This window comes from Dermacentor andersoni, chromosome 2 (genome assembly GCF_023375885.2).
Source record: "Dermacentor andersoni chromosome 2, qqDerAnde1_hic_scaffold, whole genome shotgun sequence".
Classification (NCBI taxonomy): domain Eukaryota; kingdom Metazoa; phylum Arthropoda; class Arachnida; order Ixodida; family Ixodidae; genus Dermacentor; species Dermacentor andersoni.
The window spans coordinates 201,796,350-201,868,438 of NC_092815.1; the positions used below are offsets into that span (position 1 = coordinate 201,796,350).

At 47.9% G+C, this 72,089-nt stretch overlaps 1 long non-coding RNA gene across 1 annotated transcript; it reads right to left on the bottom strand.

Annotated features, from left to right (window-relative positions):
- Nucleotides 1–2,389: 2,389 nt before the first annotated feature.
- On the bottom strand, nucleotides 2,390–57,005 carry LOC129387366 (uncharacterized). The gene is made up of 3 exons (XR_008614615.1): nucleotides 56,918–57,005; nucleotides 29,704–29,930; nucleotides 2,390–2,484 (listed from the first exon to the last, which is right to left on the bottom strand). It is a non-coding gene; the product is annotated as an uncharacterized lncRNA (long non-coding RNA).
- Nucleotides 57,006–72,089: the final 15,084 nt, after the last annotated feature.

A 72,089-nucleotide genomic window follows, 5' to 3' on the forward strand; every position in this document is an offset into this window, starting at 1 on the left:
AATTAAAGCTTCTTTTTGGGTGAGTTGGTGCATACTTGATTTGAAAATTATAACAGCGGTAACACATGCATCCAGAAAGCAACAAGGACGAGACACCAAGCGCTGACTGTCAACTAAATTTTATTGACGGAAGACGGATGCCTTAGATAAGGCAAAAGGCAGAAGTGAAGGCGGAAGGGAGCGATACAATCGGGAAAAAATGGCATTGCGCATCGATTAACGTACGTTCCGTCAATCAACGGAGACAGGCACAGAAAAACAAAAAACAAAACTAGAAAAAGGCGAGTTATACTAACGGACAATCAAATCAGTAGGCGGTCGCTTCCAAAAATTGAAGCTCTGCAGCAAATAGCGATACAGGTTCTCCGTAAGAGTACCGACACGACGGCGCGCGTCACTTTGCAAGCGTTCCAAACAAGGAAATGTGGCAGTAAGTGCGTAATCACCACCTCTGTATCACTATTTGCAGCAGAGCTTCAATTTTTGGAAGCGACCGCTTACTGATTTGATTGTCTGTTAGTATCCCTTGCGTTTTTCTAGTTTATTTTTTTGTTTTTCTGTGTCCGTCTCCGTTGATTAACGGAACGTACGTTCATCGATGCGCAATGCCGTTTTTCCCGATTGTATCGCTCCCTTCCGCCTTCACTTCTGCTTTTCGCCTTATCTAAGGTATTCGTCTTCCGTCAATAAAATTTAGTTGACAGTCAGCGCTTGGTGTCTCGTCCTTGTTCCTTTCTGGATGCATGTGTTACCGCTGTTATAATTTTCAAATCAAGTATGCACCAACTCGCTCAGAAAGAAGTTTTAATTTAGGTGAATGTTGGGACATACTCAAAATGTAATAAACATAATGGAATCCAGTCCGTAACCCTTAATTAGCATCGGTTATCTTCCCTCGTCACATGTCCTGCCCATGCCCATTTCTTTGTCTTGATTTCAACTAAGATGTCATTAACTCGCATTTGTTCCCTCACGCAATCTGCTCTTTTCTTATCCCTTAACGTCACACCCATCGTTCTTCTTTCCATAGCTCGTTGCATCGTCCTCAATTTAAGTAGAACCCTTTTCGTAAGCCTACAACTTTCTGCCCCGTACGTGATTACTGGTAAGACAAAGCTGTTATACACTTTTATCTTGGGGGATAAGGGCAACCTGCTGTTTATGATCTGAGAATGCCTACCAAACGCACCCCAGCCCATTCTTATTGTTCTGGTTATTTCAGTCAGGGCCGTGTACTGTTCCCCACGTGACTAAATTGAGTTATCTACCGTCTTCCATTACGACCTTCCTCGTGGCGTTAGTCGCTTCGCGACGTTAAAAACGTTAAACACCAAAAACCAAATCAAAACATGCGGGCGTACACTTAAGCTAAACTACTGCATTTGTAAGCCTTAGGAGCCTTGCAAAAGCGTCTAGAATGTGCTAACTTCTGGTGGAGCTGAAAACATGGCCCGAATAAAGTCCTTTTTATGTCACAGTCCAGCTGCAGATGCAAGAACTTTTGCCACAAACCAAATTCTAATGAAATAAAGGGAGAACAACAAAAAACAAGTAAACTTAAACGTGCTAAAAACCGCGCGCACCATGGCCACATACACAATCACTTTTTCAAAGAGGCAGGTGTAAATTAGGTTCAAAATAATAGGTAATGAAGAACCCGGGCACTACGCAAAGGCGTACATGTTTTGCAACGTCCTTGAAGTCAGTCCGCCCGGTGCTATGCATCGACACTTTTTTTTTTTTTTTTGCGTTGCGCTCGCCGGATGGCATACAAAAAATCTTGTTGCCGTCACCTTGTCAGTTGGGCCAACCGAAGGCACAGCAGCACGGCATCACAGGGCAGTTCTCGTCCCTACCACATTTGATCTTGTCCGCTAATGCACTCGATCAATCTGTTTACACGCACAGCACTTTCGTCGCACTCACATTCCCAAAAATGGTGATCGGATCGCGATGAATAGAAAAAAAAACATACAAAAGCGTCACGCGTGCTCTCACGTCACACGGATTGGCCAAGTGGGGAGCGTAGGGAGAAAAGGAAACGTCAGGGGGAGCGGCGTGGGCGGGAAGTTCTAATAATGGCATTAATAATGGCAAGACGGGTTAAAGGGCTGTGCGCGTGTAAGGCTACGCATCCTGGCGTATGCAAGCCAGTCAAAAGCCCTAAGATAAGTAGTTTTTCAGGATTTACATACCAAGTAGTCGCGACAGTCTTCGGTGTCTTCAACTCATGCAAGTTTGTATACCCCCCCCCCAGACTTCTGCTCCTAACTTTAACATTCTCCTCAGTGCAAAGTGGGGAACGACCGTGTCAACCAACTGCGCTTTTGAGAGACGCCCGGCCTCACGTGTTACAATGTTGGTGTGAACATGCAGGTCGTACTTTGCTACGTAAGCCAACAGTGAACGCAGTTCAGCCCGTTCTCCACTGTACTTGTCGTATCTGACGAGCCCATGGTAGGGGTAGATTTCGGCCGAGAGGTCCTGAAAGAAAGAGAGAAAAAAAGTGCGAGCTAGTACGCTAAATTATCACAGCAGTATTGTAATCACTCAAGTTCAGTACTAGCAGCGTCAGGCCCAAAATGCGACAGCGCTGGGTGTTCAATGTGAATTTAAACCGCTATGAGGAGCTATAACTCACTACTCTCCCGGTCGCCAATTCTGTGTCATTGTCAGTAATAGATATCAATGATGGATGACATACGGCTCTTCATTCTGCATCTCATTCACAAACTAACTGAAGTTCGGGCGAACATATCAGAGCCGGATGATTCGAAATCGATCATGTGCACTCCATTACTGCCTTCCGCTGTCCAGGTGCGACGCAAAGGAACATGAATAATCTTGATTGAAGCCAAGCTTTCTTTGCCTCTTCTTTCGACTTTCCCGCCTGTGCTGCTGGCTGCTGTCTTGCCGAGCAGCTCTTACCAATACATGGGTCATGCTGAATGTAATTTAATCACGCCGTCGCCGTCGTATCAATGTAATCCTCGCTGGTTCCTGGCTCATACAATGAGCCATTTACATGATATGGTTGAATTCTGTTGCTCGATCTGTTCTGGCTACAGTCTTGACAATTAGTCAATGCCTGTTATAGTGCAAACAAACACCGGATAGAGGGTGAATCGTGGCGTATTTTGCTAAATGTCTGCGTCGTACTAAAAGTAATATAGATGCGTCACCGTCCCAACACTGTCATCCATCCTGGCTCCTGGCTACACAAAGTCTGGGACAATCGGATAGTATCGGACATAGCGCTAGTTCGAATCGAGGCGGTTTACGGCAGCACGTTCTGCACATAAGCGCGGACGAGAGCTCTAACACCAACATGCCGGCGTTGACATGCAGTCGCCGTCATTTCGTAGTCGTCTCGCCAATGTCACAATTGCGTGGTCGTCACATCGTCGCCATCATGCCCTCGTGGTCAGTTCGCTCTCCACGTGCAAACAAACGTCACATATCAAATATAGTACAAATCGACGTGGCCCCCCGCGACAGCTGATATACGTAAGCGAGGGCGTGAGCTCAAACACTGACACCAACTTATCATGCCATCGTCGTTACACCATCGGCGTCATCCGACGGGATCGTTGCAGCATCGTCATTGTGTCGTCATCATTCCACAATTGTCATGCCATTGTGATGCCAACGCCTTCATACATTCGTCGTCATTAGATTATTGTTTTACCATTATCGTCACACCATCCTCGTCATCTTATTGCAACCATTTAACATCATCCCCCTGTTGTCGTCATGTCATCGTCGCTATTCCAGCTCCATCATTTCCTTCATCACACCATCAGCATCATACCATCGGCATCGTTCCTGCAATGACATGCCGTTGTCGTCACCCCTTCGTCATTACCCCATCGTCGTCATCCTTTGATCGCCAAGTCGTCGTCATCTCATCGTCGTTCCGTCGTCGTCATGTCACTATCATTATCGCTCCGTCGTGATGCACTTGTCATCATGCCGTCCTGGTCGCTGCGTCGTCCGCTTACAGTTGACGTCATTCCAGCCTCGTCATACCATTCTCGTTATGCCAATACCGTCATACCACTGCAATCACTTTAGCACCAATATCATATTGTCGTTATGCCGTCGCCATCTTGCATTGGACAACTTTCTACCAACTACATTACATTGCCGTCACGTCATCGCCGTCATACCGCCGCCGTCGCTCCAGAGTCGTATCCCATGGGTGTTATGCCATCATCATGATTCGGTCATCGTCGTATCATTGCCATCTCTGCATCGTGGTCATGATTGCATCGTCATGCCATCATGGTCATTCAATCGTCATCACTTTGCCGTAAAGCCGTAAATCCATCAGCGTCATCAGGCCACTGTCTTCACACCAGCGAAGGCATGAATTCGCTATTGAACGTCGCAATCGCGAATCGCGCTATTCCTTATTTGCACCGAGTGTCTCACGAAATGAAAAGAGATAGCGGAGAAGGTAGGTATTAGAGCTGTTTTCTGCCGAAAAGGACAAATTGTCCCTTATGTGCTACGCAGTGATTAAGGAGACACGGTGCTACGCGTCTGTGATTAGTAACACATAAATAAATCTGTTGATTGCTTCAACCATGCTGTATATGAAATTCTCCTTTAACGCGGTCGTTGCTACATAGCCGAAACCGGCCGTTCTGTCAACGATCGCCTCACAGAACATTCCAATTTAATGAAGGTAAACCTAGCCAGCCAGCCATCTAGGAGCGCATTGCTCTCGTCGTGGTAGTAAAGCTTTCTTGCATTAGTAAAAAGTAATTAGGCGTTATGACCAGCGTGCGCGTGAAGTAGTCATCATTAGAAACATTTCTTCGTGTCCAGCTGGCCTCTGCTCTCAAGGTCGGCACGTGTAGTGCACCGACGATGCGCGTCTGAACTGCCCTGTCACCTTATGTGATAGCCCTGGCCCGTTCATCGGCGTATCTGGCGACCCCCTGCACGCCTTTGCCTACGCCTCGCTGGATCAGCCGGCTATCAGCGGTCTCCGCGCTGCTATTACGTCATCTGCCGAGGATATAAAAGCGTTGCCCCCAGCGCCCTTCTTCAGTGGGCTAGGTGACAGCAGTACTGGCATGATGCTCACCCGAATATTTTTCTTCGTGCAGGTATGTTACCGCAAAGGCGCCCATTGTATTAGATCCGACGATCGGTTTCTACTGCTGTTCCTATGCCCACATGATGTTGTTTCCTGTTCTTCACAAATGATCTATTGCTTGAGTCGCCTTCTGTTGAGCGGTGACGTGGAAGTGAACCCTGGCCCCCAAAGAAAAATCCTGGTCTTCACCCTTCCCCCAAAATTCAAATGGCTTCGAGTAGCCTTACGAGAACCGCGGCAGCCGCTGCTTCCACGTCACACGCCGACGCTACGGCTGTTGATGCTAATGACGCTGTGATTGCCAAAATGCTGTCTGAACTGTTAGATGGGCAGAAGCGATTAGCTCGTGACATAGCCGACATGAAGTCATTCCAGAAAACTGTCCACCAGCGTTTCGAACGTCTCGATTCTCGTGTGACTGCGCTTGAGTCTTCACCACCGGAAAACTACGACGTCTTACGGGCTCAACTTGATTCCTTGACTGTTGCTGTGGCGCAGCTGAGTAACAAAAATGATGACCTCGAAAATAGATCTCGTCGCAATAACTTAATCTTGTATGGCATCCCAGAAGACCCAAATGAAGATCGGGACGACTTATTAAACAAGGTGTCAAACGTCATTTCAGAGAAATTGTCGATCCAATGTCCAAGAATCGAACGCTGTCATTGGCTTGGTAGGGTACGCGAGGACCGTCCACGTCCTGTTATTCTGAGAATTTTGGACTACTCCGAGAAAATAGCCATACTAAAGAACGTGAAAAAATTTAAAGACACTGACTACCAGGCAACCGAAGACTTCTCCTTTAAAATTCGTGCACTCCGAAAAAAAACTTTGGGAAGCGTCCCAGGTATATCGCAACAATGGCTCTGAGGTGAAGCTTCGCGTCAATTACATTCTCATTGATAAATCTCTGTACGTCTGGAACGCTGATAAGGATGCCCTTGAGAAAGAACACAGGCAGTCCCTCAAACGCAAAGCCCGACATTCTACTACGCCTTCTGTTTGACGTCCTAAGCACAGCCATGAAAAGCTCTCGATTATGAATATTAACGCTAGCAGCATTATAAACAAATTTGCTGACTTCTTGTGTGTTCGCACTCCCCACATATTGTGGGCATTACGGAAACGTGGCTTCACAATGGCGTCCATGATTCTGAATTCACTCCCCCAGGCTATGTGGCGATACGAGCGGTTTGACAGAATAGCAAAGGCGGAGGGGTTGCTCTTATCGTTCGATCGGACATTAAGTTCTCCGTTATGAAGGCGCCAGCAGAAATTGAATCTGTCTGGTGCAAAATTTTTCTTAATGAACAGTCCATTGTAATCGGCATTCTTTATCGACCGCCAGGTTCATCTGTCGATGTATTGCGCATCCTTAATGATTATTTGAACGTACAAACATTCAAACTGTCTAATCTTATTTTGATGGGCGATTTCAACGCACCACGTATCCATTGGCCATCATTTACGTTTTCTGGTCGGGATACATCCATCTGTCAAGAATTGCTGAACATTTCCTTGCTCTTCGATTTAAAGCAAATTGTTAACGAAGCAACAAGAGGTGACTCGCTGCTTGACTTGGTCTTTCTCGGTTCAAACATTTATCAGTGTGGTTTTGAATGTGATATTGTTGATGGAATTTCGGATCACAAGGCTGTGGTAGTTACTATTAACTGTCCTGTTTTCACGCCGCTGTCGACTTTCACCACATTTCCTGATTTCGCTCGCGCTGACGATGTTGCTATCACCGATTTTCTTGCTTCTTCTTTCGATGCATTTCACACGATTAGTCACATGGGTGCCATCAACGAACTAGTCAGCAAATTCGAAAGTATTGTCAGTGACTGCATGTAACGTTTTGTTCCGCTAAAAACGAAAAAAAAGAACCTCAAAGTACGCTGGATGACACGTGATATCCTTCACGTATCACGCCGCGTTGGACGCCTCAGGCGCGTGAAGCGTTTATCAGACCCTGATAGTGCCATCAGGTTTCGTAGGGCAAAGGAAGAACTGCGAGTACTTACGAAATCGGCAAAACATCGTTTCTTCAATGTCCAGTTAGGAAATCTTCTAAAAACTAATCCTCGCAAATTTTGGCGCTCTGTCTTGCCAACAGAGTCTACATCGGCATCTATAATCGTCAATGATGAAACAACTAATGATCCGTTAATAATAGCTGATGCTTTTAATGCCTACTTTAAATCTGTCTTTTCATCAGATACTCACGAAGTTCCATCCTTTGACCCTCCTAAAGTGACAACTCCGATTACTGATATCATGATTAATGAGCATGGTGTACTAAACCTAATACTAAAGTTAGACACTAAAAAATCAACCGGTCCTGATGGTATACCGAATTCTTTTCTCGTTCGTTATTCATTGTGGTCTGCTCGCTACCTAACCATCATCTTTCAAAAGTCCCTCAATACCGGCATCGTTCCATCCTCATGGAAGCTGGCCAAAGTACATCCATTATTCAAATCTGGTAATAAGCAGCTCTTATCTAATTATAGACCTATTTCATTAACATCATATTTATGTAAGATGCTGGAGCACATAATTCACAAACATATAGTGGAATTTCTGGAATCTAATAACATACTTTCTAACTTTCAGCATGGTTTTAGGAAAGGTTTCAGCACCTTAACACAACTAGCAGAATTCTCACACGACATCCTCTGTGCCCTTGATATCGGCACCCAGGTCGATGCTATATTTATAGATTTTTCCAAGGCTTTCGATACTGTACTGCATTCTAATCTCTTAATAAAGCTTAACATGATCTTGAAAAATTCTCACTTGGTTAGTTGGATTGCCAGTTTCCTTTCTCATCGGTCACAATACGTATGTTATAATTCAACTAATTCTTCTTCTGTTGACGTGTCATCTGGTGTACCCCAAGGGTCGGTTCTTGGTCCTCTACTATTTCTACTATACATTAATGACTTACCTCGAAACGTCACTTCACACATACGCCTTTATGCGGACGACTGTGTTTTGTATCGCGTGATTAACACACCAGAAGATCATCTTGCACTAAATTCCTCATTTGTCAGCTTCTGTACCTGGTGCAACACTTGGCAGATGAAAATAAATTTTACTAAAACTCTGATGTCATTTTCTAATAGTGCCTCTCCTTCATTGACCAATTACACTTTCAACGACTTATCCTTGCACAGGGTCTCAGAATACAAGTATCTTGGTGTCATATTTACATGTCCTGGTTAAAACACATTAATTTCATTTGCACTAGAGCACTCCGGAACCTCGGGTATTTGAGGCGCATTTTAACAAATCTCCAAAGGAAACTAAGTTACTAATGTATAAAACTTTAATTCACCCAATCCTAGATTATGCTTCTCCTGTCTGGAACCCTCATAAGCAGTGCGACATTACCTCTATTGAGAGCATACAACGAAAATCTATTCGGTTCATATATCGTCGCTATGATCCCTATTTTTCACCCTCTCGTGCCTTATCTTCTTTGAACCTAACCCCTTTATCCATACACCGTCACATTGCGTCATTGAAGTTTCTGCATGGCATCGTCAATTTTTCTTATCGTGTCTCACATGCCACATATATTCCTTCAGACATTCCTCGGTCAAGTAGGAGTCACCATAACCTTAATATTAGGCCTTACTTTGCCCGATCTAATATATTTAAATACAGTTTTTTCCCACGTACTATTGAATTCTGGAACTTAATTCCCGGAACAATTAGGTCGCTGCCATTAAATGATTTCGTGTTAAAAGTTAACCACACCCGATTTTATGTATTTTTTTTTGCTACAGTGTATTGACTCTTAGTGTTGCTGTTATTTTCAGTTTCATTTGTGTCATCTGCCTTATTCTTGTGAATTTTTAATATGTTATTGCTTACTTGTTTTTTTGTATGACTTATTTTTGTCTAACCCACTCCTGCAATAGCCCCATAAAGGGGCTGCAGTATGTATAAATAAATAAATAAATCAACATCGTCATTATCAATCTATTTTTACGTCCATTTCAGGACTAACGCCTCTCGCAGCGATCTCCAATTACACCTGCCTTGAGCTAGCTGATTCCAACTTGCGCCAGCAAATTTCCGAATTTCATCAACTCACCTTATTTTATGCCGTCCTGGACTTCGCCTCCCTACCCTTGGCCCGCATTCTGTAACTCTAATGGCCAACCGCTCTTCCGCCTTATGCACAATATGCCTTGCCCAACTCTATTTCTGGTAATGTCAACTAGATTATCGGTTATCCTCGTTTGCTTTCTCATCCACACCACCCTCTCCCTGTTTCTTAATGTTATGTATAACATTTTTCGTTCCATCACTCTTAGCGCGGTCCTTACTTTGCTTTCGAGCTTCTTTGTAAGTCTCCAAGTTTATGGTCCATACGTTAGCGCCGGTAGAATACAATGACTGTACTTTCCAGCTACAGTGATAAGCTCCCAGTCAGGATTTGGTCATGCCTGCCGTATGCACTACCACCCATTTTTATTCTTGTATAAATTTTATTTTTAAGTTCAAGGTTCCCTGTGAAAATGTACCCTATATGCTGCCTGCAGACGGCAAATTGTTGTTCTCTTGCCACGAAATTGAACATTACCTTTGTCATCTCCATACTAGCCTTCAAGACTTCTCTCACACTTTCTCGGTTAAGGTCCTCAATCATTTGTTGTAATTCATACCGCGTACTAGTGAACCGCACAATCTCAACTGAGGACCCGTGTTGTTGAGATATTCGCCGTTTATCGTCACTCCTAACCTTTCCCAGTCTAAGACCTTCGTCGCAGCGCCGATGTGTCAGCGCATCGACGATGACAAAGTCCGACAAGGCGCGAGTGGAGCGAGCGCGTGAGGAGAGAAAATAATGTAGTTATTGCATTTCAACGTGCCAGCATCCTTTTCCTGCTTCGCCACAGTGGTGATACCGGACAATTGAACAAAACGTCCCAGAAGATTCCACCGCGGGCACCCAACAAGTACCGCGTCATCCGAGACCCTGCCCCAGTATATCATTATGGCGTTCAGACCGGAAGATCTGTGCGTTGCATCCTGAAAACACCGCGCTTTCGCTAGTTCTGACCTGGAAACCCTACCATCTGGCTTTTAAGATTGCAGGCATGTTTCTACTTCCATATCGTCACTTCGCAACAGTACAAGTACCACATCATGGTTATGATGCTGCCTCCTGTTCTATGCTGCGATGTCCCACCTGTTGGACCACGAGAATATGACGCGCTTCGGGCCTTCGTGTTAGGCCTACCAATAATGACAGTGCTGTGACACACTGTCGCCGCCGTCAAGCCACAACTCAAGGTACTTTCATGCACCACAGTACCAGCTCCACCACGTTTTGCACAAGCCTGTGGTGCTCCACCCAATTTTCGTACAGCTCCCAGTCTGTCCCTGGCACCGCTTTCCAAAAACGCGTCAGACATGATTGCGCCAAGGTCCGGTCCTTACTCACCCCCTACATCCAGGGTCTCTTGAGCTGCCGCAGTCAACCATGTTTCACCAGGGTGACACGCCTCACATTTAGCCTATCGCCATTGAGCCGATTTTCAAGGTGTTCCACTTCAGCGTCCGGAACATGCGCTACCAAAAGTCAGGCCCTTTGAAGGTTCGGACCCTACCACGCTACGTAGTTTCAGCCGCCACCTGAGACTTACTCGCTGCACAGTCGCTTCAGCGGCAAGGCAGTAGTGGCCGCCAAGATTCAACGTGTCTCTCCTGTCATTTGGACAACACACCGTCAGACCACGGCCTCCACCCTGACCACACTTGTAAAGACGACATCCAACAGACCAAAATGAATGTCCTCAGAGTGGCTGGGCTGCCCGCCATATTGCGACATTCCGGCGGCTGCTGCCTGCGGCGAGGCCGCGCAGGCTCCGTTTCTTGAAAGCGATTTGCGATGCGCACAAAATGCACAGTCCCGTGGGCCTCATCTTCAAAGTGATTTGCGGTGTGGGCGAAGTGCACCGACTGCTGGTAGCTTCGTATACGCCGTGTTTTCGACGCTTCGTTGGCATTGTAGCGATAGGCAGCACGAAGGTCAATTCACTCACTGCTGCTGCAAATTCTTCACTCCAGCATTTTGACAGTGAGTATCGGGAGTCCTCGAGTGAAAGGTTTTCATGTTTAAGGCTGCGCGCGTGACACCGTGCTTGTTAATTTAGTTAGCAAGCGAATGTTTACAAATTTATGCATCTATCCTTTCTTCATATAGCTGTCTACTAATTTGCCAGCGCAAACGACGCTTTGCCTTTAGCGCGAAACTGCGACTTTTTTTCCTCCTCCACCACACCTTAAAAAGTTATACGCGTTATTGGATTTCCCAGATTGGAAGTTTTCTCCCAGGCACCCGGTAGCTCCCTCTGCCAGGTCGCTGTCCTGAAATCTCCAATGCTCTCCGGCCAGACATGATGTTGCACGAAGAAACAATTGGTTTAAACGGTAGGCGAAGGAAACACGGTAGGCGAAGAAACAATTGGTTTATGTCGAATTTTTCGACATGAAGCCAAGAAGAAAAAGTAAATGATAAACGAAACACGAGACGACAGCAAAACTAGTCCTGGCTTGAAAAGTCCCACGAATTGCCTCCTCACACCTCCGCGTTGCGCCTTTTATGGCTTTTTCTCCCACCGGAGGAAAAAGGCTCTTTTCCTCACGTCGTCCACTCTCTCGCACGGTGGCCTGCAGCTCTGTGGATGGTCCTTGAAAGACCAACAGCGGAGTGGGGTCAAGGTTCAGGCCACCTATCCAAGGACACGCGCACTCAGGGGGACGTGAACCCGACAAACGACACGCACACAGACTGCTAACGAGCCATGCTGCGCAGTGCGACGTCGACTCATTCTTGGCACTGAGCAGCGGCAGCAGGAGCCCGGCTCTCGCTGGACTGGCCATGCCGAATAGCTGGGAATGCGGCTGCTACGGCGGTTGATTGCTGGCAAGAAGCAGCGGCAGCAGGCGCTCGGCAGGCCGTGTCTAACAGCTCTTCCGCGGTTTGGAAGTTCTGAATGGCCGGTAAACACAATTCGCTGGCCACAAGGAACGCGATAGTATAGCCTGTATTTCACTGGCGGCAATGTTAGTAGGCGAATTCCCAGGCACCTCTTCCTGGAGAATAAACTTCGTAATAAACGAAGCAACAAGGCTCTCCCCCACGTGCAACTGCAGGTCTTAGCTCTTCACGTGCCAGGCTCATAGTAAATTCTTGAATTCAACCTTCTCGTTTCCAATTTCGACTGCAGAGGTTCAACCACCCTTCAACCGGGGATTTGCGGTCCCAGTCTACAAGCACTAAGTTGCGGTTCTGCTTTGTTATAGGTGTGCGATGCTTTCCTCCTCCGCACCTCGTCGCCTTGTCTTACCAGCAGCCATCAAGTAACGAAGACAAGCCATCTACATCGTGTCAACTGCCAAGCCACGGTCACGGCCGGTGGCACTGCCTTCGCTCATTGCTGACGCGACTGTTGCTGCCGAAGCCAGAAAAACAGCGGAACGACACGGAATCTCCGGGATTTACCGCCACAGGCTACAAGCACTAAGTTGCGGTTCTGCTTTGTTTTAGGTAGGCATTCAGCCCTTTTTGAGTAGTGTCGTTGTACTTGAGTGGCCATTGATCCCCTTTGGCTGTTTGAAGTGTTTTGTTAATGCGAATGAAACCTTAGTGCAATCCATAAACGAATGGAACGCGTTACCAGAAAGCATTGTCGCTTGCACTGATGCAGCTAGTTTCCGAAGGAAACTTCTGCAGCATCTCCATGAATAACGGCTATTTTTCTTTGTATGTGTCTCTTAGAATTATATGACGTTTTTTCGCTTACTCATGTACATTTAAAAGCATGACTCAACCTTGATTCTATACTACAGTACTTACGAATTCCGAGATTCATTTCAGTGTTCCTGTTATTTACGCGCATTCAAAATTGTGTAATGTTTCTCTCGTTGCCCCCGATTTAAATATGAATAAGATCCTGAAAGTGTCTTTAAACTTCCTTTATACCGCGGTGTTTTCCTTTCACCATACCATAAATGAACAGACAGCGTACCTTACCTCCCCAAAGGCAACCACAGCTCGTTGGCGCAAAGTTTAGAGGAAGAAACAAACAAATTGCACTGCTACAAAAAGAAACAAAAATATTTCTGGCTCTCCGGTAATGGAGATAGACGTAAGCATGAAATGGCTATTGGCAAGGCAGATTGGTTGGAGATAATACTAGCGACAATCTTAAAATGGGTGTAATGCATGTTCCTGTTGGCACATCCCATCACATAACACCGTACCACGCCGGACTGTGCACGCGTCCATATGGACTCATCAGTTCCTGTCACAGATGAACCTCATTGCAAGTATCGCGTCAAGTAACTAGCATGTGTAATGCGGTCTTGACTGGTTGCCCGGATGATCTCGTTTTGTTCTCGCAACTTGCCCGGATGTTCTCGTTGCAGTGCCCGGATACCGGCTCTGGCTTTTGGCAGAAGGTCACTTAAAGGTCACCGACAACGGAAGCTAAAAGCATTTCGCGCTTAAAGCTGAAGCTAGGTTGATTAGATAAACTTCAATATAACAGTGAATATGCACTTTATCAAAAAAATATACCATGCGAAACCTCAGCGTTTCTGTTCATATTGCCTGTTTTGTACCTGATGGTGAAATTATATTCTAGAGATATAGACTCCACCGGAACAAGTGTTTGTTTTTATATTGTCAGAGCCAAGTGAATGGAGAGTGGTATATTTTGAGAGTGAACTTCGCTCCATATATATTGCAAGACAACGTCTGTTCCGCCCAAAAGAAGCAGGCGCATTTTTTTCTGAGGTGCTGTAGGCCTCTTCTCGGTCGATTAACTTGCGGCTAGCGTGCGGTACTGGGTGCTCCTTTCCGTATTCGCCTATCTGGCTAAGAACTGCCCCCAACCCTCGGTCACTGGTGTCGTGATGCACGACGAACTCTTTAGGATGGACTGGGGTCCGAAGAACTGGTAGTGAGATCAGAACGCTTTTTAGGTCCTGAAAGGCTCTTTCTTGCGCCTCATCCCACCGAAGCTGTTTGATCTCTGCCTTTCGGAGCTCATCTGCCAGTGGGCTCGATATTTGAGAGTAATTGGGGATCTACAGATGGTAACACCCCATAATCCCCACAAACGCCCTAAATGCTATCTTTTTCCGTGGTTGAGGAAATTTACCGATAGGTCCTAACTTCAATAGGAAGTGACATCGCGTTCCCTGACCAACGACATGGCCTAAATAGTTGACCTGCGAACAACCGAAGTAGCACTTTTGAGCCTTTAACTAGAGACCCGTCTCACGCAAACGTGCTAGTACAGTTCTTACGTGCACAATATGCTTTTCCCATCTGTTCGAGAACATCGCCACATCATCCAAAGGCGGGATTGCGTTGCCTTGCTTGTCTTGGAGAACAATGTCCATTGGCTCCAAAAAGCTACGCGATGCGCTCTTCAGACCGAAACTTAGCATGAGATGTCGAAAGGTACCAGTCGGAGAAATAAACACCACGTAGCCGCTGGCGCTTTGTGACATGGGTACCTGCTAATAACCTCTAACCAAATCAAGGGTGGAAATTTACGTCGTGACGCTCACACATTCTAATCGTTGCTCTGTGTTTGGTCCTTCGTGACAGCATTCAATCTGCTATAGCCCATGCATGGACCAGGTTCTTACCTATTCGCTTCCATGAGAATCATGGGGGAAATGTAATAAATGTCCGTAGGCTCAATTACCCCTAATTCAAGCATTCGTTTTATCCCTAGCTGCCTTCATTATTTCTCGCTGGGGAGGAGACACTCGATAAGGTTTTGACCTGACTACTAGCTCTGCTTATGTTAGCCCAGTATCATGAGTGATGAGGTTTGCCTTTCCTAGCCGTCGGCCGAAATACTGGCGAAACTCATCAAAGAGCGCCCGAAGGTCTATTACTTACTAGGTATTGAGATGTAACCTGTTTACAGACAGATCCAATATCTCATCTACGGTGTGCTCCGCGCCTGTCTCTGAGCCCAAAACAGGAATTTTGACTAATACCTCCTTTTATGCATGGACTACTCCGTTCACAACCTGCTCCCTTCCGACATAGGGCTTCATTAAGTTACAGTGGTAAATGCTCAATTTATTCTTTCCTGGAATGATTGATGTGTAATTAGTCTCCATTATCTTATATATAACATCGACTGTTTTGCAGTTTGTCTTCCATGAGGGTCGTAGGATCATGATTTTGTGAACTTTCCTTAAAGTTACACAACGTGCGTTCCTGTAATAGTACGCTTTCGCTCTTGCTTTGGCATTCTTTAGGTTTTTTTTACACTAGCTTACGCGAGACACTCAATCGGTCCAGCAATTTCAACACGTAGCTCACTATACCGTCTGACTTTGTCCCGTCCCTTCCCACATTTCTTGCAGCATTCTGAGAGGAGAATGGAGGGTTCGGTCGTACGCCATCTCTGCTCGGGTGAACCCCACGCGTTGTTAAAGAAATGTTAAATTAATGGCAATGAAAGCGGATGAAAAAGAAACCGTTGTTTTTTCATCCACTTTCCTTGTCATTAATTTATCATTTCTTTAATCCAATCGGTTATTACAAGTAACTTCCTTTTGTTTTGGTGATTCGTAGATGGCCCGACCAGCCATTTCTGATACACAAACTCAGAAGATCAGCTCGATACCTCTTCGGGCACGATTAGGTGATGAGGAATCCGGACTTTATGATCACTGCAATGTCTGTACAGGAATCTTGTTTTTTCCTATACGATTACTTTGCGTCTAGCGATACCCTCATTCTCGTATAGGTACAAGCGTGCTAGACTCGGGTCTCTCTCCAGCTCTGTGCTGAGCAGCGTTGTATCGACCCAGCCTGTGAAAGCTCCCAGAGGCACGTAACAGCACTGAGCCCCTTTCCGCACCTGTCATTTCTACTGATGGTGTTTCAGCGTTACGCGAATTTTCTTCTGATATTATATCGACTGGCAACTCAACTGTTGCACTGTTTGCTTCATCCTCAATTATCATAACCCCCATTTCCCGAAGCGCTTTATCTACTATCTTCTGCGAAGTCTGATCTCGGATTCTTCGTTAGCTGCGAGCGGGCTTGCGAGTGGGTTAACATATGTACCCTTGCTTCTCCGAACTGCGACCACGCTTGGGCAACCAACGAGCCGAATGGTTTGAAAAGAGGTAGGTATAGTCTATGAGCAGCGATATTGAGACGCCCGATTCTCCCCTTAGATCTTCGAAGTGACCTGAAATTATCACTCATGCTAGCGCCAGGCACAGACTGTGCTCTTCCAATGATGGCTTAATCGAAGTTACTTCCCCTGTATAGCCTTTGGCTCTCTGGAAAAAAGCGTTAACTAGGTCTTTGGTCACTCCGTTGTCCCTAATGCCCTACACGGTTTTCCGTTTGTCTGTTGCTCTCGAAGTTATGGACGGGAAATCTCAAAATTTTCATCGCTTCAACTAACATATGAAAGTACCATTGCCTTTTTCTAACATCGCGAGGGATAGTGCGCTAGTCCGTAAGAAATGTAGCGCCGTACCGGTTTTCCCTTCTCAAATTTTTTCGTCAAGAACTTCTCTGTCACTTCCTCCTCAGAGTGACTAGCACCGCTAACTTGGGCTGTTTCTTCGGTCGCGTTCACAGATTCGGCGCCCTCCGTGGGCTTCACCTGTGCCTCTTCATTTCTTCTGGGGGGGGGGATTACCCTCCCGGGTAACTCTTTACATTACAACGCCCGATCTCGGCAGTGCGTCTTTGCCGCTTTGCGTACTTATTAGCTAGGCAATCCGCCTTTTCTATCGTGCCTACATGTTGTATCCTCTGCATATTTTTCCTGGTTTCGGTTTCTTAGGTGGAAAACACTCCGTCCCTGTGCTTGCATATATTGGTCCAACGTCTATTAAAGGGTCAGTATGCAACAAGCAGCCAGTGTGCTGCTCACGCCACTCCTCCACTAGAATGGCGACGAGCTTGGCGCCAGTTCGAATGTAATTCTCGGGAGAAATCCAGCCACGCTTGCCCAATCACTTACAGCGCCATCGCTCCCCAGCATCCCTTTTTTCCGACACCGGGTCACCCCGTGCAGCCATGGTCGCCATGGCACGATGTGTTCGAAGTCTACCTGCTGGCATCCGGTGCTTTGAAGTTTTCCCCAGAGCGATGCAAGTCTCGGCTACTCCATTTGATGGGACAGAGAGGCCAACGTATTTGCAACACCTTCTCTGTTTTGCAGGTGGTAGACAGAGGAGGAGAGAGACCGCAGCTATGCAGGACGTGTACGACTCTGCGATAAGCACCCTGCCCAAGCACTTCAACACCGCCTGCAACCCGGTCGTCGAATGTCACCGATTTTTTCGCGGGATCGAATCCCGGCCACGGCGGCCGCATTTCGATGGGGGCGAAATGCGAAAACACCCGTGTACTTAGATTTAGGTGCACGTTAAAGAACCCCAGGTGGTCAAAATTTCCGGAGTCCTCCACTACGGCGTGCCTCATAATCAGAAAGTGGTTTTGGCACGTAAAACCCCAAATATTATTATTAGTTGTTCTCGCGAGTCAAATCAAATCAGCTGCGGGAATGAAGGAATTTTCTATTTCTGTGCAAGCAGTATCTGCGCATACTTGCACACAAGGCAGTTCAGCGGCGCCGTCACCGCATTCACGGCCGCGTGCTCGCACTTTTGGTCAGGGTGATAAGCTGAAGAAAGCCGCACACATGGGAACTGCCCCCCATCTGGAAAGCGCCGTCCCTCAAATTTGCAGCAACACGCGAATTATTCCCACTGCCTCAGATGTGGCTCTACCCGGCACCGCGCTTCATGACCACGTTGCCCAGCAAAAAGGGAAAGAAATGTTTCTTTTGTGGCTGTATCGGGCACTCTCGAAATGTTTATAAGTAGAGGCGGTAGCGAACAGCTGTGCATGAAGTTTAAATTGAAGCAAAAAAGAGGTGAGGCGTGCAGACCGGACACAAGAGTAGAGAAGTGGACACACAACACGAACGCCGACTATCAACTGAAGGGAGCACTGAGGCGAGAAAAGAAAGAAGACACAAAACTCATCTCCGCAAGCTCAGGAATGGTATCAGCACGTGTCAGTAGGTACATGTGCCTGTCTGAGTGAGAGACACTTATACCCGGTTAAGGCACTTAATCTCTTCCTTATGTAAAGTAATCGAAGGCTGACACACGCACGCACTTCCACCATTATAAATATGCCATGCCATGTCTGTAATCACGTCCGTCCCCCTCGAAACCGACTTCTTTAGGCGCTCAGCCACAGTGGCCACTGCTACACTAGGATAACCTGCTTCTAATAGGCGCCGGGCCTGCGCATTAAAACTGGCGCTCATTTTGTGCATGCAGCATCTGGTGAGAGCAGAGTTAAGGCACGACATGGCAATTCCGTTTTTCACTACTTTGGAATGCTTAGATTGAACGTTTAGCAACGGCTTCGAAGATCTTGGGGAGTGCTGCCAACAAACGTGATTTTGGTCGAAGGCCAAGGAAATGTCAAGAAACTGAATTACGCGTCGCTGAGGAAATTCCTTGGTATACTTTAATCCTCTTCTATAAAGTTTAAATTGCTCACTCTTTTTCGCATAATGAATTCTTACCAACTAGCTCAGCTTTCTGTCGTTCTAAGTTCCTTTAAGAATCGCAGCGCATCGCTTTTCTTTTATGTCGACGAACAGGGCGCCTCTCTCATTGGCTTGAGTGGTATTCAGGCACTGAAGCTGCGCAGTGAAGGACCACGACTGTAGCGCTTTCAAACCAGCACGGTACCGACTGCCGAAATGGCTCTGACAGGTCCGGTCGGGCTGCCAACGCAGCTGCCACCAGCAGTTCAGCAACAGTTCAGCTCGTTCTTCACAAATGAGCTGCTTCTTGCAAAACTTTTTCTTCACAGAATTAAGAGGAAGCTTTAGCTCGGGCCCAACTCCGACGCGTACTATTCAAATACATGTATAACGGGAAAACGCTTTTCTGAGATAGCTCCTGGACCGATTTTAATGAAATCTGTTGCATTTGAAAGATAACGGTGAATTCTAGCGACCCTTGGTCGCTGAATTTTGATTTAGGGCCTGAATTCTGTTGCAAGAATTTTCAATAATTCGGAAGTTTGAAGAAAATAGAAGCAGGAAGTTTACAAATTTATAGCTCTACATCAAGAACAGATATTGCGGTTGTGTAAACGTAATCCATTAAATCATTGAAAGCGGACAGATTCGATATATCGTTTTACATCTCACGTGGATTTCTTACGTTGTTTACAAGGGTTCTGCAAAATCTGTATTTCCATATTACTATTTTTTTTAAATTCGTGTGTGACATATATTTTGTTTGCCGCTTTAGATGCACTATTGCATCTTTAGATGCACTTTAGATGCGATTCACATAATTGTAAGATAGTTTTTCGTTGCTAAGTTACAGTGTTGTAAACGTGATAGTTTCGTTTCCTGAAAATTTGCGAATTTTTCCAATTTTTAATAAAGGTTGATGACCTAAATCAGAAATTTTAAACCAACAATCACTATACTTCAAGTTTTTCTTTTAAATGCAACAAACCTCGTCAAATTTGGTGCAGTGGTTGACGAGAAAAATGAATTCTCCTTTTACATGTATTTAGATAGGAGCACCCGAGCTAAAGCTTCCTGACACGTACAGGTATTCAGCCAGTAGCTTCAAAACTGCACCGCCTTCCTTTGATGTTACCACCACGCGTGTCTTCTGAGCTGCAGCACTTCAAATGCTTGGACGTCATTGAACGTATCAATCTGTCAGAATGTGTGCCCCCCATTGTCGTAATTCGGGAGAAAGATGCAAGTATTAGGCTTTGTGCAGACCTACGTGAACCTAACGAGCCGATCGTTCCGTACAGTTTTCCGCTGCGCCACATGAATGAGCTTCATGCTTTGGTGGTGGCAACGCACTTTTCGAAACTTGACTGCATCTGCCTATCGCCAAGTTCTCCTGGACCATGAAAGCTGAGATTTAACAGCTGTTATCACACACGAAGCACTATTCCATTTTAAATGTGTTTGTTTTGGATTAGCATTAGCACCTGCAGCTTTCCACGTTATGATTTCTCTAATACTTCGCAGCTATGCTGGTGTCCTCTTCTACATGGACGACATCATTATTTTTGGTAATTCGTCTGAGGAGCACCTAAATACCTTGGAGTCGGTATTACAGCTTACAAAAGGCACAGGTCTGAAATTGAACAGTAGATGCGTGTTTGGGGTTCAGGAGCTTGAATTGTTGGGCCACAAGGTGACACCTTGTGGTATTTCACCACTTCCAAGGAAAGTAGACGCAATCCGCCTCTTTCATGTTCCTGTGCTGCCCTCTGACGCACGCCACTTGAAACGTTTTGGAAGGGTGTCGGGGATTTCGCCGGTTTATTTGTGTACCTGCGCCCATGTTGAGCGTACGTCGGTTGTGCGGTTCGTGGATCGCGAATAATTATTAATGGTTTCTCTGGGGCAGCATGTCGGTCACCCATTAACTGTAGTGGGTGAACAGGCCCGAGTGCGCTGTTGTGGTATCAGCGCGGCCGACAAAGGCACGCCGAGTTCCCTCTGCCGACGCGGCTGCGTTGAGTTCGTTGTCGCTGATGTCTGCGACTGTACATCGCGTCTTGTATTCCTTTTACACATTCACTAAACATTTCGCATATTCAAGAAGCGTTTGAGCGCAGCGTTACACGTGGGATTTGCCAAAGCGGTGCATTTGTTTAACTCTACAGCTTCAGATCGCTGTTAGCTTCGGTTATTGAAGAAACGGCGCATCGCTGAGGTGAAATAATCTCAAAACGTCGCAAAACACAAATACGAGTCAGTATGAGTGGCCGAGTCCCTTAAACAACTGCAACTGTGATTCAGACAGATATATATTACTGGCTGCTACTACTGATTCTCGCTTTTGTTTAACTTCATCATACTTACAGTTTGCGCGTGCTATAAAGTATTATTAGAGACAACTGTGCTCGGCATAAGTCCCCACTTATATGCCGTGTAGTTCTCTTGCGGAAACGCGGATGTCATCGCTGACACCGTTGGCAACTGAGCAAGTTTATGCTGCTGTGTCGAATGCACTGTCTCCCCTTTCCTGTTTGACGCAGAGGTAAACAATGCTTCTTTGGAATTAAGAAATGTCAGCATAACAACACACACAGACCTATGATCTACGGGAATGCGACCGACAGCGTTCGGGTACGGTGACCACAGTACAAGATGTTGGCACAGCGCTGTGTCGCCGCTTGCCGCTTAATGTGTACGTGCCGTGCGAAGTGAAGAATAGTTATCAAATCGCTATAGAGTCGCAACCTAACTATACGAGCGGTTTACTTCGTCCTGACTGCTTATTTTTTAAGTTCAGCTCCACCGGTAGCGGTTGCACGAACTCGACGGGGTCAGGCATAACCCAAACTTCCCTAAACAGGATCAACATTGACTCAAACTTCACGTGCACTGCTTGAAAGGACTGAAGCTCGTGCATGTCAACTTCGAAGGCATGTCGACGCATTTTGAGCGCGAATAATTATATTTACAAGTGAATGAGCTGCAGCTATCGCGTTGTCGGTTCGACGGCTGATCACGTAGAGTTTGGTCAAGCTATCACGGTCGTCGAGCTGATTTTCTCGGTGCTGTCGACACGAAAGCCCGTCGCGCTATATGCAACTCGCACCCGCCATTTGCGTCGTTCTCGGTCTATGACGATCAAATGGTCTCAATGATACAGTGCTGAATAGTCGACCGATCGTCGGCGTCAGCGTCGTGTCAATCTCGTATAGACCAATTGCTACCACGCCTTAAAACAGTACGTGAAGTCAGGCACGCGCTGCCACCACCAGCAACAGTGGGCCGACGCTGCAGGACTGCGTCAGCAACGTGTTTTTGAAGTGTCGCCCAAGTGTAACGCAGGGGTTTATCGATAAATTTGACAGCCGTCAATGCAAGGCGGCAGCTACGTGGTTCACGGTGCAGTCCGTATGAAGCCCTGGCCATTTTCTGTTTCAAAGTGGAGTTGCAGACTTACGCACGTTTTCGGCACCGCACCGACGTCGAGCTATCAGTGGAGTTTCAACGTGGTAAATGGCGCGGCGTTTGCAACAGCGCGCGTCCAAGAGGTTCCTTTTTTTGGGGGGGTACTTTTCCCCGATATCTGGCCGCGCGGCCACGCGCGCGCATCCCTTCCAAAACGTTTCGCGAGTAATCCGCTAGGGCAGGGCGCATGCACCGCCGCGCCGTGAAAGAGGCGGATTGTGGAAACCCCAATTCCAAACAATGCCGCTGAACTCCATTCCTTTCTGGGTCTAGTAGAATACTGCGCCATGTTTGTGCCACACTTAGCCGAGATGGTAGAGCCACTGAGGGCTTTCATTAGTATAGACCGAAGTTCACCTGGTTTACTTAGGTGGTTAATAGTTTTCGCACTGTAAAATCCTTATTATCCTCAGATATCGTATTGCGCAGGTTTTACTCTGCGCTTCTAATTATCATTTCCACAGATGCATCTGAATTTGGACTTGGAGCAGTCCTCCAGGAGCACGCCGGTCATACGCACGTACTGTCGTTTTCGCATCACGCATTCTATCTCCGGTTGAGGGAAAGTACGCGGTTGGCGAAAGGGTAGCATTTGCATGAATTTCGGCATGCAGACGTTTGAGGAAGGAACTTCATTCTCCGAACAGAGCATCAGGCACTCGTTTCACTTCTGTCCTAGCAGCACTAAGGCCGACGCCCACTTAAAATCGCACCATGGTGCGCAAGGCTACTCCGTTATAATTTTACTGTTGAGTACCAGAAGGGCTCTTCAAACAGTAAGCGGATGCTCATTCAGGACTGCCCGCCCATATTGCAGATACTCAGTTGACTTTTCAAGAAGAAATTGTTTGCATGGCCCACGCAACTTGCGGGACTAAAGAGGAGTTCGAACAAGTGTTTCTCGCTGATGCCACTCTTCGAAAGGTTAAGGCATACGTAAACGGGTTGCGGCCCTCACATAGGAGCCTGCCTGAAGGTCCCTAACCATATTTCGGAGTTCGAGAGGAGTTGTCAGTAGTAGGCGAATTGTTCTTGCGTGTGGAGAGGCTGCTAGTTTCTTCATCCCTATTGGCTGAGCTTCTTGCAACAGCGCATGAATCCCACATTGGCATCAGGCGCACAAAATCCAGCATTAAGGAGCAGTTTTTGTCGCTCCGCATGGACCACCACGTGGAGCAAGCAGTCCACAAGTGTAGCATCTGTCAGGGGGCAGACAAATTGGCAAAGACGTCGCCCGCCCTTCTGCAAACTGTTGAGCTACAGGAGACCATGGCGAAAACTTGCAATGGATATTGCTGGTCCACTGGAAACGGTGCCTCCAAATTGCAGGTTTATCATGACGTTCGTAGGCTACTTCTCAAAATGGCCAGAGGTGCAGTTCTGAAGGCAAGTTTCTACAAGAACTGGGAGCGAGTTCCTGCTTAATATATTTGCAAGGGAAAGATATCTCGAAGAGAGAGTATGCGTTAATGGACCCCAGGTCGCCTCAAACGAATTTGGCAACTTCCTACAAGAACGAGCTCTCCATCTGTCATATTTATCCATTTATCACCCACAGGCAAATGGAGAGATCGAACAGTTTAACCGCACATTCAAGACGTGCATCAATCTGGCACAACTGGAACAGCGTGCCCTGCGAACTGCTGTACGGGACTACCTCGCCACATACCAGTGCACACCACAAGCCACAACAAGAGTAGCCGCGGCGGTGCTGCGTCATGGCAGGCTCAAAAGAACAAAACTTGATATCCCCGGCTTATCGCCTGAGTCATTCGCAAAGACATCCAACTAAGAACTGGCCAAGTTACGGCTGCATGTCAAGTGCAGGCAACAGTACAGGTGCAGGCAACTGCACCGACACGCGGCGAGCTGCGAAGCCGAAAACGGTGGCGGTAGGAGATATAGTGCGGTGAAGAAACCATCGGTTTCATTCAAGGGTGACATTTCCTTCTCATAGCCTAGGGAAGTCATCGGTCAACGTGCTGCTGCATCCTTCGTCTCGATGACGGTAGAACATGGAACGCGGCAAAGCTGTGCAAGGTGCTTGCTCGCCGCACGGGCAACAATGGCCTTCAGCAAGATGCCACATGGCATGACCCACCAAAGCATGATCCTTTTGATTCGCCACTTCTCTCTGCAACCTGGCAGCCAGCGCCTGCCGAGGCAAGTATTCCCGCAGTGCAACCTGTGCGTAGGGCAAGATGCAGTCCTGCTTCCCCACGAGGCCAGCCATGGAACGGTTTCCTGAATAAGAAACTGTGCCACGTCCTGTCGTTAACACTGCAGAAGGGGAAGCACTTATGTCGTGTCTCCCTGGCCATTGTATTCAGCGCACCAAGAGAGACGGCTACCAGCCAGATACAGAGACGAGCTGTGAATGTGTACAGATCCTTGCTTTTCTTTTTGCGTGCACTGGTGTTGTATACTGATGCATATACTGAAGTATATGCAGATCTGTATACTTTTTGCGTACTCTGATGTTGCATTTCTTGTTGTGTATATATGTTTCGGTGTGTATTTCTAGATGTCTTCTTGTTGTTTTCATGTATACACGAAGCGCGATTAACCTGCTAATGTAGTAACATATTCACTAAAAAAGGGAGAAGGAAAATATGTTGTATCCTATACATATTTTACCTGGTTTCGGTTTGTGTCTAGGTGGGCAATACTGTGTCTCTGTATTTGTATATATTGGTGGAACAGCCTCTATATCCTGTAACCAAAACCTCACTGGCTGCGGAATGCTGCTATAAAATTGTTCGAGACACATGCATTCTACAACTTTCTCTCCAATTTCGTAAACTAAAGCCCCCTTAACCCACTCAACGAGGATCATTTTGAGACCGTACAGAAACCTGATGTAGTCCTCGTTGCTTTTTTTTTATTCGCTTCTCTGAAACGCTTCCTGAAGGCTTCCGGTGAAAAGCGACATCTTTTCAAGAACATTGACTTTACTTTTTCTTAGTCCTTCGCGTGCCTCGCCTCGAACCTTCGGACTACGCTCGCAACTTCACATGGCAACGAAGTCACCAACCACTCTCACCATATTACCGGAGCGAAGTTACACCTCTCCCAAGCTCTTCCCAAATGAACTAAAAACAAGGCAGTGTGCTCGCCCACCTTTATGGTTTAATTTATAGGTCCTTATGGCATAGTTCGACATCACATGGTCTAACTGAGCTGTTACTTTCACTGCCCGTCAGCACAATCGACTTCGGCATATCAAGTTCTAGTTTTGTATTTCTCGGTATATCCGCCGTGTTGCCTCAGCGAGTATGGTGTTGCGCTGCTAAGCAAGAGGTCGCAGGGTCAAATCCTGGCTGGGGCGGCTGCATTTCGATGGGGACGAAATGCAAGAACACCCAGGTCCCGTGCATTGAGAGTACGTTAATGATCTCCTGGGGGGTCTAAATTAACCCGGGTTGCCCACTACGGCGTGCCTCATAATCAAATTGTGGTTTTGGTACGTAAAACCCAAGAATTCATTCATTCTTACATCTCTATGTCACCCATCTCTTTTCAATGTTTTTCTCTGCTCTTGTTTTTTCCGATCTTGCTCTTTCTGTGTTTCCAGTACCAGCTCCCAAGCAATCGCAGTGGTTTCGTTGCCAGTGCCACTATGTGTAATTGCTTTCTGGACAGCTGGCATTTTCTTTCCATCGTTAGCATTTACACCAAACTCTTCCCATACCAACAGCAATTCTGACTTTTCTAACCTTCTAACATCCATCGTATCTGTCTGCAACATTAGCTAACCCTTTCCACAAGGTATGTGTGCAAAAGAAGATATGCCATGAACGCCCCGGTTCTTAGCACAATCAAAGTAGTCATCCAAAATTTACCGCGCGGCGAATCGAAATGGGAAAAATCTTTCCTTCACCCGAAAAGATCGCGTACTTGTGCTGCAAAAAAGGACGTTCCACATCCTCCACCACAGTTTGTGAGTGGTAGCGCTGGCTAACCCTCTCAAGCTTAGTTCTAGTAGTAAAACATAAGTAACCAAGCAAATGGATTGTAAAACGGTGCCGCGATAGCATAACTGGTTAGAGCATCGCACGCGTAATGCGCAGACGTGGGATCGTTCCCCATCTGCGGTAAGTTGTTCTTTATTCAGCAACTTTCACTGTGATTAATTTATCATTTCTTTATTTCAATTAGCAAGGACAAGTAGTTCCCCCTATGTTCTCCTTGGTGACTTTGTTCATTGGCTTCTCATGCTATAATCAATAAAAATGGGACCCCTCGGTTAACCCTCTTTCTTCTCATTCATTACATCACGAGGGCCTCGTATCCGGCAACAGTGATGCCTTCAGGTAGCATGTGCCAGTTTATTGACCAGTTGCCTTCACCCAAAAAGATCACGCACTCGTGACGCCTGCGGCAGAAAGGATGTTCCACATTTGCCACCTAGATTTGTGAGTAGTGGCACTGGCTAATACACCCCAGGTTAGTTCCAGTAGTAAAGCATAAGTACCCAAGAAAGTGAATGGAAAAACGGCGCCACGGTGGCTCAACTGGTTAGAGCATCGTACGCGTGATGCGAACACGTGGGATCGTTCCCTACCTGCGGCAAGTTGTTTTTACATCCATTTTCATTGCCATTAATTTATCATTTTCTTAATTCAATCAGTAAGTACAAGCAGTTCCTCCTATGTTCTCCATTGGTATCCTTGTTCTTTGGCTTCTCATGGTTGTATTACGAAGAAAATTATCATGAAACGAAACATGAGACGAGAGCAAAACGAATGCTGGCTTGAAAAGTCTCAGTTATAGCCACCTCACGCCTCCGTGCTGCGGCTTTCTAAGCCATTTTCTCCCGACGGAGGCAGAGGTCTTTTCTTCTTCGGGGTCACCCCCGACCCTCCCCTCCCGTCACATCGTCCACTCTCCCCTGCGGTGGCCTCGAGGTTTCTGGGTGGTTCTTGAAGACCAACCACGGAGTGAGGTCAACGTTCGGGCATCTTTTCCAAGGATACGCGCACTTAGGGAGACGTGAACCCTAGAAACCATACGTGCACAAATTGCTGACGAGCAATGGTGCCCACTTTGACGTCGGCTCATTCCTGGCAGCAGGCACCTGACTCTCGCTCGGCTGGTCATGTCAAATTGGTGGGAATGCGATTGTTACGCAGGGTGATTCCTGGAAAGAAGCAGCGGCAGCAGGTGCTCGGCGGGCCGTATCAACAGCATGCCATGAATAGCAATGAAAAGACTTTCTGCTTGCCTGGCGTCTTTCTCGGTGGGTAACTGTCTACTTGTGGAGAAGTAAGGTAGCTGTGGAGTCATTGCCGACAATTCCCTAATAATTCCCATATTCCTTGTATACATCTTGATTAATCAATGTCTCCTTGACTGCTGGTAAACCTCATGAACCAAATCACTTTCCTTAATCTATGAAAGCCATAAACAGAGGTTGATTGTACTTCGCAGATTTGTCAAGTACCTTATTCACGGCATGGATGTGGTCTGTTTATCCCTTCCTCAAGCCAGCCTGTTCGCTTGGTTGACTGAAGTGAAGAGTCAAGTGAATGTCAGCGCGCCATGCGCAAGTGTCTTTCAATATTTCCGCGTGAATACTGACTTGTACATCTGCTCTATGGCTCGGCGCAGTGACTGCACGTATATTTTCTTTAAATGAATTTACTCTACAAACTATTATACCACAGTTTGCAGAGCTTCCACGGGACAACCATCTTTTGCCAGAAACTACGGGAACTGCACGAAAGAACAACAAAAAAAAACGCCTATTTAATGTTCAGCTTCTTCCTTATCGCATGCTTTCCGCCAGTGCTCACTCTTATTGGCTTCATCGTCAGATGTCACGTTATCAACTTGAAAATCAAGTGCGGATTCTGCATATGCCTGGTGACTCCGCTAGACAATAAGTGTTCTTTCTCTAAACCGGTGTTCTGGAGAAGAACGTGCAGGTCTCTAAGCGAAGACGAGAATATTTTTGTGCCATCCTTGCACACTGCTGCCATTCCGAAATGAAACGTTGGTCACAGCGTAAGAAATGTTGAGTTGCGTGGTCTGTGGTTCTCTCGCAACAGCGAAATTGTCTTAACGACCGCAGTTTCCGTCGTAACCATTGCATCTTGTTCCTGGAAGGCTTGTAGATGGTAGGCTTATGATAATGTTGCCGCGTTTCAATAAATTTTTCGCCAGTTGTGCTTTCAAATGGGTAAGTTGAGACGAGGATTCAAAGCACTGTAGTTCTCCGCCCTACCCACATGACTTCATGATGAAGAAATAGCCCGTAAAATGTGACGATAAACAGCCTAACAAAGCGCAGATTTTCTTCCCTATTGTGCTAATTTTGCGCGTTCTTGTATGATGAGGCTGTGCTAACACGCGCAATTTCATATGGCAGAGAAGATAACGCTACATCGCCTTTTAGTTTTTTACTTCAACCTCGCCCGGTGACATGAGCTTGTGATGTTGAAATATGCATAGGTTATAACCCATTTTGCGACCGGTAAAAGAGTGCTAAATAATCGCAAGGAGTATAATAAAAACAGTCTGCTAGTATATAAGACACTTAATAAAAATAGATAATAATAGCAAGGCCTTGTGGTATCGAAGTAGTGAAAGAAAGACGACGCAAGCCGTCGTCCTTCTTTTCTGATGCTATTATGCGCGGCACGCGTATACTTCGTCACAATGTACGGATTCTATCTGTAATTCGGCTGTCATTCTACGTGCCTTTTTCGAAAGTGAACTGAAGCTCGCTGCTACTCGCAGCTACAAGCAGAAAAAAATTAGAAAGCCACACATGACTTTTAAAGAAGTACGACTAAAACCTAAAATATAACGCAATCTCCGTGTTTATATATACGAGGAATAAAATGCAACGACGATTGCGATACTCCGCAATGCAAAATTAGAGCGCAGCTCTATACGTATTTTCATTTCGCGATATATATATTGACTGGTGCAGACAATCTGTCTCGTGCGACACGCTCCGAACGGAACGAAGTACGTTGCGACTGCCTTGCCTAGCGGGCGATTGCGAGGCGCAGAGCGTGGCTGACGCGTGGGTGCAATTCACAGCAGCAGCCGCAGACAAACCTCCGCTCATGGAGCGCTTTGGTGAACAGATGACGTGTAGAGTGCCTCGATGCGCGCACCCGAGCGAACCAGCAGAGGCGAGCGACCGCTTCGAGGAACCCTAACGACGCGCGCTACTGTGGCGCCATCTCGTAGCCATCGTGGCCCTATTCTGTCTTGCACGGCACTACGCTTTTCTTCTCACGTTTTCGTAATGATCTCGTCCTTCGCTCCCCTCCTCCCGTCATCTCCGCTCTCCTCGTTTTTCATCGCCCGCTGCGCTCCGCGTTCGCTCTCATTTTTCGCTGTGCTCGTTCACTTGGTTACAAGGTATGACGCCAACGCTCGCCGCAGAAACGGGTGCCTAAGAGCTTGGCTTCAGAAAGCGACTAAGACAGAAAAAAAGCAAATTCACTCCCTCTTTATACTTAAGCAGGATTATGCCAACACGCTCTTGCTCATGCAGCTCGTAAATAGACTGAGGCTTACGTTCACGTCCTTCAACACTTCCTTCAAGTCGCTTTGGTGAAGGTGCTCGTCGCCAAGCACAACGCCATGGGCGTGCGTGTCCACCACTAGCTGCACCAGGCCGCGCACCACGGCGCGCGGATCGAGCCCACTGTCAGGCGAGAAAGAGTGCAACACGCTGCGTTGGACGAGCAGGAGCAAGGCACCTTTGGCAGCAACGCGAATCTTGTCCACCACCTGCTGGACCCCTGCGAAGACAGAGTTCGTGATTGTAAGTAGCAGCGCTGCTGCTGATGATAATAATCAAGGTTACTGACAATGATTGGTGGTGGGTTCGGTAGTGGGTAATATAGTTTCATTCCTCATGTTTTTCCATCCCAGCAAACATTTTTAGTCATGAATTATACACTAACCCTATCTATCAAGTCTTCTGAATATAGGGTTCAACATCCCAGTTTAACGTGCACCCAAAGCTCGCTGAACCGGCATCTTTGCGTTCTACCTCTAATGAACGTGTGGCCACTGTATGGGACATCTGGAGACCAGAGTTACGGAGCGGTAATTTCCGAGTTGGAACAATTCCGCGATGATTCCACATTTCGAAACACTCCGAATGAAATGATGGCACGAGATGGGCAGATCGGATGCGAATGGAATTGCAGCCTGAGATTTCAGAATGAAGTTGGATGAAAATGGGCATGCATAGTCCTGGAGTGCTAAATGTTCGCTTTAAGCGAGATGCAAAGCCAGTAAATTTGCGAATTAGGTTTAACTAGATCTGGCCAACTTATACATTTCTGAGTTGTTAATTAATACCGGCTCTTTTACTACCTAACTATAGTTGGCTTGTTCTGGCGCAGTAATTAAAGCAATGTCTTGCACACAGCCCGAGACACAGTAACAGGTCTGTGTTATGAACATCAACATTTATATGTGAGAAATTGTTCGATTTATGAGGAGCATGCTTAATCTATGCGACACAAAGATCTTGGCCAAAAGCTAACGGCTACGCCCTGCGCCAGTCCACAATTCTATTGAACGCGCGCCATGTTTTTCGGAACGCTGCCTAGCATTAAGAATGCGCGATAACTGGTGGTGAGGGAGGTGCTCTGGAAAGAAATGGTGGTAATAATGTGCCAGTACTCGTGAAAGAAAAAAATATTGTGTCCTACAAGCAGTGGCGTAGCAACAGGGGGGGCCGGGGGGCCGTGGGCCCCGGGTGCAAGGGGCCAGTGGGGGGTGTCATATACCTCTGAAGACACCCCTCTTTCCGCCGGCTACACCCGGGGGGGGGGGGGGTGACAGAAGACCTATGGGCCCCGGGTGCCAGACGACATAGCTACGCAACTGCCTACAAGCGTACTGCCTTTCGCTTTGACATAAGTCGGAAAAGTGCCAAAATATTATTGTTACGATGGGGTGCGTTTATTTAAAAATGAATTGATGAAAAGGGGCCGCACCGACACCAAGCCGCTGCAAAGATAAGCGCACTTCCTTCTCCTCTTCCTCCGTTCTTCCTGTAGCTTTAGCGTAACACTCCTCCCTTCACAGACTAAGCCCGCTGGGCGAGTTGCTGTTTCGTCCACTCGGAGTCACGGGGATGACAGCGTTTCAGGCGTGGGACGTGAACAAGCTGCGTCTTCTTAGACCGGTAGCCATTAGAAACGAGACGAGCAATCGAATAGGCCGCATCACTTAGGCGATTGGTGATGACGAAAGGCCCGGTGTGACGAGCCAGAAACTTCTGGCACAGGCTGCGCTTGCGAAGTGGTGTTAAAATCGGTACTATGTCCCCTTTGTGCCAGATAACATTCCTGAATGGTCGATAGATTGCTGGTTTTTACTTCTAAAGTTTTGTGCGTGACTCGGCGTGAATAACCTACATAAGGCAGGCTTGTTGCGAAAATAACCTTAGGTGTGAGTGGTGTCAGGATTGGGGGCTCAATCCCATCGCTCGAGATCTGTTGCCAAGATTGGAGTCCGGCATGAATTCGAAGGTAGCGGGCCCATGCCGTCGTCCAACTTAAACACGCTGAGGACGTTGATGAAGGGAAGAACTGCTTCTCATCGAGAACGAGGAAAATGGGTTTATTTACAGAATTTAAATCAGTCTAACATGACTGCTTAAGAAAAAGAGTGTCAGTCCAACATGACTGCTCAAGAGAAAAGTGTGTCAGTCCAACCTGACTGCACGAGAGAAGTGTGTCGAGCCTCGGCCCAACAGCCGTCTTTTAAACACTCGGTCCTCCGGCGATACAAAGCAGCGAATGTTCGTTTCGTCATCGCAAAACTAGCCGCCTCCCGCGACAAGGTGACGCGAGCGTTCGTTTACTCATTGTAAATTCGCCGCCGCCCCGCAGGCCGGTTTACGCACACACACACGCAAACACACAGGGGCGAAGGACTGGAGCCGACGACAGAGGGGAGTCGTTCCGGGAAGCCCGGAGACATTCTGGGTAGCTCGTTGTCCCGCCGCGGCTTGCTCATGCGTAGCAAAATCAGGTTCGCGCTGGGGACCTCGGGCACAATAGTTCGTCCGTCGAACCCGTTTCGTCACAACGGAGATGGGGCTCGTGGATGGAGGCGGTTTTCAGCACAAAGCCCGCTTCTTCGAACGCAGTCTAGCTGCAGCGACGGAGAGTGGGGGATGCGCGCCTTGTCCCCCAGTCGTAATTGGGTGGCAATTTTTCCTTGCAGCTCGCCATTCTTAACCGTGGCGCCGGTCCTGTCGTTTGTGTTCTTCTTCCTGAGTCCTTGTCTTCTGCGCCTTGCCTTTACTACTTCAAGCATGACCCAACTAGCCCAAGCAAGAGTTTTACTTATGTCCCCTTTGTCGTACCACACATTCTTATGGCGTGAATCGTAGGTGATCTTGGACCAGCCCTGGGATGCCAACGTATGGAGCTGAGCTATGCGGCGTACTTCCTCACCGCTGCAGAGAGTCTGGGCAATACAAGAGTCCGCATGGTGAGTAAAAGGTTGAATGGTGTCAAGAAAGCTGCGGGGTAGTCTGACATAAAGAATGTAGAAAGGACTGTAGCCGGTAGTTTCATGCTTCGTAGTGTTGTAGGCGCAGGTGATAAACAGCAAGATATCATACCAATTTTTGTGCCTGGAATCGACGTACATCGAAAGCATGTTGGTCAGTTCTGTTAGTGCGCTCGACGAGAACATTTGACTGCCGGTAATACAGGGTCGCGTGGGTAAACTGGCAAGCACAAGAACGCAAGAGCTCTTCGACTACGTCGGCCACGAACTGGCAACCACGATCGCTTATAATAACACGAGGGGCTCCATGACGCAGTATAACGGAGGACAGGAGGAACCCGTATAAAAATTCCTAGCAACATATTTTAGACTGTCTCTAGACTATTGTTACTAGAACCTACCAACAGTCAATTGAAATCCTACCAGCTGTCTTTATACATCCTAACAACGCTCTAGCAACGCCCTAGAAACAATTGGCCACCAACTCCCAATAGAAACGTGTTCATAGGATGCCTTTAAGCTTCCTACCAATTTCATATGAACATTTGTCTATATACACCCTAGTAACAGTATTTCATAAGAAGAATGTTCGTGTATTTCCTGCCAACTTCCTACAACCAGCTGTTAACATTCTTCCAATTGAAGAATGTTTGTAAACGTTCTGCCAACTTCCTACGAATCCCCTATTAACATTTGTCTTTATACACCCTAGTAACACCCTATCAAGAATTGGCTACCGCACTTCAATTGAAGCATGTTCATAGATGGTCTGTAAATTGAAGCATGTTCATGGATGGTCTGTAAACATTCTGGTAACCGTCAACCGACACAAGTCTGTAAGCTATGTAGTAACGCTATGGCAATTGTGCTGGAATGTGTTTCTCTGCGGCTGAAAGCACGCTCCCGCAGGACGCGCCGAGTCATTGCGCCTGACGCATGTATGGAACCACGTGCCGCTGACGTCACACTGGTTCTACTTAAACGGCTGTGGAAATAAAGAAGGGGCTTTTTCCGCTTGCTATCGGGTTGGACTACAGTCGTCTCTAGTCTTTCGTCGATCACGCACTGATAGCGGCGGGCGCCGATACGACATGGTGTCAGAAGTGGATCGCACTACTTCTGACACCATGGAGTCAGAAGCGGTGCGATCCACCGACTTTTAAAAGCGATTGGAAAAAGAGCATCGAGACGTCGTCAGAAAGGAGGCTGCAATGGCCACTGCATCGCCGCCGGGCCTTCAGCAGCCGCCACCGCTGGACTTCGACGACTATCGCTATGCGTCGGGCCTGAATGAGCGCCCTGAAGAGGCACAAGTACGTACTCTGCTTTATACCATGGGTCGACAAGCAAGGGACATCTTCGCCACGTTCAATCTTTCTGCAGAAGATTCGAAGAAAGTTGAGCTGGTCAAAAAGAAGTTCGACGATTACTTCATCAAGGAGAAGAACGTTGTCTACGAGAGCGCTTGCTTTCACAAGCGGCACCAGATCCTGGCGAGTCAATTGACCAGTTTATGACTGCTCTACACGTCTTGGCGGACAAATGCGACTTCGGAGAATTCAAGCAGCGCCTCGTCAGGGACCGGTTCGTCATGGGCCTGCGGGATGAAAAACTTTCCGAGTCGCTCCAAATGGATCCCAAGCTGTCTCTCGCAACAGCTCTGGGGAGGGCCCGGCTAAAAGAGACCGTTCAGCAGCAGCAAGAACTTCGAAACTGTAACGAAGTCCACGAATACACACCGTGCAAGCCATGTGAGGACGTCACTGTCGACACAGTGGGCTACCGCAGGAGACCACAACGCAGCAAGGAAACCCGACCGACATCAGTTCGTTCCAAGGGACCGTGCATCTTCTACGGAGGCAACCCGCACCCAAGGACAGCCTGCCCAGCGAGAGGCCAGAGGTGCTTCAACTGCGGCTTAAAGGGACACTTCGGCAAGGCGTGCCTCAAAGAGACTTCTCCAGGCTACCATCGAAAGGTACAAGTGTCGTCTGTACAAAAGGACAGTGGGGAGGTTTTTTTGGGCGCGGTCGAGGGGCCTCGCGCCGAAGCGCGTTACGTTCAGGTATTACTTAACTCCGTGCCTGTTTTTGCAAAGGTCGACTCAGGCGCAGAAGTGTCCGTAATTCCAGCATCGTTTCCGGGACTTCCCACGGGCTTGGAAAAGGCCGACGAGATCTTGACTGGCGCTAGCGGTGACCGCGTAAATGTTCTGGGCAAGTTTAAGGCGGATATATTTTGGAGGGGAGAAACTTCTCGCCTAACATGTTATGTGGCCAGTGCTTTGCGCCATGTACTGCTGGGTTTGCCGGCTCTCGAAGCGTTGAGAGTCATCAAGTTCGTTTACTCTGTGGCTCACAAGGAAACCAATTACGAAGTTTCGTGCCCTCAGGTTTTCAACAACTTAGGTACTATGCCCGGGGAGTATACAATAAGGCTTAAACCAGGTGCTGTTCCATTTGCAATAAGCGCACCACACAGGATTCCTATACCGCTTCAGGAGCCTGTAAAACAAGAACTCGAGAAGATGGAGCAAATGGGCGTCATTCGTAAAGTCGAAGAGCCAGCAGAGTGGTGTGTCGGCATTGTGCCTGTACAAAAGCACACGGGAGATGTAAGGATCTGTGTAGACCTTACGCAATGGAACAAGTTTGTCTTGAGAGAAAGATACGCATTGCCTACTGTCGATCAAGCACTGCGCTCTCTTGCCGGTGCAAAATGGTTTTCCAAATTGGACGCGAATTCCGGCTTCCATCAGGTGCGACTCAGCAAGGCCTCAGAAGTGCTGACCACGTTCATTACGCCGTTTGGGCGGTACTGTTTCACTAGGTTGCCATTCGGGATTACATGCGCTCCAGAGTATTTTCAAAGAAGAATGTCTGAAATCCTGGCAGGACTTCCTGGCGTCGTTAACCTGATTGACGATATTCTCATTTTTGGCGAAAATAAAGCGCAACATGACTCTAGACTATCGAACGTCTTAGCTAAGCCGGCTCAGTCCTAACGTTACCCTAAACAAAGCAAAGCGTGTGTTCGGTGTTCGAAGCATAAGCTTTCTGGGCCACTTACTCAGCGAGGAAGGCGTACAGCTGATCCGGCCAAACTCAGAGCCATTAAAGAGCTGAAAGCCCCCTGTGATATATCGCAATTATGCAGTGTTCTGGGCATGGCCAACCAGCTAGGCCGTTTTTTGCCGAACTTGACGCAAACCACTGCCCCGCTACGGGAGCTTTTGCAGGAAGAGACCGACTGGGCTTGGGGCCCTGCTCAGAACACGGCTTTTGAAAGCTTGAAATCTCTTATCTGTTCAGCAAAGTGCATGGCTATGTACGATCCACGCCTTCCCACGATTCTTTCGGCGGACGCCTCGTCTTACGGTCTCGGTGCCGTCCCTTTCCCAGAAACAACGCAATGGCGAGCGCCGGCCGATAGCGTTTGCTTCAAGGTCACTGACGAAAACTGAGCAGCGCTTTGCCAAGTGGAAAAGGAGGCACTAGCGTTAACATGGGCTGCCGAAAGATTCGACGAATACATACGAGGTATTGAGGTGATGCTTGAAACAGACCACAAACCTCTCGTTTCCTTGCTTGGTAAAATGCCTATTGATGTGTTGCCGCCCAGAATTCAGCGCTTCAGAATGCGGCTGATGTGGTATCACTTTAACATTGTGTACGTTCCCGGTAAAAGCTTGATAACGGCGGACGCTCTTTCAAGAGCACCGAGGAAAGCAGATAAACTAGCCGGTGAACTGACCGTCTCGGAAGTGTCGTCTTTCGTCAAAACATGTATACAAGGCCTTCAAATGGGTGACAATTTTGTTAACAGAATACGCGATGTGCAAACGACTGACGTCGTTTGTCAAGCCTTGCTTAAGTTGTGTCGCCAAGGCTGGCTGAAAAAACCAAAGCTTCCGTGCTACTTAGTTCTGTACTGGCAGGAACGAGCACTAATTGCCGAATGCAATGGCATGCTGCTAAAAGGGACCAGATTGGTGGTACCTCAGTGCCTAAGAAAGGAAGTACTAAAGAAACTACATGATGAACATCGGGGCGTCTCGAGAACTAGAACTTTGGCCAAAGAATTGATCTGCTGGCCTGGCCTCGGCGAACAACTTGCACGGCAAGTCAAAGAATGTATTACTTGTGCGCGCTTTGTCACCCAGAACTCGGAGCCGTTGATCTCAACCCCAACGCCAAGTATCACGTGGGAACGAGTTGGGGTCGACTTTTGCTTTATTCACAACTGTCATTATCTTGTCGTGGTCGACTACCTGTCACTGTATCCGGAAGTAGCCCTCCTTCCCTCAACAAAAACTAGTGCGGTGATAGAAAGACTAAAGAGCATTTTTGCACGCCATGGCACCCCGGAGACCGTAGTGATAGACAATGGACCACAATTTCCTTGTACAGAGTTTTATAAGTTTACACGCGATTATGGCTTTGGTCGCGTCACTACTAGGCCTAGGTACCCTCAGGCTAATGGGGAAATTGAACGTATGGTGCAAACAATGAAGTGCCTGATCCTTAAATCTAACGACCCGTACCTGGCTCTGCTTGCCTACAGGGCAACCCCAGGCATTCTTGGCCCTAATCCGGCTAAAATCCTCATTGGCCGGCGTCTTAGGACAAGAGTTCCAATGGCGCCGCAGCTGCGCGGTCCAGTGCAGCCACCGCTGCTTAATCTTGCGGCCAAAGACAGTGCCAACAAGAAGCTACAAGCGCGGTACTACAACAGGCGCCACAAAACCCGGGAATTGAATAAACTAAAATAAACTAAAAGCTGGTGATTCCGTTTGGGTAACGGACATGAAGACCAGAGCAACGGTGCTAGCCACAGCCGTTACACCGCGGTCCTACATAATACGCACCCAGGATGGAAGTACGCTGCGGCGTAACCGACGACTGCTCAACCACTTGCCAGAACAGAGGAAGGCAGAAAGCAGCTACGAGTTTCCAAATCAAAGTGATTCATCCGAATTGGTTTCTACGAACAGGGAGTCACCCGCTACCTTAACAGCTTCGTTACCTTTAGCATCAGGGAAAATGACTTCAACTTTACAGTACCTTCTGCTTCAGTAACCGTGACCAAGTCTGGTAGAGTGGTTAAGCGACCAGTTCGATACGGGAGAGATGAATAAGGTTTTGTTCGTGGTGGATTACCATTGAGGGTTCTTGCTTTTTGTTCAGGTGCGGGTGTGCTAAATGCCACGCGTGAAAACCACTCTTTCATTTTGCAATAGGGGCGATGTGCTGGAATGTGTTTCTCTGCGGCTGAAAGCGCGCTCCCGCATGACGCGCCGAGTCATTGCGCCTGACGCATGTATGGAATCACGTGTCGCTGACGTCACGCTGGTTCTGCTTAAACTGCTGTGAAAATAAAGACGGGGGCTTTTTTCCGCTTGCCGGCGGGTTGTGCTACAGTCGTCTCCTGTCTTTCGTCGATCACGCATTGATAGCGGCGGGCGCCGATACGACACTAATATTTCACTTACATGTGCTTATGTACTTGCTACTGACGTCTTACTATCCCCCTAGTAACATCTGTCCCACATAAGACCTAGTAGCATATAGTGTAAAGATTTGTCAGTATGTGTGAACATGTTGATAAAAGGCAGCATGAAACCTAGAAGGTGCATGTACATGGAAAACAGATGCAAGTTTGCAATAAAGAAGTTTATTCACACAAAAATATTTACACAGAATTGTGAGAGAATAGAGAAATTAATAAAAATAATAAATGAATAATGACTTAGTTGATTACGGCATGGCAGCTGTAGCATAATCTCTAACAAGCGTCGATTATAATGTATTTTTTACATTCAGAGCTGATGTCTCTCAGAATGTTTGCAGAGTAAACCCTGCACAGAAACAAGATGGCCAATGTTAACATCATGTTCAGGTTAGCACATCACATATATAGAACAGCTTTTTAACAAAGTTCACGTGCAAGCTCACGTGAATGCTAAAATTGTAACCGTTATCCCTGTTTACCTGCAGAGGAAATGGCAAGGATGGGGCACATCTTGCAATGCATATCCTTTGTTGCGTTGTATATACTACGTGTTATTAAAATTAGGAAAGTGTGCAAGGTCGTTTCCGCAAGAAAGGGAACAGCCTAAAACTATTGTTATAGCCCCCAATGTTGTGGCCTGAATAAATTCAGTTTCCCAAAATGTTTTCTTAACCAATTATCTGCATAAATACTTTACTCACTCAAAAAGTCAATTACATGGTTTACTCATTGCGAAACTTTTAGCGCGCACAATACACTCGGGCGCAGAGAAGGTGGTCACGCGAGCGCTTACTCACTACTGTTTATTTTTGGAAATACACAGAACGTAAAAGCGCCTGCTAGCTGCACCGAGCATGTGCGAAACGTGTCATCCATTTTTATATAAACAGATTGCAGAGCTTGAAGCAGTATTCAAGAATACAAATTATTTGTCAGTGATAGCAACCAATGGCTGACTGATGCATTTTTGAGCTCGCCTTATTATGTGGAACGCTTCTGTAACTTTGTAACTTCTGTAACTGTAACTAATGTCTGTAATATTTACCAGACATTAAGTCATTGCGAACGCTGTGAAAACGAAGTATTTGTACGCTTCCGGTTTATAGCAACTTCAAGCGAACCGCACGACGCGGCATAGTTCAAGTATGAAAGAAAATCGTTCTTAAAACATTTCCCGTTGTTACAGTTCGCGCTATAGTAACCTGCCGAAATTCGACATAAGAAACTAAAATAAAATAACATCAAAATAATATGTTTATGAAGAATGATGGAAAAGAACATACCTTTTATTATAATTTGGAGACAGACGGAACTTCGACGCAGTGCTGTCTTGAGGAACAGCTGTTCGCTATTTGAGCAGTTTGCAGTTTAAAACACGGACAGTGCCAATATTAAATCACTTCACACGACACTGCATCGCAGCTGGCAGAGAAATTGCGGAAACGTTCACATTACGGAACGAAGAAAGCACGGTGGGCTTCGAAAACACGTTGCTGGTTGGCTTGCCTCGTTGACCACAACACAACATAAGCACAACAGCAGCAAAAATAGCTAGATTGCTGCTACAATACGCGACAAAACACCTACATCGCTCCCACCGTGTCATGCCGGCGTCGCAAAGGAACTGATGGCGATTGCGATGGTCTCCCTCTTTGCCTCAACTCGGACTACTGCCAAATTGGCGTGCATGTGCGAGATACGCATGTGACATTCTTTCCATCCTTCCACTTCGCCTTGACCGCCGCGGGACTAAAGCCCCTATTTACGTCGGACCACGCTCCCCCCTCACCCCTACCTTGCGATGGTTGACTGACACCTAGACATTCATCGCTTCTCGGTGAAAGGTGTTTCAACCTCATGGCCGAGGTTGAAAAAGAAACCTGACAAGACAGCCTGCTCAATTTTGTTGTGCATTTAGGGGCTGTATAGTTATATCTTTCGAGATAATTATTGTTCTGAAAACCGGCTTTTTTCTCCAAACGTAATTAACATAGAAAAATAAAATCATATTGGGTAAATTATGCGGATATTCTATTTTGCGCAAGAACATCCTTTAGCATTTGCCGTTTTCAAAGACAAAGCTTTGCTCCATGGCGCCCAGCGCAAAATAATGCTGAAGCCTATCGTAGTAGTATTTTTATAGTCAAATACACGTCCAACGCGTGGCGGCTATGGCGTAAGCGGTTTTCAAACGCCCGAAGCAGGGCAAAAGCATGGCCTTTGATATCCTGGCCTTTGGTATCCGCAATTCCATAATTACGGATGCCATGATGACCCCTTGTCGGAGCTCAAAATTTTGTCGCCGTGTTATGAAGCGAGATCACTGAATATTAAGAGTCCATAATTATTTCTTTTCAATCTGTTTTCACACACAGCAAGCTACCATCGCCGTAAAGCAGATCAGTTGACATCGTTACTTTGCCTTCTTTTTGATGCAACGTCCTATTAGTATCATTTATAGTGCTGAAGCCGCTGGTAGGAGGCATGGACGAAAGCGTGCGAATAGGGACGCATACAAAGCTACATTTTTTTATACAGTAAGGGTAATTTCACTCTTTTTGCACGGAGAGGTGTTACTGGCAAAGTGTTCAGCTTTTCTTTCTATTCGACCTGTGCGCTTCTAAGGTCAATACTCGGTCTCACTCAGCAACAGCTGCATTTTGCAGCCTTTTGGACATTTGAGCGGCAACGTTCCCGCGCCGTGTTACCCTTAGTTTCGGCTCTTTTTCTTCTTTTTTACAAATATCGTGACGCTACCATGCTGGCACGTTCCACCTTAGGACGTACTATATATATCACGGAGTGCACTGACCTGATTATTTCGTTGCAAAGCTAATTGGTGGCCTTGCAACAGCAGTGCGTGGTAACGGCCGATTTATGCTCGAGCCCCACGCCACACCACCTGCCTGCCAGCACGCATGTGGTCGGGTGAAAATTTGCACATTTAGCAGACTGGTACACATATTTCGGTTTACACTGCATGTTAAGCTCGAATCATCAGGAGCCGTAGTCATTGGCATCGCTGCGGTTTCAGCATAACGCGTCAGATGGTCGACGCAGACTATAATCGAATGGTTGACGTTTGTTGAGCGCGGAAATGGGCCGAGAAGGTCCACTCCAACCATTTCGAATGGAGACTATGGCGGCGCTACAGGGTGAAGGAGTCCGACCGGATCAGTATTAGGGCGCTTGAATTGCTGGCACTTGTTACAACTGGCCACATACTTTTCTATATCCCGTCACATACTAGTCCAGTAGAATCGGCCCTGAATCCGGTGGTGTGTTCTGGTGAAAGGTAGGTGCCCAGCGGTCGAGTCATCGTGCATAGCACGGAGCACGTGGGTTCCCAAATCCTTAGGGACCACAAAGAGGAGACGGGCGCCATCAACCGCACAATTCTTCTTGTAGAGCAGGCCATCTTCGATGACAAAATTATTTTTACCTCTTGGTTCAGCAGCTGAGGCGAAGATGGAATTCAGGCTGCGGTCGTCACGCTGCTCTTCCCGGAAAGCGGCCAGGTCGGGAAAAAGAATGCCGTCGATGGTGGTCCCAAACTCATCGAAATTGTCGGTGTCACATGCACTTGTTGGTAGAGGGAGCCTCAAAAGACACTCGGCCTCCGCATGATGTCGGCCACTCTTGAAGCGGACTGCAAAGTCAAATTCCTGCAAACGTAGCGCCCATCGAGCAAGGCGGCCAGACGGCTCGCGGAGGCCAACCAACCAACATATAGTGAATGGTGACTAGTAAAGATCGTGAAGCGGCGCTCGTAGAGATATGGGTGGAACTTCTGGAGCGCGAAGACGACAGCGAGACACTCCTGCTCAGTGACGGTGTAATTCTGTTCGGCCTTGCTCAACGAACGGCTGGCATAGGCAATTTCATGCTCAGCGTCACCAACACGCTGGACGAGGATGGCGCCGAAACCGATTCCACTCGCGTCGGTGTGCAATTCTGTTGTGGCATAGGGGTCAAAATGTCGAAGTACGGGTACGGAAGAGAGCAGGAACTTCAGTTGACGAAACGAGGAATCGCAGTCTGCTGTCCAGATGAAAGGGTTACGCTTGCGCAACAATGAAGTAAGAGCGAAGGCAGTATGTGCAAAGTTGGGCACAAAACGTCGTAAGTACGAGAAAAGACCCAAGAAGCGCTCCTCAGCTCGCGTGGTGAATGCGCTTGTTTAAAGCCGCTAACTGCAGCGACCTTCTCTGGGTCTGGTCGCACCCCTTCAAGTCCACTAGATGTTCAAGTACTAGCACTTCTCGTTGGTCAAAGTGACATTTCTTGGAGTTGAGGGTAAGGGCAGCTTGTTGAAGGCACGTCAGAACAAGGTCCAGTCGATGGTTGTGCTCTGCAAGAATGCGACCAAAAACGACGACGTCGTCTAGATAAGACAAACACACCTCCCATTTCAGGCCGCGCAGTACCGTGTTTATAAACCTTTCAAATGTTGCAGGTGCGTTGCACAAACCAAACGGCATGACGTTGAATGAAAACAAGCCGTCTAAGGTCAGAAAAGCAGTTTTCTCTTTGTCAGCTGAATGCATGGGTACCTGCCAGTAGCCCGATCGGAGGTCTACAGATGAAAATTAGGATGCGGAATGAAGGCAGTCGATAACGTCATCGATCCGCGGAAGTGGATACACATCCTTTTCGTCACAGAATTGAGACGCCGGTAGTTGACGCAAAACTCCAGGATCCATCTTTCTTTTTCAGCAGGATGATTCTCTAAGTCACCCGCCACTATGAGCGACGCCATAGCAGTGCATGCGTATGCAGGCGCACTTGTGCGACATGCGTCGACTCTTCGGCTGTGAGCGAGGCGCCCGTGACCAGAAGGGCAGACGGGTTTCGCTGCGTAATTGAAGCGCTTTCAGCGGCGCGCAGGGACGTAATACTGAGCAGCCGCGATCGTTAGAGCGCATTCTATGCACTGCCCTTGCCAGCTCAAAATGGCCAGAGCTGGTGAGGGGCCCTTTAATAATTTCTTTTACCATGCGGACTGCAACGTTTTCTTAATTTTTCAGAAAGCCAATTCGTAAAATTGTGGTCAGAGGTTCTGGATGACAAATTTCTCACTTTATTGACAAGTTATTCTCATCTTTACACCGATCCTTGTTGCTCCATTGAATATCGTAGGTAATAGACGAAATGTGTTTTATTTCTCTAAAGGCGACCTCTATTCTTATTACGAGCTCGCGATTTCTGAAATGCAATTGCGAAGGTCAAGAGGGACATTCAGGGGAGCATGAGAGCATAGCGAGCGCTAAATATGTGCCAGTCAGCCGCGAAAGCGTTTCAAGAGGCTGGTGAAGGTCCGCAGGGACGCGAGTTCTCTGTGATTACCTTTGAGAAACAAAAATTTCCATAAGATGAAGAGCTCAATATTGGCAAAAGAAAAAGAAAAAGCGCTTCGACTGCTCGTCGGTGCAGCGATCATTACTACAACCATCATAAGCAGATTACTTCCCCATTAAAAAAGTGAAAAAAATTTGGAAATGCAGATGTGAACTGCCTTGGCTGCTCCTTGTTTACAAAACTTCCCTTTGATTACTAACAACTTGTTTTAAACATAGAGAGTCGAGCAGTAAGAACTAATTAAATGAAAACAGCACAGAAGAAACAAACACGCTAAGAGAGGAAGTGGGACTAAAGTGCCGAAAGTTACATAAAATATGTTTACATATGCGCTAAAAGATATCCATGCAAGAGCAACGTTTTGGCTACAAAAAGCAAACACTATAAATCAGCGTGAAAATCAACCGCACTTCCCTTGTGTTCAAATCTATTCCTAAACATACTGCCTTATATGGGTATGAAGTGCAAATGACATTGTTCCCTAATCGTGGAAATACTGATTCGAAACTTCTATGTCAGTTCAGCTACAGCGGCTAAGAAAATTAGTAGTGTCCCCAGCTCTGACATGAACTAGATGAGATCAGCGTACGAATACCTTCTTTTTCTGGTCAGAAGCGTTTAGACACAGTCCGGCTGGTGCTTGTATTTCACAAAGAATATAAGGGCAATTCGAAGGAAGTGTTTTGACGCAAACAACTTTGTATGCATACGTTTATACATCATTTCAAGAAAGGAAGCACAAGTTTGAGACACTAAGCATTCCTAGGACACAGGTTCAAGGCAGATTGAAATATTTGGCGCCCACGTGATGTAAATCTGCTTGTGGCAAGGTGCGTAACCTGAGTCGAGGATCTGGGGGTTATGCTGCTCGCGCTCTCCGAGAGTAGGCCGAGAAGTTCCGCTTATGGAGTACAGATTACTTCAACCAGCCTCGTCAAAACGATGTAATATTTTTGCCTTGCTACCTCGCTACGCAAGTTTGCTTTATTTGGTGGCATGGCACAACGAATACTTTTCCCGAAGCGCCGCGAAAACGTGCACACGGCAAAACACGTCCGTCTACTGTTGGCTATTCTGAAGGTCTTGGCGATGAAACGGAGGACGTCGCACTACCAGCTAGCCCTGACTTTCCAGTAAATCTCACCGGGAGTGATTTCGACCGTGGCCATGTACGAGTGAACAGGGTGAGGCTGCGCCGGTTTTGTGGCGAACTTCACAATGAAAAAGTCGCAGGCGTCTGGTGCCTGCACGGACAGGAACTCGGCTGCTCCTGTCTGGCACAGCAGTCCGGTGACGTCTGTAATTCATGGCACGTGTGCGCAGCCTCTCAACAGGTTGGTGAACGTAGCCACACTACTGCCTGCTTATTCAAATACATGCACCCCACTTACCGCCTTAAGAAACAATCACGTGAAATATAAGCCATTGCGACATAATACGAACCTGTAATAGTTCAATCTTGCCTAAACAGATACCTAAGAAAGAACGTACAAACGAGATACTGGTGGGCGCCTGTACCCTAAAGATTTTTCCTACAACATACTAATCGGTCATGTCTTCTCCGGAATAGCTTTGTGCTAAGAGAGATCTGCTTACATAATATAGGAACCGAAGAGCCAGCCTACCGATCTTTGGTGAATTTCTCTCCATATAGATGGCTCGAGCAACCAATAATACTTCGAAATCTATTGCGGTACGTCAACATATCGGTGCAGCCAGTTGGATGCAAGATTTTAAAAAAGTAAGAGTAAATCTTGGCTTTTATTTTGCTTCGGCCGTAAACGTTGCTCGGCAAAAGAAAGAAATCAAGTTTCGAATGTCTGGATTACTGGTCTACACTAATGTAATCTGCAATTTCTTTTGCGCTTCTCGAAAGACCGTGCCAACCTACCTAGCCTTCCTATAGACGAAAGATGACAGAGCCCGCATGAAATCCTTCCGCATACATGTCAGAAAGCGAGGCATAACTGGAAGCTACCGCTTCCACTTCTGAAAGCATATTGCAATCACGTCGTAAATTTTCACTAGTCACAATTAACTAATTACTATTATATGATTCTTACTGCATCCAGACATAAATAACAATTCTACCTGACAATCATTGTAGACTTTCCTGTGCAGGCAACGCCAAATCTGCGAAAGCATATCAAAACCTTAGAATACCACACGTTGCCGTCCCCATTAAACAGGTTAAGCTCTCAAAATCGGGAATTTGACGATTCGAATAGAATTTCCTATTTGGTTCGAGAGTTGACTATTCGGAGTTCTGTTATATTTGTTTCTGTTCGTATATAATAGATAACATTTACTGGTGTCCAGAGGGTGAAACACATGCAGGTTCTAACTATTCTAAACTATTCCACTGTAGGGGGACCGCGGTTCTTCCGCGGTCCAATGGTTCGAGCCACACCGCATGACTATACATAACTTCCGCGCAAAATACCTCCACTGTTTTATTAACAATGATACACTATTAGGCAGCTTAGGAAGTTGTTTCCACGATTTATTCAAAAAATATTAATTTGACATTCTCACCATGTTTATCTCCTTTTAAAATTAAAGGAGACGCTGTGGTAAAAAAGAAAACTTCAACGAACACAACACTTCACGTATAGAAGAGTACGCATTTGGGCTGGTTGGTTCATAATTACGAGCAGTAAACAGCGTGAAACGAAAGGATGAAGCGAGGGACGCAGACCACAGCGCTGCCTAACAACCAAGTGCGCTTATTCTTTCAGTCAGCATATATACGGTCTTCTACCGCTACCTCAAAGCACGAAAGCTACGGAAATTCGGCATTTGCAGGGGCACTAAATTTCAATCAACGAGATTAGAAGGCTATATCTTTCGGAAGGAGAGGGCTTACACATGCTTCGCCACTATTATGAATGTGAAAGGCTTCGGAAATAAGACGTGCGCGGTTATCACGATATCTTGACAAATAGGTCACATCTTTAAGAGACGGCTTGGAGCCGCATTCATTGCAACGCAGTGATAATTGACTATCTCTAGTTTGTTCTTGAACCTTGTCCGAGTGTTCGGGCATACGGTTGAGGCACGGACTTGATACTTGACGCACCGACGCATTCACGCGCGCCTGGACGGGATATCCGGGATTGGCTGACGTATGGGCAGTGCTTAAAGCCTGCTTCACCTCCGCCGCGGGTTGGGTTGAGATCGCATTATATTTGGAATCGGACTACGTATGAGAAGTGCTTATGCCTCCTTCACCTTCGCTCGGGTCGCCCCAGAATTGCCCTATCTTCGGTATCGGCCCACGTATGGGCAGTGCTTAACGCCTTCTTGACCTCCGCCGCGGGTCGGGCCTGTATTGCACTATCTTTGGGATCGGCTCACGTATGGGCAGTGCTTAACGCCTGCTTCATCTCCGCCGCAGGTCGGGCCGGTATTGCATTATATTTGGGATCGGACCACGTATGGGGAATGCTTACGTCTCCTTCACCTCCGTCGCCGGTCGCCCCAGAATTGCACTATTTTAGCGATCGGCCCACGTATGGCCCGAGCTTAATGCCTGCTTCACCTCCGCCGCGGGTCGCCCCAGAATTGCACTATTTTAGCGATCGGCCCACGTATGCGCCCAGCTTAACGCCTGCTTCACCTCCGCCGCGGGTCACCCCAGCATAGCGCTATCTTCGGTATCGGCCCATGTATGGGCAGTGCTTAGCGCCTGCTTCACCTTCGCCGCGGGCCGGGCCTGCATTGCACTATCTTTGGGATCGGCTCACGTATGGGCAGTGCTTAACGCGCTGCTTCACCTTCGCCGTGGGTTGGGCCTGTATTGTACTATCTTTGGGATCGGCTCACGTATGGGCAGTGCTTAACGCGCTGCTTCACGTTCGCCGCGGGTCGGGCCTGTATTGCACTATCTTCGGGATCGGGCCACGTATGGGCAGTGCTTAACGCCTGCTTCACCTTCGCCGCGGGTCGGGCCGGTATTGCATTACATTTGGGATCGAACCACGTATGGGGAGTGCTACACACACACACACACACACCACGTGTGCGTGTGTGTGTGTGCTTTCCTAGCATGCGAAATGAGGTATAGCTTCTTTGAAGATGAGGGTGTTGCACGGGTCACATATGTCTTGGGAACGTATAAATCTGCGCTTGCTGCAATATAGCATAGTTGGTAGTTATCCGTTATGTTGTGCTTTGCCCGTCTTTCCAGATTGCGTTCATTCTGCGCTACAAACATTGAATGTAATTTACCAACGCACCGACATTTCCACCAATCGTTATTGTCTATCTGAATGAAATGGAGGGAAGTGAATCAACAAAAATACTCACTTTTCTTTCGGTAGCTTGGATCGAATGGTCTGTCTGAAATATAGTAATGATATATCCTGGTGTATGACCGAAGAAAGCAAACAACCTTTCAGACAATCGTAGTACGGCAACTAGCATTGAAGCGAAGAAATAAAATAGGAGAAGTAATATTTTATTAGAACTGCGGAAATATTCATGGATAAAGGGTAAACTTTCTGTCACGATCCACCCCGGGCTTGTGAACAAGGGAGGGCTTCTGGCACCCTCCGATAGACGGACGCTCCGCAGCGTGGTGGTGCTGACTGATGACTGACCCGCGAGCCGCCGTGCTCGTCGGTGTTTATTGTGGCTCGGCGACCAATGTTGCCTGCCGAGCTTTAGCAGGCCACCGAGCTTGGCGGGCTAACCAAGATTATGCCCGAGGGGGCGTCACATACTTGCTACACCCCCTTACCCCCAGTTTGTTTGTTAAATTAAAAACAAACGACCATGTTCACACTATCAGGCTCTGCCTCCAGCCTAGCTGGGTCGACGGTGCCTGCTACCCAGGCGAGTAACGGTATGGTGGCCTCCGCCGTCGAATACTCCGCCTGGGAACCGGTGTTGACGGGTCGGGTGGGGCAACGCCGGGTGCTGCCTGGGCCAGCCTCGCTCCATCCGGAGGGTCCGTAGTGGTCGGCCTTGCGAGTGGTGCCGGGCTTGACACCGGTCCCACGGGTGCCGCACCACTGGCTACGATTGCCGCCTCCGAGGTGGGTGGTGCTCTGCTGGGAGCGACTGGTGCTGCCGCTAGTCCTTCTGCGGGCTGGAACTCAATGGCAGTCAAGGGTGCTGGCCAAGTCCCGAGGCGAGGTCTGACATGGTCGGCGTGACTGTGTCACATGGCCCCATCTGGCATGCGGACGAGCAGCGATGAGGCGCTGGCAGGAGACACCACCTGTCCGGCAGACCAGGGTGGGCCAGGACGGAAGTTCCTGGCGAAAACTGGAGCTCCCGATTCTGGCAAAGGCCCGGGACGGCACCCTTGGTCAGCAGCCAGCTTCTGCTTCAGCGTCTCTGATTGAGCCTCGCGCAGCTTGCGCTTGCTGCGGGAGACCTCGCTCTTGAGCTCGTTGTACAGCACGGAGAACTGGCTCTGCAGGCACTTGTACTCGGCCGTGCTCACTACCAGGCTCTCGGGCAGAGACCGCAGCTCTAGCCACAGCCGCTCCACCGTCTTCAGGGCCTCTTTGTGGTCATGTTGAAGCTGCTCCAGCTCCAGCAGCCGTGCCGATGCCAGCTCCCGCTGTTCCTCGAGCTGGCTCTGCAGGTCCTCCAAGCGCAGGGAGGCTGCTCTGCCACCACCGCTAGAGCCCCAAAATCCAAATGTAGGCGGGACCAGGGTCTCTGTGGGAACGGCCAGGGGGTGCTTTCCACATTACGCGAGGCTCGCTGATGCTCCTGGCAGATTTGGCAGTTCTGCACCACCTGCAGGCTGGTTTCCGGGTACTCTGGCAGCCGAATGCCCAGTACATGAATCCAGTTTCGGCCCAGCAGCGTCGGCGACGACCCCTTCGTTAAGTAAAGGGGAAGAGTTGCCTTTCTGTCGCGAAAACGAACGCTGACCTGTGCCTGGCCCTGGACCTGGGAGAGTTGCCTGGAGTAGCTGCGCAGCATCACGCCCGAAGCCTCGACGAACCCGCGGGAGAAAGTCCGCTTGAAGAGCTTCCCGGCCATTACAGACACGCTGGCCCCCGTGTCCAGCTCCATGGAAATGGGGTGCCCGCAGATTTCGACGGTCAGCATGTATGGCGGCACAGACGACACTACAAAGCCTGTGTGCCACATGTCGAAAATCGGCGGGTCCTCGGCCACGACGTGGAGCCTGGCCGAGGAAGAACTTGAGCTTGCTGCCGCACGCCCCCGCCGTGTACCCTTGCGACGGCTACCCTGGCCGCGGGCTTGTGTTGTACCTGGGCTTGAATCATGCTGCTGCTTGCTGTTCGTCCTCCCACTTCGGCATACACGTGCCAGGTGCCCAGTTTTCCCGCACGTAAAGCATTGTGCTTGAGAGAACTGGCACTGTGAAGGGGAGTGGGCACCACCACAGCGACCGCAGGTACTGCCCTTTGTCGCGAACTTGTTGACCGCCGTTTCCGCCGACGGTGAGCCAGTCGCACGGGAAATCTCGCCGGCGCCCTTGGCGGCAGCTTCCATTGCCAGCGCTGCCTTCACGGCGTCGTCCAGCGACGGGTCGGGAAACTCCAGAAGTCGCGCCTGCATGGCGGGGTTGTTGATTCCGCAGACGAAACGGTCCCGGAGCAGCGAGTCCAGTTGGTCCCCGAAGGCGCAGGCACTCGCTAACCCTCGTAGCGCAGCAACAAATTGCCCGAGGGTCTCTCCTTCCCGGCGGCTCCGGTTGTTGAAGCGGAAACGCTCCATTAGCGTGGACGGTGCTGGGTTAAAATGCGAGTGCAGTATGGCAACCAGCTCACCCAGCGTCTTAACGTGCGGCGTGGCTGGCTTGAGAAGGTCGAGCAAGAGGCTGAAGACGTGGGTCCCGCAGCTGGCCAAGAAAATGTCCCGCTGTTTGGCCTCGGGTGTGTCGTTTGCCCGGAAGAACACGTGGACTTGCTTCTCGTAAATTTGCCAGGCGGACCCATCTCCCTCGAACGGCTCGAGCCTTCCGTACAGCGGCATGGCGACAGCAACGGGGGGCGGTGTTTCGCCGCTCGCGGCGGCGTGGGACGCTCCGTAGGCACTCGTCACCAGCTTCTTCGCCAGTGTTACGAGGATCCCATCCTCGTCGCCAGTGTCACGATCCACCCCGGGCTCGTGAACAAGGGAGGGCTTCTGGCACCCTCCGATAGACGGACGCTCCGCAGCGTGGTGGTGCTGACTGATGACTGACCCGCGAGCCGTCGTGCTCGTCGGTGTTTATTGTGGCTCGGCGACCAATGTTGCCTGCCGAGCTTTAGCAGGCCACCGAGCTTGGCGGGCTAACTAAGATTATGCCCGAGGGGGCGTCACATACTTGCTACACTTTCCTTCTTAAAGGGCACCTCACCAGGTCTGGACATTTTGAGGTGACAAGCGCAGAGCATACACTGCGTGATAATGATCGTGTCTGCAAAGTATTACATCCCTACGCGCTGCGGAAAGATCTGAAATTTCAAAGTGAACGCCGTTTTTCCTTCTCCTCGCGGCCACCGCGCTCCAAGCCGGAGGATGACGCCCTCGCGTCCCTGCGCCTACGTACTCGAGTCCGCGGTTTGACGTCTTTCTTGATGACACGTGACTTCGAGAATTATTCAAGGCACCATCTATTATTTGTGCGATCTCTTGCTCGAATTGATGATTTGAAGTTTACAGAAATAATAACACGCAAACGGAATGTCTGCGTGTTTCTTGCTTTACTTCGCACCAAAGCAAGAGATGTACTTCTGCTTTGTCTGCTTGTTCCCACGGCCGTGCGGTCACGTGCGCAGGTACCAAAACTATGCCATTTTCTACCGTGTTCCAGCGCGTGATCATGCTCTGCGATCCGCTTGTTCTGCCTCAGTATTCGCGTAGCACTGAATTATACCGCTAGTCATGTGTTCTTGTGCACAGCGCGCAAAATCGTGCGCTGCGCGAACGAGACAACAGCTCGCGCGCAACGCCGCCAGCGTAAGTGCGTAGCGTCGAAAAAGAAAGCGAGGAGAAAAAGAAGCGAAGGCAGGGCCCATGACGTATGTGTCACGCGACCCTCGAGGTCCAGCATGGAAGAACGCAGGGAAGGAATTTCGCTTCCGAAGGATAGACGGGGCGAGAGGGAGTCTCGCTATGCAGTGGAGCCCGCCTGCTGAAATAATGGGTTCGTGGCACTGAAATATTTCTATCCCGGCTATTAATGAGCCCACTTGAAATTTTTTTGCGGGAGAACGCTCCCTGGAGGACACGTAACAACTTCCGGCGTATAACCAAAATTTGCTATGTGGCCTGGTGAGGGGACCTTTCGTCTTTAATAAAGACGAGAAAGTAAATCAAAGCTCGAAAAGAGCAATGTTCTTTGTCTTGACGCGTACGTTTTCAGCAACAGTACTTTCTTTGGATTTTTAAAGCGCCGCTCGTAGGCGCCGGTTCCTGCGTGGAGCGTAGGCGTAAGCAAGCCAACGAGCACAGCGAAGGATCATAGCGAACGAGCACAGCTGAGCACAGCGGAGCAAAGTACGGAATAAAAAGTTACGATGGCGATGAGAGCGTGAGGAGGAAAGTGAAGGAGGAGAGTGCTGCGGAAGAATGAGGCGGAAAGCGGAGGTGGGTATCACGAAAGCGTGAGCAAAAAAAAAGAACCATAGGGTTGCACAAGACACGCTATGCGGTGACGACCGCTACCAGATAGCCCCAGAGGAAGCACCGTCGTCAGCCCACCGATGGCATGCGGTGAGCGCATGCACCGATACGAAATATGGCAACCAAGCGCTGCATGAGCGGAGGTGTGTCTGCGGCGGCTGCTGTGGATCTTGCCCACGTGTCACCTACGCACTGCCACTCACGATCTCCGGAATAGCGAGGCAATTGCACCAGACTTCGCTCCGTTGGCAATGTGCCGCGCGACAGATTGTCCAAACCAGACAATACATCGCGAAATGAAAACACATTAGACCTGCGCTCAAATTTCGCACTAGGGAGTATCGTAATCACCAGTGAAATTTTTTTTTAGCAAAGCGCAGATGTTTACGGGCCGCGGGGTATTAGAGTACGTTCAGTTTGCTATAAGTTTCGGAGCCAGTGAAATCATAATTATTTTTTCAAATTGGTAGTTGCCCGCTGTGTGCAGACTAGTAAAGCCTGAAAACAGCGCGGGTTGTGAACAGAACAAGAGGCTGTGTTTCGAAACTGAGGAGATATTTGGCTTTTTCCCTGGTCCAGCGGTCTGTAAATATTCACAGTTTGCTGCAAATCTATCACCTAAAAATGACAGTTGAATTATAGGCATGAACTCATTCTTACGACCTTCGCGACGCACTCAACGCACACACACACGAACAAGGAAAGAAACGAAAAAGCAAACAGCATAGACTTCCGACTCAGTTTATTCGAAACTCATTACTGTTTGAAGCGCGAGAGGACCACAGTTTTCTCGATAAATAATGAGGCAAATCCAGCGCAATATTGAATGCGACAGACCCGCTAGTAGTGAGAAGCTTCGGTCTCTTTTTTTGTCGTTTTCTGGTTTTAAAGGCCTGTTTTCTCGACACCTACGCGCATGCGTGAATAAAGTTATACCACTCTGCGACTAATTTAAAAGTGCTATATGGGTAGCGTGTAAGCGCTACTGACGGCATAGCCGGATTCGAATGGGCTTCATGTAGCCGAAATGCTGCTGGGAGAGCCTTCTCATTGCGTCAGTTAGTTTAAATTCTGTTTTATGATTCCTGTGTAGTTCTGCCTGAACGCTCTGAAACGAACTTTCGAATGTGCGACAAGTTCCAGCATCACGTCCGGGATGAAAGAGTGCGCGGTTTCTAGCTCAGACAACTCAAATGCGCCGTTTTTACTTTTCTGACGAGTCACCTCCAACTTGTGAGACCACGCGCAACTCAAAACGTTTATAAGTTTGGGAAAAAAGCTACAGCAATTCTGAAAATTGTCTACTAACGCCTAATCGTTCTTTGGCTCGGCTGTGACTTCGTTTTTGCTTAGTTTTGCTTACTTGGTTTTCCTAGCTTATACGCGCCTACCCATGGCTTTTCCGGTGACAAAGAATGATTTGCCGTTAGTATACAATTGTCAGATTTTCTCGCTGGATCCGGCCCCTTCAATTCAACCGTACCAATAGAGCCGGAACGCCGAGCACGAGCGAGCCCCGACGGTGTAGAGCGGTCGAAAGGAAACACCAGCTGGGCCGCAGTAGCACGTCAGGCGTTGCGTGAGGGGAGAGTGCGTCGTCGTTTTGCCGTTTCACCCTCGCGGTCGCTATCGCAAGCCTGTGTCATGCTCGCGTTCCTTAACCAGGCAAGCTCTCGCATGTATTCTGGATCTCTAGTGATCTAGTGATCTAAAGAAAGGAAGGACGCTTGATTCTGCAACCCGTGAGGGAGCACGGCGAAGCGTCGTCAGGGGAGAGGGAGTGGGAAGTGAAAGATAGAGAAAGAGGGAGGCTGTGGCCTAATAGACTCCACTATGCGCGACAGGTGGCACTCAGTAAAGTTGCCAGCGTTGTAGCGGGTGCTTATAGGGTGTCTATTCCCGTGGAACTTATAAATTCCAGCAGGCTTCGCAGCGCAGGGAGCTGTGGACACATCGGGAACAGCAGGTCAGTCTCTGTGGTCGCTGGAAGACCGTGGCGTCTGTAGGTGTTGATCACTGTGGAGCGTTCCTACGCCAAGAATGGGCAGGTACAGAGAAGGTGCTCCAGAGTCTCGGGGTCCCCGCCCCTCTTGCAGGCAGGTGACGTGGCGCGGCCCTTGGCGTACAGCCGGGCCGCAGTCCAGGTCCAGCCAGTCCACAAGAGCAGGAGTGTGGAACGGTCTCTTCTGGAGAGGCCGTTCTCTGGAAGCGGCTTGGGGGCCCTGCCACTAGCCACTCGGGGGTCCGGGTGAATGGAGGTGAGCAGGCGCCGTAGCCGATGTCTCGTGTAGTCCGAAGCCGCTACCGCTCTGGTAACCGGGACTACATCATGATGTGCATTCTGGATGTGCCTCGGTAAGTGAAAACGTGCCAAGCCTCTCAACGCACTCGCTTGCCAGCGGCGAGTTCATAACTCGAAGGACGCTCAGCAGCGTTCCCTTGGACATTTCGCCACCCCAAAATCTCAAGTTGGCCTACCTTCAAATTTCAGTCAGCCCACCCCCCAATTTAAGTTGGCCCACTCCCAGATTTCAACTGGGCCCATCTCCGAGTTTAAGTAGGTCCACTGCCAAATTGCAAGTTGACCCAACCCCAGATTTCAGTTGTACCGACCCCAAATTTCAAGTAGGCCCAATCCGAAATTGATGTTAGCCCACCCCCAAATATCTGTTGGGCCACCCTCACCTACCCTCAAACTTCAAGTTGACCCACCTGTAAGATTAGGTTGACCCACATGCAAATATCAAGTTGGCCGAAACCCAAATTTCATTTGGTCCACCTCCAAATTGCGAGTAGACCCAACCCCGAATTTCACGTTGACCGACCCCCAAATTTCAGTTGGCCTAGCTACCCCTACATAACCTTCCCCATGCATTTTCTAAGGAGCCCTATATACCTCTATGGGTACTCTTCTCTTATTTTATTTTTTTCTTTACATTATTCCTTAGTGATTATTGATAAAAAGCTGCGAAGGATCTACATGAACACTATAATAACGATTAAACATCTGAATTCCGAAAATTGCTTGTGCAGATACAAGACATAACACTTTTCGCGTGACAGGGCTGAGGAGCTTTCTAAAGAATGCGTACGCATTAAAATGTGAATGCAGGTACGTACCCCGAGACATTCTACCAAGTAGTTTTCCCGTCTAAGTTCTTTAACAAGCTTTTATATATTGACATTTCACTTTAGGAAACGAAGTTATACGACACTAATTCGAGTGACGTGCCTAAATGTCAATTCTCTGACTGAGCAGGGCAGTTCAAAGAAATTTCTGAGCAGCATATTGTGTGTAAGGTTACCAACGCGTAACAAAATACACAATTTTCAACATACATTTTCTCAGAGGGTGTCCTAGAATAGCCCGCGTCAGAGAAAGTGAAGCTTCATTTATTTATAAGCTGTTGTATCCCATTCACAAGAATCAAACAATGACAAAGATAATATAAAAGAGTATGACGGACCTCACAGAAATTATGCGCTAATTATGCAATAATGTAACCTCATTCGGGAAGCAAGACGTCGTATGAACAAGAGAATCAGCGACAAAAAACAATATCAACTTCTTTGCGCAGGAGAAACTCAAATCACGCTACACGAGATGTAAATTATCGCACGTGAAACAGGCAGTATATTTCTCCAGTCAGTAGGCATTCGCATAGACTTTGTTTTTATGGTGCTTTTTTAGCGCGATGATGCAAACGTGCTGTTTGCTTCCGTTGAAATACACTTGCCGGCATTCCTTGTACATGGTCTTTTGTAGTCCTGTGCCTCCTTTTATATTAAAAGAGAACGCCGACTGATGGAATGAAATGACGTGCGCATTGGTTTGTATAGAGGCGCTTCTGAATGCTTCTGAATGTGCTATTGCACACTATGCGGTTTTACGTACAAGACACACTATTTGATTATGACGAACGCCATAGTGGGGGACTCCGGAATAAGTTTCCCCAGCTGGTGATTGTTAATGTACGCCTGCAGAATGGTACATGAGCGTTTTTGGTACGCCAGCGAAATGCAGCTGCTGCGGCCGGAATTTCATCCCGCGACTTCATGCTTACAGCGCAATGCCACAGCCGCTAAGCCACAACGGCAGGTGGCGGTCACAAGAAGCGACAGCACACCAAAATAAGTCATCAGAGCAGAGTAAAACAATCGGCTTTTTGCTATTTGAATCAAACTGTATGTTGAGTGGTTAAGGAGCAGATATACTTTGAAATCCTAACAGATAGTTACATAAAAAGTTACGTTACTGCATTCCGGGTGAATCAACCATGAATCCGAGGTTGTAATGTTTGCTACCATTGCCTATGACGCTCTCATGATTTTCTATGACACACTTTTCTGTCGAACCACCTCAAAGAGACGATTTCACGCGAGATATCAAAGGTGCATGTACGCTACGTACCTCATAAATTTTTCAACAGCTCCGAAAGCGTGAGCCACGTACATTGGAGTGGCCTTGATAAAGAAACTATAATTTTTTAAATGTTGGCGCTACGCTTAGCCGTTTCTCCTTTAGGCCATCGTACAATTGCTATCGAACATTTGATCATGTCTCTTCCCAGCATAGCTATACTTAATCACTGTCATGACCTCAAATGAAAATTAAGAACGCTACGCGGCATTTTTTTGTGCCACTGTGCTATAGGACGGCGCACTTTGCACAGACGTTTTGCGTACTGCTTAAATGAAAGGAAGGTAATTTCCTGATTCCATTACACATATACGATTTGTAACATTAAGTAAGTAGTTCCGTGACATGTGAACTTACATGTGGTCGTTGATGGCGTTGTTGGTGAGGCCGGCGTTAACGTGGACTCACTAGTCACCGTCTCAGTGGTGTTCTGTTGCGTGGGTGAATGGTCATCTTGAAACAAATGAAAGCAAGAGTTATTTGAACTAGGCGATGTCCTTCATATTCCAGGAGTGCCACAGAGCAATTATATTGTTACGGAGAGATCTGTCATAAAGAAGTTCGTTTGCAGTACATACAACGAGGCTAAAAGCGACGTAACAGAACAACAACAATAGCGGACGATAAAAACTTCGTCCTCCTTTTGTCCGCTGTGGAGCTCAGCATCTTCTATATCCGCAGGACAACGCGCTTATAACACTGCTCTCAGGTGACGAAAGCAGCGACTGGGTGCAGGTAACAGAACACTACCTGTAAAAACTAAAAAAAAAATTAAATTAAATTTTGGGATTTGACGCGCGAAAACCCCGATCTCATTATGAGGCCTGCCGTAGCGGGGGACTCCGGAAATTTGGACCACCTGGGGATCTTTAACGTGCACCTAAATCTAAATACACAGGTGTTCTCATATTTCGCCCCCATTGAAATGCGGCCGCCGTGGTCGGGATTCAATCCCGCAACCTCGTGCTTAGCAGCCCAACACCATAGCCACTAAGCAACCCCGGCGGGCCGTGTGAAAACTAGAACACGAGGTATTAAGGGGTGTCCGAGACATGATACGGATTGAAACGAAGGACCTGTACAATGTCCGTGCGAGGATTAGCACATGATGCCGAAGGCAGCAGTGAAACAATTTCATAAGTGACTGCAGTCACTTGGCGGTACACACCATATGCCTTGTGTACTGGAATAGCAGTTTCTCGGAAAGCCCGACCTCGTGCTGGGGGCCAGAACAGTACGAGCGAACGATGTACAATGTAAGCGGTCCTGTGGTGGCTGTTGTAGCAGGACTGTTTATGTATTTGGGACACTGAAAATCGAGCGGAAGCAACTTGAAATGCATTATCGGCACGGAAAATAGTCTATCAATCAAATTCTGTGGGTGGGCACACAGATGAAGGCTCGAGGGTGTTAATGAGTGATATAGGGTTGCGACCGTACAAGAGAATAAACGGCGAATGACCAGTGGTCTCATGCTTGGGCGTGTTGTACGTAAATGTCCCAAAGGGCAATGCAGCGTCCCTCTATTGGTGGTCGCCAGGCAAGTACGTACATGGCCAACGGGTCAGTAAGTGTTCGGTTCAGGCCTTCTGTAAAGCGATTCGTCTGTACATAATTGGCCGTAGTCAAGTTATGCTGCTTCGGGCAGGACTTCGGAATGTCATCAATCACTCTTGAAAGGAAGTGCCAACCCCGGTCAGTTAGTACTTGCTGACGAGCCTCGTGCTGGATTATGACGTTTGTGAGCATTATATTGCCCCTTCATCTTGTTCATCTGTATATATTCATCATCATGGGCAGCGTCATCATCTTCAGCGCGCGACCTGCAAAATAAACCGTCGAAGCTTCACAGCTGTCTCGCGAGTGGTAGAGGCTGCTCTCGATCCCTTGGCCCTCTACACCTTCGAGTTTCCCTGGAGGTTCGTTCAGGTCGGCGCTTGCTCCGCCTTTCCGCCACCATGACCCAAGATTCTCTAGGAGCCCCCGGCGTGTGGTTTCTAAGAACGTGTGGTTGCATACGCAAGTCGCACGCTAACAGCTGCAGAGAAAAATTATACGATTACCGAGCAAGTGTCTCGCCGTTGTTTGATACATTAAAATATATCGGCCTTATCTGCACGGCCGCCACCTTACGGTCGTTACTGACCCCACGCCTTGTGCTGATTGGCGACGCTAAAGAATTTAACGGGACGTCTCGGCCGTTGGATACTTCGTTTGCAAGAATACGACTTCGTCGTCACCTACAAGTCTGGAAAGAAACACCAGGATGCCGATGCTCTCTCGTTGTCCCCTACCACCGTCTTCAAACACTGCTTACTTACCACCTTCCGTGAAGAAACCGCAGGACGCGTCGCCTACATTCCCTTCGCTCGCAGCTGTCGACCGGCTCCCATCCAGCCATTCTCATACGTTTGCCTCTTGCCAACGTGATGACTCCTACTGCCACTCCGTTATGGAGCCTATTCGCGGATCATCTCGCACACCTAATACTCGGCTCTCCGTTATGGAGCCTATTCACGGATCATCTCGCACACCTAATACTCGGCTCCATCGGCAGTTGAAGAACTTTAAGATCGAAAGTTCGATGTTATACCGGTACGTGTTTCATCCCGAAGGGCACCGTTGGGTTCCTGTCGTTCTGAGATCACTTCCGGCCCAGATATTGGAGACCTTTCACGACGATCCCACTGCCGGTCACTTTGGTTTCCATAAAAGCTAAGAGCGAATTGGCAGCCGCTTCTCTTGGCCTGGACTTGCAACCAGCCCAGAGAAATACGTGGCTTCCTGTTCGCTATGTCAACACCGCAAACGACTGACCTCACCTCCGGCTGGACTGCTCCAACGTGTCCTGTGTCCTGAAGCTCCTTTCGCAGTCGTTGGTATCGACCTCTATAGACCTCTACCCTTAACCACTGGCGGTAAACGATGGATCGTCACAGCTGCAGACCACTTGACACGTTACGCTGAAACAGCCGCACTACCTTCGGGATCCGCAGAGGAGGTTGCAGCCTTTTTCTTGGAAGCCATCTTTTCACGGCATGGAGCCCCACGTGTACTTTTGAGTGACCGCGGCAGGACCTTTCTGTCTAAACTTCTCGACGATGCTCTCCGTGCGTCCAATACCATCCATAAAACGACTTCCAGCTACCGCCCTCAAACTAATGGTCTCACAGAGCGCTTTCATCGCACGCTGTCCGACATAATATAAATGTACATCAACCCTGACCACACCAATTGGGGTGTCATTCTACCATTCGTCATTGTCATTGGTCGTCAGGCGACGCCGGGCGGAGTTATCCGTCGGAGGATAGAGCCCAGGGAGTGGCCGACCATAACGCCGCTTGCACGCGCTCGACGACTGGTTCAATATGACGTGACCCCGACGGATAAAGGGGTTATAAGCCAAAGCAACATCGATAAGAGAGAGACGTTCTTGCCACAGGCAGCAGCGTCCGGTTTGCAGGCGGCCGTAACCATGGCTTTTTATTGTTTTGTTTTTTTTCTATTCCTGTGCTTAATGTAAATGAGCCTTCATTTTTCAAAGTCATTCTCGACATTCGCCATCTCCCACACTCAATGGCAAGATCAAATAATAGGCGACGCAGAACCGCCAGGTGTTGTTCTTTTTTTCTGACATGCACGACAGGGGACACCAAAGGACTCGTAGATGGTTCGATGATGTCTTTGGTGATCATTTTCTTGACGTCTCTTTGGATTATGCGGCGTTCAGTCGCATACAATCGGTAAGGACGCCTGCGGATGGGAGTGGCTTGCCGTTATCGATGCAAGAAGTCACAATGATGAGTATCGATGAGTATCGATGTGGTGAGGAGAAGCAAAATCGCAAACGTTGCTGCAAGCAGTTAGCAAGCGACGAATGTGGCCAGACTGAGCATTGGAAAGGTCTCAGGCAATCATGGCGTAAAAATAGGCATGAAATGAAGTACTAGTGTCTGGCACTCCACGAGACCGTGGAGCACTGAGAGTAAGGGTACGATGGCCGCGTTCGTCTAAGTGCGATACCTTCATCCAATGTTCATACGAGAACTATATGCCCCGTTGGCAGTCCACAGAAACTGACTACACTCTGACTGGCGGCAGCACTGAGCTGCTTCAACCCTTCCGAAGAAGACCATCTCTGAAGAAGTAGGGAGTGGGATGAGAATAGGACTGCCAATTGCGCCTTTTCTTTCATCGTCACAAAAGGGCACCCGTTCTTTATTGAGACAGTTACGCTGCCAGGCCCAACGTATACTTACCATCCCGGCCGCGGCGGCCGCATTTTGATAAGGGCGAAATGCAAAAAACGCCTGTGTACCATGCAATGAGTACACTTTAAAGAAACCCAGGTTTATGAAATTAATTCGGAGATCACTGTACTTGACTACCTTGTCGATGATGCCGGTATACGGTCGGACCCTGCCAAAGCTCGCGCCGTTATCAACTTTCCGACACCTCATTCTACTCAGGAAGTACATTCCTTTGTTGGTGTTTGTTCCTATTTTTGGCACTTCGTGAAAGAATTTGCAGAAATAGCATGGCCCCTCACCTGCCTTCTTAAGAAAGACGTGACGTTTTCCTAGGGTCCAGAACAAGTATACGCCTTCTCCTAGCTATTTTGACTACCGAAATGACCACCAGTGTTCACTCACTTCGACGAGTCTGCCACCATGCAAGTCCGTACAGATGTCAGTGTCACGGAATCCGCGCAGTTCTGGCCGAACGACAGCATGGTCAGGAGTATGTTAGCGCATTTCCAACCACCTCCTCACCTATGCGGAGTGAAACTATTCTCCCATAGAGAGAAGGTGTCTCGCTCTTGTTTGGGTGATAGTAAAGCTCCGCCTTCACCTCTGCGGCCAACCTTTCACCGGCTTTACTGACCATCAATGTCTCGCTCTGCTGGCTGTCTTCCTTTAAAGATCCGGCAGGTCGTCCTGTTCGCTGGGCACTGCGACTCCAAATGTACTCTTATACCGTCGTTTACAAGTGTAAACACTTGCACCAGGATGCCGACAGGCTCTCCAGATACTCCGTAGACCTACCGAGCACTACGTTGAACTCCAGCCTTTTTCTTCTTTTCATTCTTCAAGTCCTCAACATCGCTACCGAACAACGCCGTGACGCGTCTCTATGCAAAATCAACGAAAATATGTGCCCCTACACTCTTGATCCTTCTGTCCGCCATTTGGCACTCTAAAATGACACCTTATATTTAGTCATTTATTTATTTAGTGCTTTGGGTGTCTTAACGGCCCGTTAGGGCATCCTACGGCGTACATCATAATGATGTCGTGGTTTTGGCACGCAATACCTCAAAATTTTACGTACACTCACCCCCCACCACCACCAACACGCATGAAACGGCTAGAATCACCCTCGACCCCGCCGTTTCTATTATTTATTTTTTCTCCCACAATTTGTATCACAGTTTCTTCTCGACTAAATTACCGTTGCATGTCTTTAACCTCTTAAAAGTAAGTCGCAGTGTCGCTATAATCGCCGCGTATTATTTCGACCACTTGCCGTAAAATTACATTTCACAATGCTCAATGCTTGTTAACTGCGTCGTTAACAAATCGTCAATGTACTGATGGAAACGCGAGTAGCAGATTTCGAACAATGCACTCGCAATTTAGTGAAAGGCCTTGCTTAGAGCAGTCGCGTGAAGCGCAAGTAAAGAGCCATATGCAAATTTCAAGTCACCTTCACACATTTCTGTTCAATTGTGGTGGTGTACTTACGTATCCCGCCACCATATGGCCCTGATATTGCTTCGGTACCTGCGGACAAAAATGCGACCCATATGCTTGGTAAATAAATGCTGGAGGATTTGGGGTAGCTGTCATGTTTGCTGGGTTCTTCAAACAACGATTCAAAACAGTTTTGTGATTTAGGTGCAACACCATAGACTGAAGGACAGGCTTCCTATCGCTCGGCGTTGTCTTGAGCGTTTAGTGTGCCTGTTCCACACACCATAGCCTATCAGAATCGGGGCCGACGAGGCAAAGGGTATTGAGTTCAGAACGCGATGCGGCCAGCGGAAAAGTAGTACGCCTGTAACGCCCACGCTGCGCCAAATAATTACAACCGTGTTAAACAGAGTGTTCCACAACCTTTTCAGAATTAGGCTAATCATTCAAGTTTAGAAATGCGAATTCTGGATAATATGTGATAACACGACATCTTCATATTGTGTGGCGCACCTTCAAGAGCAACTTATGTAGTCATAGTCAATATACTCGTTTTATTGCTCAGTCGTATGCACACTCAACGAGAATCTGCCCTCGTCGTTGCCGTCGGCGTGGCGCTCCAAATAAAGTTTAAGTGTGATAAGATCCTATCGCGCGGCGCCGTTTGCTGTATATATATATATATATATATATATATATATATATATATATATATATATATATATATATATATATATATATATATATATATATATATATATATATATATATATAGGCATAAGAAAATGCGTGATAATGCGCAGTGCCGTTAGCTGCGGCACAATGGCTGCAAAAGCACAAACGCCTTGTGGCTTCCTGTCACCACTTTAGTGTCGTCACCCAATTGTGCGCATACCATCGTCGTCATACCACCTTCGCTGATACATCGACGTCGTTTCTTTTTTGTCATTCTATCGTAATCACGCTGCCGTAATTCAATGATTCAATCGTGGGCACACTGCCGTTGTTGTGCGAGCGTCTACATTGCGTTAACTTCCCACAGACGCTAAGGTAAATTATGGGGCTTTACGTGCCAAAACCACTTTCTGATTATGAGGCACGCCGTAGTGCAGGACTCCGGAAATTTCGACCACCTGGGGTTCTTTAACGTGCACCTAAATCTAAGTACACGGGTGTTTACGCATTTCACCCCCATCGAAATGTGGCCGCCGTGGCCGGGTTCCCATAGACGCTGTCATGTATCTGTTGTCAGACCGTCATCGTCATGCCAACTTGATTGTGCAATATTCGTCATTCCGGCTTCTTCACCCGCTTCTAGTCATACCGCCGTCTCAACGACATTGTAGAGACGCCATGTCATGGCCTTCATGTCATCATCTTCACGCTGTCGTCGGTGTACCATCGTCATAATTTAGGAATCAACAACTCATTGCCGGCATGCGGACATCATTATCCGCCTTTGGGGTCGAAATGCGAAGACACCCGTGTACTTAGATATAGGTGCACGTTAAAGAACCCTAGGTGGTTCAAATTATTCCGCAGTCCCGCACTAGGGCGTGCCTCATAATGATATCGTGGTCTTGACACATAAAACCCAACAATTTATTTCATTTTGATACGCATTTTGTTCCATCGATATCGTTCCTTCAACATTCCATCGTCACTGTGTAGGCGTCATACAATCGACTTCTCCATGCTCATAGGTAACCTCGGCTAGCGAGTGTGGGACGATATCGCCCAATTAACATATAGCCTAAGAATTATCACTGGAAGTTACTAATAAACGTTGCTTCAGGAATATGGTCTGTCGCTACATTGCTTGAGTGCGATTCGCATTACCGTCGCGAGCTATCGTGAGATGTGATCTGCCGTAATTTATCTTAGAAACGTTATTGCTGCAGAATAGCTAGCAAAATGAAAACGCCAACCGTGTTTAAGATGCAGATATCGTGGGGTTTGTCATTGCACGGCGTCGGAAAGACACCGTGCGCCCCCCCCCCCCCCCCCCCCCAAAAAAAAAGTTGACTATGCCCAATTCAAAAATTGAATTGACCCGCGTTGAAAACCCACCTGGCCCATTCCGATACACATTTGTTCAAACCCCAACATTTCGGTGGCCCACCCCCAAACATGACTTTGCCCAATTCAAAAGTTCAGTTGACTCACGTACAAAATTCGCCTGGTCTAATCCCGAAATTTACTTGACCTACATCCAAGATTTGTGTGACCCACCCTCAAATTTAACATTGCTCCATTTGAGCACATGACCAACTGTAAGGTATCGTGTGGAAGAGTCAGGATGCTTACGCATCCAATGCACGTAAGGAGACTTGAGTGCCTCTGTAACCTTTTGGGGTGGATTGCGCCAAACTCATAAAACCTATGCGAAGCAAAGATTAGCATAATCTCAAGGTGTATAACTAGTCCTGCCTAGATATTGAAGGCATGAAGTAGGCAATGAAGGACGAAATTAAAATCACAATAGAACTTAATGATTATATTGCACTTAGTGTTACACTGACGATTTTAAAATTAAATTATGGGGTTTTACGTGCCAAAACCACTGTCTGATTATGAGGCACGCCGTAGTGGGGGACTCCGGAAATTTCGACCACCCGGGGTTCTTTAACGTGCACCTAAATCTAAGTACACGGGTGTTTTCGCATTTCGCCCCCATCGAAATGCGGCCGCCGTGGCCGGGATTCGATCCCGCGACCTCGTGCTCAGCAGCCTAACACCATAGCCACTGAGCAACCACGGCGGGTTGACGATTTTAAGTGAAGGGCAGGACATGGACGTACGTAGCGCAAACTACCAACTGTTTAGTACTGTTAAAGAGCGCGCTTATATACAAGGTGATGTGGCACGGGGGGGGGGGGGGGGGGGGGGGGGGGGAGATGTAGAAGATGTGACAAGATGCCAACATGTGATCATACTTTTTGGGCCAGGCATACATCGTCCACTTGCACCCGTTCGCCCTGGCAAACTCGACCTGAGCATCGATAAGGGCGATGGACGGAGTGCTTACGCACATCTCTTTTTCTTTAGCTATCGGAAGTGCCTCCCATATTTCTCGCTGCGTTTTTATTTTGATGTGCCAATGACTGTGGTGCTTTCTTGCAGCGGAGAGCATTTGCAATGCATTATATTGCATTGCATTATAAGCGCCTGCTTTAACAGTATTAAACAGTTGCTAGTTTGCGCTACGTACGTCCACGTCCTGTCCTTCACTTAAAATCGTCAGTGTAACACTAAGCGCAGTATAATGGCGAACGTCCACCAAAGAGCCCCCTTCATTGCTTTACAATAAAACTTGTACCATAGCTGGAGCTGCAGAAAATACGCTCCCTCAACTAACAGACACGCGTGAAGTCTTTTCAAAGGTTCTTATATTTTTGCAAGTTCTCCGCAAGTAAAACGCCTTTTCCCATCATCAAAAAATGTGCCCCTAACTGCGTCGCGTATGATACGCGACAATCTTTGTTTATTTATTTGAAAGCACGCGTTACATTACAAAAGTGAGGTTTGTTTAGGCATATCTGGCCTAAAAAAGTTTGTGTAATTTATCACACGAAAATAAAAATTGATGTAGTAAGATATTAAAAGAGCGAAATTGTAAAGCAGAATGCACAGGCCTGCCATCTAAGAGACCCTGGTTTATCCCAGTTGGTAAGGCGCTTGGGTTCTGAGCGGGGAGTCGTAGGTTCGAAAATGACTACCACCGATGTTTTTCGAATTTATTCTGTTTTTTTATGTTTTTACGCAATAATTTCTTCATAGCGATTACCAACGCGCAGTTAGAACGCCGGCGAGAGCTTGCGTGGACAAGCGAGGGTAACATAGCGTCGCGGCGATGCCCGTCATGCAACACTTGGCGCGCTTTCGCAGAAGCAGCTGTTCCCGTTAGCCCGCTCTGCTCCCTCGAATCTTGCTCTGGATGTGGCGTCGCAGCCTGTGGGAATTAGATGCCTTTTTTCGCTTCTCCAGATGACAAGACGCCGGCTCTCTCGCTCAATGGCACATTTGATGCTTTCGCATCCAAAATCCGAGGACACCTAAGCACTTATTAGTTTTGAATGCGAAAGCTTTAACGTCCACTTGAAGGGCAATGAGCGGTCCTTCGGGTTTCGCGCTGCGAGTAATGTACCATAGCGGTACATGCTGCCCAAGCCAGTAGGCAGCAGCCTGCGGCGCCAATGCCTCAAGCAGCCGACGCGGTGATGCGCCTTCCCTACCGCGCAACTTTTGGTGCGCTACTGCGGCATCAGGTGCAAGTTAAACATATATAGTAGCGAAGCTTCCATAGGAGCCCGTACGTTCAAACGTGGCGGTTCATCAACGGTTCATGGGGCTTAGCGCCATCTTTGTGAGGAGGGAACGCTTCCGACGGAAAAAGAAATAATGTGATGCCATATCCGTTACAAACAAAGGTGACGTCATCTTGTTCTCGAAGGCGCGAAATTTGTTTTGGTAGCCTGCCATTACACCTGTGTATTCAAGTTCCCCGCCATTCCACTTGATGGGCGTGCAGAGCTCTCAGCGCGGAAAGGGATGCAGTTAAAGGTCAGCCACACAGGTGTCGAAATCGTATCCCTGCACGGAACGCACTTTCTTTGGAGGCCGACGAAAGCTATAAGTGTAGAGCGCTGGTCCTACCGCCGGACGCCAAGCCCGTCGGCCAGTGCAGTGCCACGAAAAGAACTACAGTTAACAATTATGTGGCAGTCTCAACTCACTACTTTTGGCTGAACAGGCTAAGAAACACTGTAGTTACCCGCGTCAGCAAATTCACACAAATGTCGACAAGCAAAGCAGCACGTGCCACAGGGGCCTATTGTAACAGGGGAACTTTACGAGTGCGCCTTCACACTTCAAGAGCTGCATTGCATTGCAAGTAATGCATAGCGGCGTTGAAAAATGGTATTTCTTAGAATAATAAAATATAATAGAGTTGTCTTTTCTTTACTTGTCACGCGTATGTAAAATTGAATAGGAATGGTATTTTCGTTGAATGAATCTGTGTCTCTCTAACTCAAAAAGAAGCTTTTTTTCTTTCCCAATGTTTCTTCCCTCCTCACGCAGTCGCGCTTCAATCGAGGCTCCCATAAACACCTTTGCTGATGCTGGTGAGAATTTGTTCTGAACCGCTATTCGCCCGAAGCTTCGCGACCTATTCGGATCGACCTTGGCAGGTGTTCTCTTTCGCCCGCTCTGCTCTGTCGAGTCTTGCTCAGCATGTGGTGCCGCAGCCAATGCAAATTAAGATGCCGTTTTTCGCTTCTCCAGACGACAGAAGACGGCTTTCTCGCGCAGTGGACCATTTGATGCTTTCGTATCAAGAATCCGATGACACGCAAGCACTTCTTATGAGTTGTGAATAAGAAAGCATTAATGACCACTTGAACGGCGACGAGCGGTCCTTCGAGTTTTGCGTTACAAGTAATGTACCATAGCGGTACGTGCTGCCCAAGCCAGCTATCAGCAGCAGCCTGCGGTGCCAACGCCGCATGCTGCCGACGCGGCGATGGCCCCTTCCCTAACGCAACACCTGGTGCGCTATCGAGCAGCAGGTGTGCCTTTTCGCCCGCTCTGGTAACGCCTCCTAGATAGCACGAGGCCAGCGCACTTCAATTAATGACGTCATGCTACCTTACCAGATTACCATTCAATCTAATGGGGGTGCTAACGAGTAAACCGCGGTGATTTCGACATCACCGCTTTCGTCACGCCGGGCTTGACAGCGGAAATTTCGAACCAAGTAGTCTGACGTCATACGGCCTGGCGCACAGGCCTGCTATCTCGTAAGAAGGTGGCTCTGCTCCGTCGAGGAGCGCTCGTGCCGATGGTGACAAAGAGGGTTTCGTGGCGTAGCGGCGATTCCCTCTTCCCTCACGCAACACCTGGCGCGCTAGCGCCTCAGCAAGTGTTCCCTTTCACCGGTATGCTCCGTCGCGGCGCGGCTCGCGACGTTGCATGGCAGCCACTGGCAATGCGAGTTTTGGTGCCCTTGCGCTGCTATAGCCGACAAACGCCGGCTTTTTCGCTCAATGCTTCGACGCTTTCGCATCATAAAGACTGTGCACATACGTGGACTTGCATTTGTGAATGTGCAACGAAGCTGCCACTGCTGCTGAGAATAGATGTTTTACTTTCGCATTATGAGCGATCACGTTGAAAGAAGGATGAACCGTTTTTTTTTTCTGTTTCTTCTTTTATGGCTAATGAGAAAGATCGCAAAAAAATGTGAAAATGGCCAATACATTGTCTCATGCATGGATTGCAGCATTGTACAATATGCTTTTGAGAAACATGCACGCGTTGACCGCAAATTACGACGGAGCTGCAAAAGGCTCTACTCGCTAGTACGTTGCTTGTGTTTTGCGCATTTCGCGCCTTCCCATTTGACTTGGAATCTCTGTGGAACATGACGTAACAATATCAGTTATTTGGTGCGCTAATACACATGGATATAAGTAGAGGTTTAGGGAAGTGCCACAAACGTATTGCTCGTTTTACAGTTAACCATTGAACAGGGCAAGAAGAAAATTTGGCGGATAAATTGAGCATTACTGCGAAATATCCTGGACAGCTTGTGTGACCACAAAGCTGCCGCACACACTGCACCGGAAAAGAAAACAGCGTGGCCCAGACCCCAGATCGTTTTTAAGATAGGGCACGCGCAACCGTGCTTAGCCGCGCTATGGACAGTTTTTATGGAGGGCACCGTCATTTTGCCAACACAATGCCGTCTATCACCCGGAACTAAGCTGGTACGTGGTATCGCGCTGGAGGGTGCACTCCGGACGTGCTGTTGACGAGTCGCAGTTTGTCGCGTTTCCTGAGAGGTCTCAACAAGTCTTTCGCAATTGGGAAACTTCTTAGCATGTCATTATTAACATTTTAGCTTCGACGCAGCCGACGACGAGTCGATTGTGAACATTGTCGATACGTAACACGCGAGCAAGGTGTTATTATTTTATGTCTAGCCTTCAACTCTATTGGGTTATGAATCGGGTGACAACAATCAAAGGTGTCTCCATCTGCCGTGAGGTGTACCGCACCAGCGTACGCACTAATGCAAGTAACTAGTGAAACTCGAAGGACACGCTTAGCTAGCTTTTTTATTTTTTTATTTTTATTTACAGAATACTGCAGGCCAACTTGTGACCTAGGCAGGAGGGAATACGTTCATACAGTAATGTAATTAAATACCTTCTAAGAAAACAAGTGCATATGAAATATGAAATACATTGAGTCATATGAGGTACATTGAAGGATGATATAAATACATAAAAAACACATTCTAGAAGCATACAATGCAAGGGATTGAATTGAAAGGAGAGAAATATTTACAGTACCAGTTTACACAATTTTTACACAGTTTACACAGGTTTTTTTTTTTTTTTCATGCTAACACGCATGAAAATACTCATGCGGTCACACGTTTATTTGAAATGCAGTTTTTCAATGGCATGGCAATATGTCATTGGACAGGAATACATCGGTCGGCAGAGAGTTCCAATCATTTATTGTTCTAGGAAAGAAGGAATATCTAAAGCAATTTGTACGCGCGAAAATAGAGGTTATCTTGTCGGGATGATAATTTCTGGTAGCTCTAGCTGGTAGCGGCTGGAGACAGGGTGAATGACCAAGTTGTAGTTCCCTTTTCCAAAGGTGGAAAAGCAATATTAGGCGTGCTACCTTTCTTCGTGATTCTAGGGTGGCAATATTATTTTCATTAATCAATTGAGAGGGGGAGTCATAACGTCCACAACAATTATATATGTAGCGGACGGCAAGCCTGTTTATGTTTTCCAGTTTTTCAATATTTTTTTTTTTTTTTTTTTTTTGTAGATGGGTCCCAGACGCCGCAAGCATATTCTAATCGCGACCTTACGAGTGTGTTGAATGCCACTCCTAATATTTGACGCGGTACCATTTTTTCAGCATTGTTTACCTGGCACCAGGGAATTAAGTTTTACACAATATAGAGCTGTTAGCCGCCTTGACATGAAGGGTTCTTCAAATGCTGCGCTCAAGAAAACGACCTGGTTTCAATGGCCGCAAACATGCCACAGCCAACCACAAGCACACGATGCGTTGAAAGAATATGCGCACTAGGTCTCGAGTGGCACATTGTGCAAAGGTACCTCGCATGCTTGAAAAATTAATTATTTCTGGAGCTTTGACATGAAAAAAAAAGCCGCGATGTGTTTATCAAGTTTCGGATAAATTTTGACCATTGGGATTCTTTAACGTGGACCCAATTAACGGTACAGTGGTGTTTTTACAGCGAAGCTGTGTATGATTAGTCGATTCGTCCGTCCGTCTGTCTGTTACCTATACGCCGAAAACTCCTCCAGCGCAACCCCATGCGCATGCACGAAGAAAAAAAAGAGAGAAAGAGAGGCGCACAATTGGCTGCGCCAGTAGTGGCGTCGTTGCTCTCCGTCGCAGCATAGCTCGCGCGCAGCAATTTCTCTCCGGCGCCAAAATGAGGAGGCGACGCGTCATACGTACTCCTGAGGAGCAGCAGCTTTCGACCAGCAACGCCGCGAGCAAAAGCAGGAATGAGCTCGTCTACGCCTTGCCGATGCCGCAGCCCGGGCACAAGAACATGCTCGTGCGGCTGAGCAAAAGCAGTAACTGCGCACCGAGGATCCGGCAGCCCACCAAGCCGTCGTTTAATGAACCGTCGGAATTAACCAAGTGCTAAACACCGGGACCTCACGTTTCAACTTCGCTGGTTAACCATCTGTACGGATTGCTTGGGTGGTGATATTTTAATTTTTTTTTTTTTTTTTTTGCATTTCGTCCCAGCGAAATGCTGCCACCGCGGCCGCGATTTTATCTCGCCCACTCTGGCTTAGCAACGCAACCCCAAAGCCAATACGCAACCACGCTAGGTGTCGTCTACTCGATAGAAATGAAAAACGAGCAAATGTTCTCATCATCAACAACTTTTTTTTTTCACCTAATACAGCGCGCAACGTGCGGTGTCCGCCAGACAACTTGCCGGCGATGTTAGGAAGCACGGGAGAGCCCATGTGAGCTACAGGGGCAGCCGGCCCACGGTAGGCACGGCTTTGGTTGCAGATGGAAAAAAGAACGAACCTTCGTTTTCTTCATTGGCAGCTACTGTTTTCTTAATACGTCCCCGGTCAACTTTCGCGGGAGCGTTGGTCCTCAAGCGTGATAATGTTATAATGCATTTGGACAGAATAACAATCATGTGCCTGCACAAAGAAATAGTTGAGTTCCTCTGTTCGCACTAGTTGACCGACTCGATGAAAAACTGGTTGATCCCCAGATTTATCATGGGTACCGTGTTCGTCGCCGCGCGCTAAATGGAAACAAAACCTTCTTAACACACACGTGATGAAGCTGATGGCGTCAATTCCTTTCTGTCTACGCTAGTAATGCCTACTCTATGCTTGTTTTGCAGCAGCAGCGGCGCAATCCTCGCAGTCGCCGCTGTTCGGGATGCGCCCTTCACATTTGCTTCCGAAAGTTATTTTTGAAGCTGAATGCTGTAGAGCGGTAGCCCGACGGCTTTGAGTCATCTCACATCGCAGTAGTCACAGAAGGAACATGCTAGAATTGTCCCAATAACGCCGCTACCGTTCCAAGCTGCCGCTGGAAGAATCAGTGATACCTGTACGAGGAGGAGAGCGGCGCGGCGCGCTCGTTCTAGGCCGCGTTCCTCCTTGCCGATAAAGCGGTCTACACGAAGCTGCTCCCGGAATAAAACGCCTCCCTGTGGCACTGCGCGCGATGGAAGACGGCGCGCTTCCTCTTCGGCTTCCTCACTTGCACTCGCAAAATCGAGCCACTAT